Source organism: Oncorhynchus kisutch, linkage group LG13 (assembly GCF_002021735.2).
Source record: "Oncorhynchus kisutch isolate 150728-3 linkage group LG13, Okis_V2, whole genome shotgun sequence".
In the NCBI taxonomy this organism is placed as follows: Eukaryota; Metazoa; Chordata; class Actinopteri; order Salmoniformes; family Salmonidae; genus Oncorhynchus; species Oncorhynchus kisutch.
The window spans coordinates 39,182,022-39,254,110 of NC_034186.2; the positions used below are offsets into that span (position 1 = coordinate 39,182,022).

Genomic DNA, 72,089 nt, shown 5'->3' on the forward strand with positions numbered 1-72,089 from the left:
CTGATAGCCAGGGGCACGCTCCAACACTCAGATATCATTTACAAATGAAACGTGTGTTTAGTGAGGCCACCAGATCAGAGGCAATAGGGATGTTGTCTTGATAAATGTGCAAATGGTTCATTGTCCTGTCCTGCTATGCATTCTAAATGTAACGAGTACTTTTGGTTGTCAGGGAAAATGCATGGAGTAAAAAGTACATTATTTTCATTAGCAATGTAGTGAAGTAAAAGTAGTTGAAAATATAAATAGTAAAGTACAGATACCCCAAAAAACTACTTAATTAATCATTTTAAAGTACTTTTACTTAAGTTCTTTACACCACTGTCTATGACAGACAGCACATCTCAGTGTCATAGGCCTACCATAGAACAATAGGCTATAGCCTATGTGTAAACGTCGATACATCTTGACAAAATACACCATGAGTGGTCTAATGACATTTTCTGGACCTTGTACTGTAGAGAATAAAGCAAAAACTGTTCCTAATGGTTGTATAATCAGGGCTTTATTTCTGCATGAAACACAAAAGGACTTTTGAGGGGTTATTCATATTAGCCTACATCACTGCAGTTTACAGCAAAAACAATAATTGTGTACTAACAATAATACATTTCTCATTGCACTGTGTTGTATCCTAAGACAGAGAATAATTGTATTTTCCAAAAACATAGGCCTATATCTTCAATTTGATCATCTGCTACCTAGGCTGAAGGAGTGTTGCAGCTTACAACCATGCATGTTGAATTATTCCAATAGCCTATTACATTTACGAATGTAGTCTTTAGCCAAAATAAACAACGACCATAGCTGTCACTGGAAAAAAACCATGGCGCCCGAAACGTCATGATTGTGGGTTCGATTCCTGGGTGGGGGGAAATCAAGTGGATTTGGGCCATTGCTGGGATGATTCTGGCCCTAAAATGGCAGCTTTGGCTCAGTTCAGGCTGCCAGATGTGTCCCGAATGACTCAGGCCTAGTCTGTACCGACATTCATTTCGGGCTCGGGCAGGATCCGGCTGCCAGACCTGGGCCAGCAGTTTTAGATCTGGCATGCCGGAATCAGGCCAGATGTGAGCCAGACGTTTTGTGCTACCTGGGAAGCCACAGTGGCAGAATATATTAAACAACACCTTTGTTTAATCACAAAACCAGAGTGGTGAAATCCACAAAGCAAATATTGCATGTAACAGTAATTTCTACTGATTTAAAACCAGTTACCACAAGTCAGCATAAAAACAACAGGAGCACTGCCTCTGCTATTCTAGTACCATTTCAACTTAAACATTTAAACATCATCAAATGAACAAGGCTTTAAACATGCTTAGTTTAATACACTGAAAACGAACTTAAAATATACCCAAAACAATTTTGTTCAATCAATGTTGCTAAATGTCATGTGGTTGTCCATGGTACAGATTTCAGTCTGTGTGTGTGTGTGTGGGTGGGCGTGATTAAGCAAAACATTTTTTTTTGGACTCACCATACTTGTAGACTAGTTGAATGCCAATGCAAACCTCCTTTCTTGCTAGATAGTTAATGGGATCCTGCTAGGCTACATATAGTTAGATCAGAATCGCCATCACAATCATTGGCCTGTACAGAGAATTAAGTCAAAACAACAAGTCCAAATCCCCATCTCCATCCATGGCTTAGGAATGGGATGATTTAGCAAGCTAGTTACTGCAGGACATCAACACAAGCAGACCAGAAACCGACACTGAAGTTTTGTCCAAATGCTTGCTGGTATCATTCAATCAAATGCTACGGGGGCAACATGTTATACTTTTTAGGTCCAGATAGCAACAGATAAATGGGCTACACATACTGAGACAGAGGGGCGCGGTTTCCCTCGCTCCGATGATGTCTCCAGTGAGATTCAGACACTCAAATTATGAAAACACAGAGACAAAATATAATTGTATTAATATTTTGGTATTGGTCAAATATTTGGGGGAGCCTGGCTTCCCTTGGCATCCATGAGCACGCCACTGTGTAGAATAATCAAAATAATCACTTACAGAATAATCAAAGCAGTCATTTTATTCACCATTGATACACAAAATCTTGCACGAAATAAGCAGAGGTCAAAAGGTATTTAGGTGCTAGCACACATGACCGCCCTCCTGTAACGTCTTACCAGTCGGTGCTACGCGAAAAGCTAGCTATTCGCTGGTGCAAGTGTGGACACTTCAGGCTGAGGAGTAAGTTACACTTCATCTGACTACTAAAATATACCAAAAATTATTTAGTCCAATCAACTTAAGCTAAATAAGATGTCAGTCCATGGTACTGAGTTCTGTGTGTATGTGTAAGTAGAAAAACATGTTGACTCACCCTACTTGTAGGGAAATGCAAATGCCATCCTACTCTTTTATGTTGCCTAAACGGTCTATGTCATACAGTACACACTTTTATAGTTTTTGTTGTCCTAGGCTGCCTGGCTAAAATGCTTGCTCGCTAGACTAACTTCCTTTCGTGGGCAATGATGTGCCAGACCAGTTAATTAAACTATCTACATGTTGATCTTCCATCCTCTCAGGCCAGGGGCACAATGTATGAATTTATGGTTGGATCAGAATTCTCCCTTATAATAATTGGCCAGCACAGAGAATTAAGTAAAACCAAAAGTCCAAATCCCTGTCTCTATCCATGAAAAGGGATGATTTTAGATAGCTAGACACTGGAGGACAACGACACAACAATTCAAGTTTGTTTCTGTCAATGACGTTTGGCTTCTGATGTGATTGGTGTCAAGCCAAATCCTAACTTTTCAAACGCTTTGTATACTGCCAACAATGTTATACACTTTTTGAACAGACATAGATGGGCTACACATACTGAGACAGAAGGGAGAGACAAAAGAGAAATCCTTTTGTATCTTCACAGAGTATTACAGATGCTATCTGCAAGGTGTGAATCAAAACTCATACCCTCACATAATTCTAAAATAACATGTCTGTATGCGTAATCTTTTTCAAAGAAGCCTAGACATGGTAACATTTGAGATAAGAAATCGAAAGGCAAAAGTTGAGATGGATTCAAAATTCAGGTCTTTCTATTTGCCTTAGTTTACAGTACAAAGTCCAAGTTCTCGAGGTGATGGGTTATTCCCTTTCAGCAGAAGGATGACATGCAAGCTGAGAGTATTGACTCAGTCAAGTTACAGCTGCGCTATAGTGTCTGGTTACAGCTGCGCTATAGTGTCTAGGACCCTGGGCAGCTGATCGCTGCCCAGGGTCCTACAGCTTCTTCCCTATGTGTAACCTGTTAAAGCGCCACGTGCTCCTTCCTCAGGACCTTCCAGTATTCACAGCTATCTGGCTCCAGCTCGTGGATATTCTTAAGGGGACCCAGCTGTAACTGAAAGAGCCTGGGAGGCAGAAGCTTGGTGTCACTTAAATAGTTTATAAAGCTTTTGTGTTTATTCATTAATAAAAACACACAACGCTACATGTTTATAACAAAAGCTGATATTCATGGACATGAAGTAGAGCATTAACAGGAAGTAGAGCATTAACAGGAAGTAGAGCATTAAACAGGATATATTTATATTTTTCAAGTGAAAGCTATATCTCAAAATATCCCACAAAAACATAACTGATCTCCAGCTCTCTTTGTCAAGGTAGTACCACATTTGAGCACTTACCACTGGGTATTCCTTGTGTGGTTTAAGTGCAGGGTTGTCTCCTTGCTTAAAAATGTTGACTCCGACAGCATGAGAGGTGAGCTTCACAGGGTCCTTACACAACTCCGGCCCCTTCAGCACACCTTTTACAATGCCCTTGCCTTTCCCTTTGGCAGCTGGCAGAGAGAAAACAAGTTGGGATAAAAACCTGTTATGACTCATTCTACACTTCAGCATTGCTATCACTGGTCATACTATAAAACATGGAAACAATGAGTTCGAGAACATGAACAAGACTGGACTCATGATTTGTGCTCTTCTGCATTTTTGCCCAGTGTTTACGTTAAATACATCTAATTGATCCCATATCTATAGATATAACGTCTTAAATATCAGGTAAATTAATGAATGCAATAGATTTAACATTGGCTAAAGATCCAACTGATCCACGGAAGATACCATTTCCATCGCTATTTACACAGCCGTAACACATCTGGACAAGTGAAACACCTACAGTATGTGAACTGCATTCAATGCTGTTCATTGAATATAGTTCAGCATTCAACACTGTTGTTCTCTCCAAGCTCCAACACCACCCTCTCCAACTGGATCACGGACACCCTGACAGGCAGACCAAAGGCTGTGAGGATTGACAACAACACCTCCTCCACACTGACTCTTAACACAGGGGCCCCCCAGGGGTGTCCTCTTTCCTCTGCTGTAGTCCCTGTTCACCCATGACTGTGTGGCTTTGCACGACACCAACTCCATCATCAAGTTTTCTGACGACACCACGGATGTAGCCCTGATTACCAACAACAATAAGTCAGCCTATAGGGAGGAGGTAAGTGAACTGGCATTGTGGTGTCATGACAAACACCTCTTCCTCAATGTGAGCAAAACAAAAGAGTGATTGTTGATTTCAGAAAGCAGAGGAGGGAACATGCACCGATCCACATCAACGGGACTACAGTAGAGACACAAGTTTTAAGATCCTCTGCGTCCACATCACTGAGGACTTGACATGGACCAACACCACCACCACTCTTGTCAAGAGGGCGCAACAGCATCTCTACTTCCTAATACGTCTGAAGAAATTTGGCATTCCGCCCCGGGTCCTCTCCAAATACTACCGCTGCACAATCGAGAGTGTTCTGGCCGGTTGCATCACGGTCTGTTACGGGAATAGCTCCGTCCACGATTGCAAGGCCCTCCAGTGGGTGGTGAAGACGGCCAAGTAGATCACTGGGACCGTGCTCCCACCAATCCAGGATATCTACTTGAAACGGTGCCTGAGAAAGCACGCAGCATCATCAGGACCCCACACACCCCAGCCATGAGCTGTTATCTCCCTTACCGTCATGCAGACGGTATCGGAGAATGACGTCTGACAACAACAGGCTCTATCTTCTATCTACAAGCCATCAGACTGCTGAACACTTGAACTGGACTTGACCACCTGCTCTGATTCTCCAGATCTTAGCACACATGCACGCACACACACACACACACACACACACACACACACACACACACACATCACACCTGCTGCTACCAGACTCTTATTATACTGCTCAATTTATACACTTGCCTCCATCTCCCCTTCCCCAATACATGTGTAAATATTGGACTATAAATTGTGCCTTCCTGTATTATAAAATATATTATTCTATTCTACTGTCATTTACTTTGCATTCCATTTTCATATATTTTATTTGTTTATTTTTGTTGCATTGTCAAGGAGAAACCTTCAACTAAGCATTTCGTTGGACGATGTATATCATGCGTATCCTGTACATACGACTAATACAACTTGAAACTTGATATTGTCCTGAATGCTACGTGGCAAGGCAACATTCAGATGTAATCTAAAGGTGCAGTGCCTTGAGATATACTTCATCATTTACAGAGATAATATGGACAGGCAAAGGCATACAGAGGATACAGGCAATTATTCAGTGGGTGTGGGTGAAAGAGCTATTTTGATTGCACATGAAGTCACACAGGAAGTTATGATAGGAACTGTGCATCACTGTGGGCATCCTGACCATAAAGCGGCACATAGACTTCTACTAGCAAGTAGATAGCTACCTCACACTAGAGGTCTTCAGATCCACAGATCCACCTGTACCTGAATACCCGAGACCCGGTCAGGGACCCGAGTGGGTCCGGAACCAGAATTCTAAATAATGTCAGGGGTCTGGGTTGGATCTGATATGATTGTCATGGGCCTCAGGTATGTTTAATTTTGTCCAGAAGGGTCCGCACAGATCCGAACGCAACTATTGAGGTAGAGGGAGAGAGAAATTTGATCATTTATGGTGCTTCTCTTGCTTTTCACAAGTGAAGGGTGTAGCTTGTGGTTGGCCAATCATAATTCATCAAAGCAGCAACAGGCATCCAGTCAGAGCCTCACCCCGTGTGTGGCACAAGTTAGGAAATATCTAATAAATGGAAGATGGAATTAAAATGTAAAGTTACAGGAGAAGGATAGGCTGCCTGCTGAAGGGGCACCACTCTCCCTCCTCTCACGCTTTATTAGCTCTGGTTAAAAATGTATTTTCTGCTGCTTCCCTCACTCAGATCAGACGGCTCTGATTCCAACCAGGTCTATACGGAACGTGTCTAGTTGTCCTCTGGTTTATTTGCAATGGGTCTCTATATTAAAATATTATATTTATGCATACTGGGTCCGGGTGGGAAAGCCCAACTTTTTTGGCCCGTGAAAACCTCTACTTCACACTTTAAAGGGCTTGCAATTGCATCACAAATCACCTAGAAACCGCACCAGGCACCATGTTGGAAGACCAGTCTGGTGGAAGTCCTCCAAATCGTCCACATGGCTAGGTAGCTAACAGCCATGGAAAAGGGTGAAAGGTTTAGCTAGAAGTTCCAGCTGTCAGAGAATGGAGAGTAGGCTACTCTGGATAAGGGCAGGTACCTTTGTTGGAGGACATTAGTAAAAGCGAGAAAAACTGAGGACAGAGAGATATAGCAACATAATATTCAGGGCTGTCTAATTTCAGTATAATGCAGCCTGTTTCTTTGTGATGTTTTCTGTCCTCGGATACTGAGAGCTGTGAAACCCTGTCTGCAGATTTAAAGGTCCCAGTGAATGTCCCAAGAGAATAAGGGTACATCCTTGGATACCATGGATTACAGTGCATTCGGAAAGTATTCAGACTTCTTGACTTTTTCCACACTACAGCCTTTAAAAAAAATGTATTACAATTGTTTCCCCCCCCCACCATCGACCTACACACAATACCCCATAAAGACTAAGCAAAAACAGTTTTTTAGAAAATGTTAGCAAATGTATTACAAATAAAACTGAAATATCACATTTACATAAGTATTCAGACCCTTTACTCAGTACTTTGTTGAACACCTTTGGCAGCGATTACAGTCTCAAGTCTTCTTGGGTATGAGCACACCTGTATTTGGGGAGTTTCTTCCATTCTTCTCTGCAGATCCTCTCAAGCTCGGTCATCTTTCCCTCAATCCTGACTAGTCTCCCAGTCCCTGACACTGAAAAACATCCACACAGCATGATGCTGCCACCACCATGCTTCACAGCAGGGATGGTGCCAGTTTTCCTCCAGACGTGTCGCTTGGCATTCAGGCAAAAGAGTTTCCTTACCAAGGCCCTTCTCCCCCGGTAGCTCAGTTTGGCCTTCTATCTGTACCTTTCCAAATCATGCCCAATCAATTGCATTTAGCACATGTGGACACCAATCAAGTTGTAGAAACATCTCAAGGATGATCAATGGAAACAGGATGCATCTGAGCTCAATTTGGAGTCTCATAGCAAAGGGTCTGAATATTTATGTAAATGAAATGTCATATATACATACATACATATATATATATACATATACACACACAGTGGGGCAAAAAAGCATTTAGTCAGCCACCAATTGTGCAAGTTCTCCCACTTAAAAAGATGAGAGGCCTGTAATTTTCATCATAGGTACACTTCAACAGACAAAATGAGAAGAAAAAAATCCAGAAAATCACATTGTAGGATTTTTTATGAATTTATTTGCAAATTATGGTGGAAAATAAGTATTTGGTCAATAACAAAAGTTAATACTTTTTAATACTCAATACTTTGTTATATACCCTTTGTTGGCAATGACAGAGGTCAAACGTTTTCTGCAAGTCTTCATAAGGTTTTCACACACTGTTGATGGTATTTTGGCCCATTCCTCCATGCAGATCTCCTCTAGAGCAGTGATGTTTTGGGGCTGTTGCTGGGCACCACGGACATTCAACTCCCTTCAAAGATTTTCTATGGGGTTGAGATCTGGAGACTGGCTAGGCCACTCCAGGACCTTGAAATGCTTCTTACGAAGCCATAAAAAAAGCCAGACTATGGTTTGCAACTGCACATGCGGACAAAGATCGTACTTTTTGGAGAAATGTCGCCTGGTCTGATGAAACAAAAATAGAACTGTTTGGCCATAGTGACCATCGTTATGTTTGGAGGAAAAAGGGGGAGGCTTGCAAGCCGGAGAACACCATCCCAACCGTGAAGCACGGGGGTGGCAGCATCATGTTGTGGGGGTGCTTTGCTGCAGGAGGGACTGGTGCACTTCACAAAATAGATGGCATCATGAGGTGGGAAAATTATGTGGATATATTGAAGCAACATCTCAAGACATCAGTTAAAGCTTGGTCGCAAAAAGTTCTTCCAAATGGACAATGACCCAAAGCATACTTCCAAAGTTGTGGCAAAATGGCTTAAGGACAACAAAGTCAAGGTATTGGAGTGGCCATCACAAAGCCCTGACCTCAATCCTATAGACAATTTGTGGGCAGAACTAAAAAGGCGCGTGCGAGCAAGGAGGACTACAAATCTGACTCAGTTACACCAGCTCTGTCAGGAGGATTGGGTCAAAATTCACCCAACTTGTGGGAAGCTTGTGGAAGGCTACCCGAAACATTTCACCCAAGTTAAACCATTTAAAGGCAATGCTACCAAATACTAATTGAGTGTATGTGAACTTCTGACCCATTGGGAATGTGATGAAAGAAATAAAAGCTGAAATAGATCATTCTCTCTATTATCCTGACATTTCACATTCTTACAATAAAGAGGTGATCCTAACTGACCTAAAACAGGGAATTTTTACACAGGATTAAATGTAAGGAATTGTGAAAAACTTAGTTCAAATGTATTTGGCTAAGGTGTATGTAAACTTCCGACTTCAACTGTAAATTCATTAAGTCCTAATCTATGGATTTCACACGACTGGGAATACATATATACGTATGTTGGTCACAGATACCTTAAAAAAGCAGAGGTGTGTATCAGAAAATCAGTATCTGGAGTGACCGCCACAATGTGACATCTCCTTTGCATAGAGTTGATCAGGCTGTTGATTGTGGCCTGTGGAATGTTGTCCCACTCCTATTGAATAGCTGTGCGAAGTTGGTGGATATTTGCGGGAACTGGAACACGCCGTCGTACACGCCAATCCAGAGCATCCCAAAAATGCTCAATGGGTGATCTCTAGTGAGTATGCATGCCATGGAAGAACTGGGAAGTTTTCAGCTTCCAGGAATTGTATACACGCCGTTGCCATTCAATTGGAATGATGGCGCCGACAGAGATGGTCGCCTCGCTTAGAAAACTCTGCGGTCCTTTAAAAACTATGCAGTTATTTGTTTTTTTTATGTACTATTTCTTACATTGTTAGCCCAGAAAATCTCAAGTGTTATTACATACAGCCTGGAATAACTATTGGATATAGAAGCTATGTAAACTTACAATCATTAAGACCAGGAATAAGTCTTTCCCAAAGCGGATCCTTTGTTCGGACCTCCAACCTGGACACGCAATCTTATCCCAGAGGCCGACCCAAAACAAAGCGGTCGCCGCAGCAGAGGCAGACGGAGCGGCCTACTGGTCAGACTCAGAAGGCGAGCACACCATCCACCTCTTCCTAGCATATTAATCGCCAATGTCCAATCTCTAGATAACAAGGTGAACGAAATTAGGGTAAGAGTTGCCTTCCAGAGAGACAGAGATTGTAACATTCTCTGTTTCACGGAAACATGGCTCACTCGGGATACGTTGTCAGAGTCGGTACAGCCAACCGGTTTCTTCACGCATCACGCCGACAGACACAAACATCTCTTTGGTAAGAAGAAGGGCAGGGGTGTATGCCTTATGATTAACGACTCATGGTGTCATCACAACAACATACAGGAAGTTATTTTGTTCACCTGACCTAGAATTCCTTACAATCAAATGCAGACTGCATTATCTTCCAAGAGAATTCTCTTAGATTATAGTCACAGCCATGTATAACCCCCCCCCAAGCAGATTTTAACAACGCTAACCTAAGATCATTACTCCCTAAATTCTTTCAGCACATTGAATGCACAACACGAGCTGGCATAATTCTGGATCATTGCTACTCCAACTTCCGTGATGCATGCAAAGCCCCACACCCTGCCTTCGGCAACGCTGACCATGAATCCATTTTGTTGCACCCAGCCTATAGACAGAAACTAAAACAGGAAACGCCCATGCTCAGGTCAATACAACGCTGGTCTGACCAATCGGATTCCACGCTTCGATAACGCGGACTGGGATATGTTCTGGATAGCCTCAGACAACAACATTTGATGTAAACGCTGACTCGGTGAGCGAGTATATTAGCAAGTTCATCGGAGATGTCATACCCACTGTGACTATTAAAACCTTCCCTAACCAGAAACTGAAAGCGCGAACCACCACTTTTAATCATGGCAAGGCAACCGGAAACATGACCGAATACAAACAATGCAGCTATTCCCTTCGCAAGGCAATCAAACAAGCGTCAGTATAGAGACAAAGTAGAGTCGCAATTCAATGGCTCAAACACAAGACGTATGTGGCATGGTCTACAGTCAATCACGGATTACAAAAAGAAAACCAGCCCTGTCGCGGACATCGACGTCGTGCTCCCAGACAAATTAAACAACTTCTTTGCTCGCTTTGAGGACAATACAGTGCCACTGACATGGCCCAAAGCCTGTGGGCTCTCCTTCTCCATGGCCAACGTGAGCAAAACATTTAAACGTGTTAACCCTCGCAAGGCTGCCGGCCCGGATGGCATCCCTAGCCGCGTACCCTGGGTCTCGACCCCGTCCTGTGCAACTGGGTCCTGGACTTTGACGGGCCGCCCCCAGGTGGTGAAGGTAGGAAACAACATCTCCACCCCGCTGATCCTCAAAACTGGGGCCCCACAACATTCTCAGCTCTCTCCTGTACTCCCTGTTCACCCATGACTGCATGACCATGCACGCTTCCAACTCAATCATCAAGTTGGCAGACACTACAGTGGTAGGCCTGATTACCAACAATGACGAGACGGCCTACAGGGACTATTCACTGCCCTCTGAGTTTGATGTCAGGAAAATAACGTCTCGCTCAACGTCAACAAAACATCCACATCGACAGGACAGTAGTGGAGAAGGTGGAAAGTTAAGTTCCTCGGCGTACACATCACGGACAAACTGAAATGGTCCACCCACACAGACAGCGTGGTGAAGAAGGCGAAACAGCGCCTCTTCAACCTCAGGAGACTGAAGAAATTTGGCTTGTCATCTAAAACACTAAAACTTTTACAGATGCACAATCGAGAGCATCCTGTCTGGCTGTATCACCGCCTGGAACGGCAATTGTACCGCCCTCAACCGCAAGGCTCTCCAGAGGGTAGTGCGGTCTGCACAACGCATCACTGGGGGCAAACTACCTGCCCTCCAGGACACCCACAGCACCCGATGTCACAGGAAAGCCAAAAAGATCATCAAGGACAACAACCACCCGAGCCACTGCCTGTTCACCCCGCTATCATCCAGAAGGTGAGGTCAGTACAGGTGCATCAAAGCTGGGACCGAGAGACAGAAGCTGTTTTTCAATCTCAAGGTCATCAGACTGTTAAACAGCCATCACTAACATAGAGAGGCTGCTGCCAACATACAGACTCAAATCTCTGACCACTTAAATAAATGGACTTAATAAAAAGGTATCACTAGTCACTTTAAATAAACGCCACTTTAATAGTGTTTACATATCCTACATTACTCATCTCATATGTATATACTGTATTCTATACCATCTATTGCATCTTGCCTATGCCACATGCCATTGCTCATCCATATATTTGTATGTACATTTCCTATTCATCCCTTTACATTGTGTGTATAAGGCAGTTGTTGTGAATCTGTTAGATTATTTGTTAGATATTAGTGCAGTCGGAACTAGAAGCACAAGCATTTCGCTACACTCGCATTAACATCTGCTAACCATGTGTATGTGACCAATAAAATGTTATTTGATTTTTTGCCATCTGCCTGGTACAGTTGAAACTGCGATTCATCCATGAAGAGCACACTCCAGCGTGCCAGTGGCCATCGAAGGTGAGCATTTGCCCACTTAAGTCACTTACTACGTCAAACTGCAGTCAGGTCAAGACCCTGGTGAGGACGACAAGCACGCAGATGAGCTTCCCTGAGATGGTTTCGGACAAGTTATGCAGAAATTCTTCGGTGGTGAAAACCCACAGTTTCATCAGCTGTTCCGGTGGCTCGTCTCAGACCTGGCCACATGTGAAGAAACCGAATGTGGAGGTCCTGGGCTGGCATGGTAACACATGGTCTGCGGTTGTGAGGCCGTTTGGAACGTACTGCCAAATTGTCTAAAACGACGTTGGAGGCGGCTTATGGTAGAGTAATTAACATTAATTTATCTGGCTACAGCTCTGGTGGACATTCCTGCAGTCATGCCAATTGCACACTGCCACAAAACTTGAGATATCTGTGGCATTATGTTGTCTGGCAAAACTGCACATTATAGAGTGGCCTTTTATTGTCCCCAGCATAAGGTGCCCTTGTGTAATGATCATGCTGTTTAATCAGCTTCTTGATATGCCACACCTGTCAGGTGGATGGACTATCTGGGCAAAGGAGAAATGGTCACTGACAGGGATGTAAACAAATTTCTGCACAACATTTGAGAGAAATAAGCTTTTTGTGTGCATGGAACATTTCTGGGATCATTTCAGCTCATGAAACCAACAATACATTTATATTTTTGTTCACTGTAGTTTTAGGCAGTATTATCATACAGTTTGGGGTAGCCACTCAGCTATTGTCGTTAGAATAAATGCGGTGGTCTTCCAACATGGTCACTAGGAGGCGTCATATGTCAACTGCTAGAATGTAGGCTTACCCTGGTGTGACGTTTTGATAACCATGTAACTCTCTCTTGGACAAGGTGACTTTTATCAATATACTCAGCTCTATTTACTCTCAGATTCAAAAATGCTAATTAGTATCAAAGTAGACATCATGCAAGACTACAAATCCCTGCAAGCTCCTGCACATCATCACTAGCTGACACCTTTGCTAACAGGCATTATGTCAATTTAAAACTTGCACAAGACAGTTTAAAGAATTGTACATTTCAAGAAATTTAGCAAATTTCTTCATGACTAAATTTAGATAGTTAATCCAGAGATTCCCACCTTTGCCTCGATTTGGCAGTCTCATCCAGATCATCATGACATTTGAAGTTCTTTATGATAGCCATATTACCAGCTAATTATCATTTCATGTTGAGGGGGTAAATACAGGCAAATATATTGATTGATAAGTCATCTTGTCCTAGAGAGATTTACATGGTTAGCAAAACCTCATGCCAGGATAAGCCTACATGAAACACAGCCCTTATTTGAAGTGTTTCTAATATCCTTATGGGGAAAATGAATGGTGGAAAAATGATTGGAACCATTTTCTTGTTTGACTGTTAGGTTTTATTGGTATTATGACTCATTCTGTGGTACTCTATTGCAGGGTTTCCCTAAGTTGGTACAGAAACATGCTGAAAAGCTTCTGTGTTGTTCAATGTATATGTAACCAGGTCAAAAATCTGGCTATTTATCACAGGAAATGTGGGGACCCAGTGTCCAAGTAGGCTTTGACAACATGTAAACTATGTTTCGTCTCCAAGGTTTGTTTAAAAAAAGAACTACATTTGCACAATGAGCACTTGCTGTCTCAAATACGTTGTTACACTTGTTGTAGCACAAGCACACTTGTTGTTACACTAGCTAGCACATTTTTTCCATTTAGCATTGCCATGAAATCAGTGAAAACAAGACATGGTATTATCGAATACATTTTCCAAGAAACCCCCACTTCTCCTTACATGGTTCCTTTCGAAACGCCCAGTCCTTTCGACACCCCCACTTTTCATGAGAGATGACATATCAGTAGATGGGAGCATAGAGACCCTGGGAGATGACGTTGCAGCTGGACCCTTTTGAACTATCTGGCCATCCAGAATCACAACAACACACAGGCTTCTGCCCCATTGAAGCGTGCACATCGTTTTCGTACAACAACACACAGGCTTCTGCCCCATTGAAGCGTGCACATCGTTTTCGTGACGTTGTCAGCTAAACCATCTATGTTAACTACTCATACTGTAATCATATAAATAACTTTTGCTCACCGTGCCTGCTATTTATCTGTAACTGTGTATTGTTCATTACTCAGTTATATTTTCTAATGGAGCTAACGTTAGCTAGATGAAATTATACATTTTGTAGAAGCAATTTAACGTTACTTACCAACTTTCTTTGCGTATCCACATGTCGGAATTTTATACAACAGGTTACTCATACAAAACCACACGGGTGTATTGGTCACAAGGCATTTCATTGTCATTGTAGAGCAGAATAAACCGTACCCTGCCATCCTTTCGTGAAGCGTTGAGGATTGGCTAACACAACAGGCCACTGCGCATGTGTTTGACGTTCACAATCGCCACCTGCTGGAATGAACGCACAGTACTCTGCCAAAGGTGGCAACAGAGTACCATTCATGAAACTCATCTGCGTAACAGCGAGAGAGGAAGAACGAAATCTACATCAACAACAAATATGTCGGACCAATACGCAACCGTCCAGAAAGGTTCCCTGAAACTGAAAGGAATAGGCGTTGTTTCCGCCGGTAAAAAGTATGTATTTCATGTTATTATTACTTATAAGTCAATGTGTTCTTAAAATTGTCCACGCCGTACTATGTTTAAAATGGAGTAAAGGAGCAAAGTAGCTAGCTCTCTGTCCCTATAAACCAGCTAATACAGCTTGAATAATGAGCCAGATATTTCACCAGATTTAAAAATGTGAAGCATCCGGTTGGCGGTTCCACTCACTGCCAAATATGGTGATGAGAGGAAGCTCAGTGGCCGGAAGTAGGAGTGAGATTAATTTCGTCCGACATTACTGTACATTTTCTCATCGATGAAACATCTCCATGCAGTTTTCTGTTTCCAAAACTAGAATATTTCACAGAGTGGACTGCGTTTTGTAGACTTTACAATTTGCAAAAGTTTATTTAAATTTTTTTGCCAGCTAAGCTAACCATCTTGCTAACTTTTGGTCCTGGTCAGTTCCTGGATGGGAGACCAGATGTGGCTGGAAGTGATGTTGGAGGGCCAGTAGGAGGCACTCTTTCCTCTGGTCTAAAAAAATATCCCAATGCCCCAGGGCAGTGATTGGGGACACTGCCCTGTGAAGTGTCCCGTCTTTCGGATGGGACGTTAAACGGGTGTCCTGACTCTCTGAGATCATTAAAGATCCCATGGCACTTATCGTAAGAGTAGGGGTGTTAACCCCGGTGTCCTGGCTAAATTCCCAATCTGGTCCTCAAACCATCACGGTCACCTAATAATCCCCTGTTTGCAATTGGCTCATTCATCCCACTCCTCTCCCCTGTAACTATTCCCCAGGTCGTTGCTGCAAATGAGAATGTGTTCTCAGTCAACTTACCTGGTAAAATAACGGATACATTTTATTTATTTTTAAACTATCAAACATGGTAACAACAGCTAAATCATATTTTGTTCACTGTAAATAGTTACATAGTGTTAGCCTTCTCAAATGTATGTAGCTTTTAAGTGCACCGGCCATCAGTCCATCAGCACCGTTCTTTACCCTACCTGCCTCAAGCTCACTCCTGGCCCCTTACACTGAGTCTGAATTTGTCCGGCTAGGTGACCTAAACTGGGACATAATTAAACCACCTGACCAAGTCCTAAAGCAATGAGCTCCCTAAATCTTTGCCAGATTATTACCAATCCCACAAGGTATGACTCCAAACAAAAAAAAAAGGCTAATGTCCTTGATGTTATCCTCACAAATTATCCTGATAGGTATCTGTCTGGTGTTTTCTGTAATGACCTTAGTGATTACTATTTTACAGCCTGTGTTCGTAATGCCTGCTCAGTGAAACGGCCTGTCCTGATTTGTCATGGGTCAGATGGTTTAGACCCTTTCTTTAAGGTTGCTGCCCCTATCATCGCCAAGCCTCTTTCCAACCTTTTTTTAATCTGTCTCTCCTTTCTGGGGAGGTTCCCATTGCTTGGAAGGCAGCCATGGTTTGTCCTTTAAGTAAAGGGGGAGATCAAGCTGATCCTAACTGTTATAGGCCTGTTTCTATTTTGCCGTGTTTATCAAAAGTGTTGGAAGAACTTGTCAATAATCAACTGACTGGCTTTCTTGATGTCTAGTATTCTCTCTGGTATGCAATCTGGTTTCCACTCAGGTTATGTATGTGTCACTGCAACCTTAAAGGTTCTAAATTATGTCACCATTGCCCTTGATTTTAAGCAATGTTGTGCTGCTTTTTTTATTGACTTGGCCAAAGCTTTTGATACGGCAGACCATTCCATTCTTGTGGGCCGGCTAAAGAGTATTGGTGTCTCTGAGGGGTCTTTGGGCTGGTTTGCTAACTACCTCTCTCAAAGAGTGCAGTGTTTTTCCAAGTCAAATGTGCTGTCTCAGCCACTGCCTGTCACCAAGGGAGTACCCCAAGGCTCAATCCTAGGCCCCACGCTCTTCTCAATTTACATCAACATCATAGCTCTGGCAGTAGGAAGCTCTCTCGACCATTTATATGCAGATGATAGTCTAATACTCAGCTGGCCCCTCCCTGGATTTTGTGTTAAATGTTCTACAACAAAGCTTTCTTAGTGTCCAACAAGCTTTCTCTACCCTTAACCTTGTTCTGAACACCTCTAATACAAAGGTCATGTGGTTTGGTAAAAATAATGCCCCTCCCCTCACAGGTGTGATTACTACCTCTGAGGGTTTAGAGCTTGAGGTAGTCACCTCATACAAGTACTTGGGAGTATGGCTTGATGGTACACTGTCCTTCTCCCAACACATACAGTGGGGGGGGGGGGGGGGGGGAGTATTTAGTCAGACACCAATTGTGCAAGTTCTCCCACTTAAAAAGATGAGAGGCCTGTAATTTTCATCATAGGTACACTTCAACTATGACAGACAAAATGAGAAAAAAAATCCAGAAAATCATATTGTAGGATTTTTAATGAATTTATTTGCAAATTATGGTGGAAAATAAGTATTTGGTCAGTAACAAAAGTTTATATACCCTTTGTTGGCAATGACAGAGGTCAAACGTTTTCTGTAAGTCTTCACAAGGTTTTTACACACTATTGCTGGTATTTTGGCCCATTCCTCCATGCAGATCTCCTCTAGAGCAGTGATGTTTTGGGGCTGTTGCTGGGCAACACAGACTTTCAACTCCCTCCAAAGATTTTCTATGGGGTTGAGATCTGGAGACTGGCTAGACCACTCCAGGACCTTGAAATGCTTCTTACGAAGCCACTCCTTCATTGCCCGGGCGGTGTGTTTGGGATCATTGTCATGCTGAAAGACCCAGCCACGTTTCATCTTCAATGTCCTTACTGATGGAAGGAGGTTTTCACTCAAAATCTCACGATACATGGCCCCATTCATTCTTTCCTTTACACGGATCAGTCGTCCTGGTCCCTTTGCAGAAAAACAGCCCCAAAGCATGATGTTTCCACCCCCATGCTTCACAGTAGGTATGGTGTTCTTTGGATTCAACTCATCATTCTTTGTCCTCCAAACACGACGAGTTGAGTTTTTACCCAAAAGTTATATTTTCGTTTCATCTGACCATATGACATTCTCCCAATCTTCTTCTGGATCATCCAAATGCTCTCTAGCAAACTTCAGACGGGCCTGGACATGTACTGGCTTAAGCAGGGGGACACGTCTGGCACTGCAGGATTTGAGTCCCTGGCGGCGTAGTGTGTTACTGATGGTAGGCTTTGTTACTTTGGTCCCAGCACTCTGCAGGTCATTCACTAGGTCCCCCCGTGTGGTTCTGGGATTTTTGCTCACCGTTCTTGTGATAATTTTGACCCCACGGGGTGAGATCTTGTGTGGAGCCCCAGATCGAGGGAGATTATCAGTGGTCTTGTATGTCTTCCATTTCCTAATAATTGCTCCCACAGTTGATTTCTTCAAACCAAGCTGCTTACCTATTGCAGATTCAGTCTTCCCAGCCTGGTGCAGGTCTACAATTTTGTTTCTGGTGTCCTTTGACAGCTCTTTGGTCTTGGCCATAGTAGAGTTTGGAGTGTGACTGTTTGAGGTTGTGGACAGGTGTCTTTTATACTGATAACAAGTTAAAACAGGTGCCATTAATACAGGTAACGAGTGGAGGACAGAGGAGCCCCTTAAAGAAGAAGTTACAGGTCTGTGAGAGACAGAAATCTTGCTTGTTTGTAGGTGACCAAATACTTATTTTCCACCATAATTTGCAAATAAATTCATTAAAAATCCTACAATGTGATTTTCTGGATTTTTTTTCTTCTCATTTTGTCTGTCATAGTTGAAGTGTACCTATGATGAAAATTACAGGCCTCTCTCATCTTTTTAAGTAGGAGAACTTGCACAATTGGTGGCTGACTAAATACTTTTTTTGCCCCACTGTATCAAAGCTGCAGGCTAAAATTAGATCTAGACTTGGTTTCCTCTATCGTAATCACTCCTCTTTCACCCCAGCTAGATGCTAGATGCTTTCGAGCGGCTAGATGTTCTTAACCTTTCGGCCATCAGATTTGCCACCAATGCTCCTTATAGGACACATCACTGGACTCTATGCTCCTCTGGTTGATGCTTATTTATAAAACCCTCTTAGGCCTACTCCCTCCTATCTGCGATATCTACTGCAGCCCTCATCCGACATACAACGCCCGTTCTGCCAGTCACATTCTGTTAAATGTCCCCAAAGCACAGACATCCCTGGGTCGCTCCTCTTTTCAGTTTGCTGCAGCTAGCGACTGGAATGAGCTACAACAAACACTCAAACTGGACAGTTTTATCTCAATCTCTTCATTCAAAGACTCTCTATCGTGGACACTCTTACTGACAGTTGTGGCTGCTTTGCTTGATGTATTGTGGTCTCTACCTTCTTGCCCTTTGTGCTGTTGTCTGTACCCAATAATGTTTGTACAATGTTGTGTTGCTACCATGCTGTGTTGTTATGTGTTGCTGCCTTGCTATGTTGTTGTTTTAGGTCTCTCTTTTATGTAGTGTTGTGTTTTCTCTCTTGTCGTGATGTGTTTTGTCCTATATTTATATAGTTTTAATCCCAACCCCAGTCCCCGCAGGAGGCCTTTTGGTAGGCCGTCATTGTAAATAAGATTTTTTTTCTCAACTGACTTGCCTAGTTAAATTAAAGAAATAAAAGTAAACAAACATATAAGCCTAATCTAGTATTTCCCTCAAAGCTCTAGCTGGTGTAGGCTAGCTATGTAGCAGGCTAGCAAACTCCTCACTAACAACCCTTCATCTGTTGGCATTATTTTACTCTTTTAGAAAAAAGAAGAACAAGGAGAAGAAGCATCGTTTGGAGCAGAAAATTAATACAAATAAAAATGAAGAGGAGGAAACCAAGAGTGGTTACATTGACAAAAGAACACCAGCTCAAAGGGCTTTTGTCAAGATGCAAGAGAAGAGGGTAATAATCATTGTCCTAAATGTATTGTCCTATTGATGTTCTAGCACTGAAATAGAGACAATGTTAGTCATGGGATAAAAGTACCTACTTCCTGTTTCAAATACCAATATTCACACCCAATTTTTTTAATGTTTCTTTCAGCAAATGGAGAGAATTTTGAACAAAGCAGAAAAAACTCACAAGCGGAGAGTTGAGGTAAGACCATATTATTTGAAAACATCTCCATGAATTTACTGTAATTCAGAAAATACACTTGGAGATTTGAGTTCTACAAACCCCTGGAATTTACAATAAACAAAGGTATTTTTGTTGTATTGCAGGATTTCAACCATCACCTGGACACCCTGACAGAACATTACGATATTCCTAAAGTCAGCTGGACCAAATGAAGAGGAATCCTGGACCATTTTCATTTTAGAATATGCTTTAGAAAAACATTTTTTTTGCCCATTCTGTGTCATTTGTTGTACATTAGTCATTTTATAATGTGGTAATTGGTGTGACTATATTTTGGTTCCATACATAGAATTATACTAGATTAGACATGCTGTGATGTGTATTTAATTAAACTGAGTTACTTTTCCTTGTCTGGAATTTCACTAATTTATTCACCTTACATTTTTTACATTGGTATTGGTTGTGTGTAGTTCATTGCTGTCAAGATTGAAACGGGAAACGACAGGTGGCATTTTCCAGGTCCAATTGCAGAGCCTTCTATTGTAAAGTAGAGGGCTGAGCTGTGGTCTCTTATAACACCACATGCGTACAGTGTAGTCACTCAATATATTAATTACAATTAGCATAACTTGTAATCTAAAAAAATATGTAGCAAATTATGTATGAAGGCAATATTTGTGTTGGGAATAGACAGACAGCTTCCCGGAAGTGGAGTAATATAATTGTAAATATTAGCAAAGGTTTTATATTATATTGACAAGATAGTCGAGTAATCGCTCCAACAATGGAAATACATGTCTTCAAAGGTTGAAGGCAGGCGGGAGGAGGCGAAAAGGTTGGACCATTCTAGCTAATAAGGTCAGACACGCATGCCAACAACAGGCAGAACTCTGATATAAAGTCGTTTTGTTGTTGTCGAAATACCACGTGCGTTAGTTTATTCGTAACAATCGATCTCGAAACGTATATTTGATCAAATAAGCCTCACGTAGCAAATTCGCAATTATATTATTTTGATGACCAAATTCGACACTCATATTCAAAAGTTCCTCACTTTCGCGGTCTTGTTTTCGTGGACAAAATTTGGGCGGAGTAAACCCTCTCGCTTCGCTTCTTCCTCTCTGATGTTAGCCGGTAACACCTAGCACTCCTAGGTGGATGCTACCATACCGCCGCATGTTTTAGATATTCTAAATATTTTTCACCGGTACCAACTCGTAAGTTAGGACTAGCAAAATGTCAGCAAGTGCGGTGTATGTGTTAGATCTTAAAGGCAAGGTAAGAGGAAAGTGATGAGCTCAGCTAGCTAAAGAGCTAACGTTAGCTAGCTTAATCTAACATGGTTCACATTAAAATGTTTACTAATGCATCACATAATTTGATGGCCAAGTTACAATATGTAGCTAGCTACTTTACATTCTAAGACAAATATACAATAGTGAATTTGAGATGGCTAGCTTTTGATGTTGATACGGGACATTAATAATGTGCATTGTAGCTAGTTACTTAGCTAGCATCTACCCCACCCAGCTAGACTGGTATTAGGATCAGATTGGGTTCAATTAATCACGTAATGTATTGTGGCCAAATTCTGCATGATTATGATAATGGTTGTGGTGGCCTTATGAACAGTATCACAAGCCTGACCATCCATGGACGTCATCATGATCACCAACATTTGCCCCCATCCTAAGGCCTGTTTGATAATGAGAACACCCTTTATGTGAAGCCTCAAATGCAAAGTCCCATTAGACCCATGTAGATGTTTGTGTTCCATATCAAAGACACTTGATGATATGAAAACAGGATGCCAGTTCAGGATGTCATCAGGAGGCACATACCATGTAGGATGGAGAGACAGCTAGAGAAGTAAGTTCCTGTTGATTTTGTTTCACCGCTCCAGGTTCTGGTTTGTCGTAACTACAGAGGAGATGTGGACATGTCAGAGATTGAGCACTTTATGCCCATCCTCATGGACAGAGAGGAGGAGGGCAATTTATCCCCTATCCTGGCCCACGGAGGGGTCCGCTTCATGTGGATCAAACACAACAATCTGTACCGTATCCTTACTGCCACTTACTCAACCTCTCACACGGGATTAGAATGACTACTGCCTCATAACACCTTTTCTTTTCCAATATATGGTTCCCAATAGAAATGGGAAATTATTCCATATTTTGCTCTGGGTAAAAGGGAGAGTGATGGTTTGTTTGACTGCTCAGGTCAAAGTACTACTTCTCTTGCTGAGAGTTCAATGGTTCACTTCTTGCAAATTCCACTTGTAGTTGTTCTCAAACTGGCCACCTTTTTTAAGGTAGATACAAGTCGACTTATGTTGAAAGCCCCACATCAACTTTTCACCTTAACAAATGTTCCATCAGTTGTAGCAACGTCTAAGAAAAATGCCTGTGTCTCCTTGGTCTTCTCTTTCCTCTACAAAATTATCCAGGTGAGTTACAATTAGACTTTCTATAATGGTGTGTGGTGTGCAGTAGTCTTATTTTCCAATAACCCATAAGTATTACTGGTGGTTAACTGATAAAAAATAAAAATAAATGTATCTAGACTCAGCCTATTGTCTCTGCAGGTTTTCTCTGAGTATTTTAAAGAGTTGGAAGAGGAGAGTATCAGAGATAACTTTGTCATCATCTATGAGTTGATGGATGAGCTGATGGACTTTGGCTATCCTCAGACTACTGACAGCAAGATCCTTCAAGAGTGAGTATCCTCCCTAGCCCTTATTCTGTCTACAAAACTCTCTCTGCACAAACCTATGTTTAGCTTCCATTAAACAGTTTAAAATTCCTCCAAGTTAAACATGATTTAATAACGTAGTAGTGACCTACAATACTGTGTACAACTTATCTTCCATTTCACCTAAACACCCAGTATGGCTGCAGACAGACAGTTCCTGTCATTGTTGTCCTGTCCTCTCACCAGGTCTGTCTCTGTTTGTTTGTAGGTACATCACCCAAGAGGGGCACAAGCTGGACACAGGGGGCCCACGCCCTCCTGCCACCGTCACCAACGCTGTGTCCTGGAGGTCAGAGGGCATCAAGTACAGGAAGAATGAAGTTTTCCTGGATGTCATCGAGTCTGTTAATCTTCTGGTGCGGCGCCTTGTCACGTCGTGTTCTAAGTCTAACACTCGCCTTCCTCTAATACATTCTTGGCTTGCAATGTTTATTATTTCTCTATGACAAAATTATTCCGTGTTTTATTGAAGTACTATCAACCATTTTGAACGTAGACTCATTTCTGAAATTGTTGTAAACGGTTTGACACTTTTCCCCCTTTCTCTCCTCTGTGCAGGTCAGTGCGAACGGTAACGTGCTGCGCAGTGAGATCGTGGGCTCCATCAAGATGCGTGTGTTCTTGTCAGGGATGCCTGAGCTGCGTCTGGGCCTCAATGATAAAGTTCTGTTTGAGAACACTGGCCGTGAGTTCCTCTGCACTGTGTCACTGGATTGGTTACAGTTCAGTTAAAATACAAATGCATGTCAGATTTCCAAGCTGTTTCTGTCTGTATTCTCATCCCAAATTTTAGACACTAACGCGTGACTTAACCTTTTGCTTAGAATTTCCCATCGGCATCATTGTATGATTTGCAAGGAAGTTGGAGTTGTGTGCTGTGCTGTGCTGTGCGCACATATTTCGAGTTAGGATTCAGCTCTTACCTCTAATCTATTTAAATTCTTAACAGAGCTTGTATTTTTTTGCAGAAAACTGTACTTGTACCAGGTACAATCCTCTCATGCCCTGACTCTCTCTGTCGCTGTGCTCACCACAGGAGGGAAGAGTAAATCAGTGGAGCTGGAGGACACGAAGTTCCACCAGTGTGTGCGTCTGTCTCGCTTTGAGAATGACCGTACCATCTCCTTCATTCCCCCCGATGGAGAATTTGAGCTCATGTCCTACCGCCTCAACACACACGTGGGTACTGTATGAGAGAGAGAGAGGCCAGTTTCATTAGATGGGCTTGTCATAATGGGTCTTGTTTTTACAAAGATATGAAGTCTTCGACAAAGAAAAGAAACATTATTCATGAAGCTTCTCCATCGAAAGGGCTTCTTAGTCCAAGACTAGGTTTAATCTCTGTCCAGGGAACCGCCCCCTTTATGGGATCGGCATCCAATTAGAAGTGTACAAGTTAAAGCTGGAATCGGTACTTGGTGAAACTGCCACGTCCGTTTTGCAATATTAAAGCAATTAAGAAGTTACTTCAAACAACTAACACTGTTTTTTCCCCCCTCGGGAATTGCACATCATTGCACGAGCAATAGAATAGCAGAGTATTTATTGCAATTTTTTTACTCTCCGTTTCATCAACTAAACAAAACCGATAACAAATGCGCTGGGGCAGACAGTGACCCTCTTCCACCTTATGCAGATTTCAGCTTTAAGGAATTGCTATTTTATTTATGCATATGAGGTAATGGCATGCCATTTTGCGTATGCAAGAAAGATGTGTCAATGCAGAAATGACCCTTTGTTGTATTGATGAGTTGTTGTTTTTTAAGCCTATGAAATGTGTTGTCCCCAGGTGAAGCCCCTGATCTGGATAGAGTCGGTGATAGAGAAACACTCCCACAGCAGGATCGAGTACATGATCAAGGTAAACACCAGCCCTGCGACGTTACCCAGCAGCTAACAGTATGCTCTAGTATCAAATCAATAGTTGACCACAAAGCTATCAGAAATGCCATGTATTAGCCTCTCTTTTTGTGTCTAAGGCCAAGAGTCAGTTCAAGAGGCGCTCCACTGCCAACAACGTGGAGATCCACATTCCAGTTCCCACAGACGCAGACTCGCCCAAGTTCAAGACCACGGTGGGCAGTGTCAAGTGGATCCCAGAGAACAGTGAGGTTGTCTGGTCCATCAAGTCATTCCCGGTGAGCACAACAACACACTGGACTGCATGCTAGCGTAGACCATAGTTCTCAAAGTGCGGCTCTTTTGAGTGTCTGAACATCATCATAACCACAAAGACCTCATATGTCACTTAAATGACCTGGATATATTTATGTAAAACAAAGTCCACATTATCCTAACTCTTGCTCTGTTTTGTCTTGTCCCAGGGGGGTAAAGAGTATCTGATGAGAGCCCACTTCGGTCTGCCAAGTGTGGAAGCAGAGGACAAGGAGGGGAAGCCCCCCATCAGTGTGAAGTTTGAGATCCCCTACTTCACTACCTCTGGCATCCAGGTGAGCATCCTCACTGCAGTACCTCTTCTATCCTCCAGGGGTCTCTTGTTGCTGTGACTGGGAATCATTCTAACACAGGATGGCGCTGTTGTAACACAGATGAGGTCTGGCTGCTCCTGCTGAGAACCTGAGGTGTGCTTGGTTTGCTGCTTCAAAGACTGGTGTCGTGGGTGCATGGTTCTGTTGTAGGTAGAACTGCTGTTGTTTTTAATACAGACCGTACAACAGACTGTCAGTCAACACAGGGACAACAACATCACTGTAGCGTTGGTCTGGCGAGTCTCTCTGTAACATATCTACACTACAGAGTTAAGGTGTCGTTGACAAGCTACACTCAGAAGGATGTACACACAATCAAATAGTTCTGCACAGGTACTGTATAGCCAGCATCAGGAAACTGCCAAAAAATAAACTGCTCCACACACTTTGTATTTAATTTAACCCGGCAAGTCAGTAAGGAACACATTCTTATTTACAAAGAGGGCTAACCCGGACGACGCTGGGCCAATTGTGCGCCGCCCTATGCGACTCCCGATCACGGCCGGTTGTGATACAGCCCGGGATCGGACCAGGGTCTGTAGTGACGCCTCTAGCACTGAGATGCAGTGCCTTAGACCGCTGCACCAAAAACTCACTGCTTTTAAGACCAACTTTGTTTTGCTCTGTTTTATTGAAATGTTTCTACCCATAATACTCAGACTGAATACTCAATAGGTAGTAGATAGGCTGGTTAAGATGAGAACAATTAGGGGCAGAATACTAGTGTTCAGGTCCTTATTTAAGTCGGGCAGTGTTCTGGATCAGTGTCAAGCTCTCCCTCTCAGCCCTCTGCTTCCAGATCTGACACCAGGGAAATGACATCAGAGCCCAGAGAATCAAAGTAAAGCCTTTTCGTTGGCTCAGTGCGGGGTTTGCTCGCCTCGGGTCTTTGTTTCCTGGTGAAAAACGAGCATGGCCAACTTATTATGGAGACGCACACCCTCACATCAGCACTAAAACAAACCGTTTGCGTCTCCATACAGGAATACCAAAGCTATGAATTCAACACATTACACCATTGTAGGGATTAACATGGGTAAACGGGATCCTGGGACTGTCCCGGGAACACTTCACATTACCCCCCCAAAAAATAAAATGACAAGACCCGGGAAATAACATTTTTCCTTAAAGTGGCATTGATGCAATTCCACAAAATACATGACATGTATAGCAGCAGATTAGCAAAAAATAAAATAGCACATTATCCAAGCTTGTTGTTGCATGGAAGCCTTGAGTCTGGGATATTTACTTCACACAAAGTCACCATAAATTCAAAGCACACGCATAATTGACACTGCCGGACTGCACACGCTACCCGAATGCAGTTAGTAAACCCTACAGGAAACCCCTACAGTACAGCCTAGGAAAAAATGTGTGCCTCTTTTGAGCTTTCGTTGTGACTTCCGACAGTCACACATTTGATAGGCCCCTATGCACAATTACACTACATCTGTCAGTCTTTTAAAAATTCAGAGGCCCGAGGGGAAATCTTCTCCTGTTATAGAGCCTAGGCTTTTCTTCAATTGCACTGAAACCCCAAATCCTTACTCCTGTCTCGCGTGAAAAACCCCAACTTTATTCTGTGGTTGCATTATCGAAGCACGGGCTTTTGCCTATGCATGTCAAAATACATCTAGAACATTCCCCCGCTTTTCTCCGACTTTCTGCCCATCTGAGAGCTTCGGTAGAGAACGTGTGATCAACAAACGGTGTGAGAGTTTATATGGATGTTGTTATTATTTATTTTTTAAGAGTTTGTCCCTGTTAAGGTATCTTTTTTAAAACATTTCCTCTCCATCTCCCCGTTATTCATGAGCTGATCTGCTATCTGTATAATCATGAACTCCCATTTTGCCAAATGTAGGAGAGAGTCTGTCTTTCGGTGGATGTTATCTAGCAAGCTTAGCAACTTTGTTCATTTGACTTTTGATTGTATGATTCGACAACTCGATGCTCTCGGTGCGTCCTGAGTGCAGTCTTTGTTGAGATGACCCACTGCTGAAATGCACTGAATTTGAGGAACATGATAATGGCCTGTTTTGCAATTCACAGCAATGTCATTGGTGATCAAAGATAGTTACTCAATCATTACTAAATATCAGTTTCATTTGCTCTGAAATCTTTACATAGTGGCGCTGACAAGCTGTCGCAACGTCCCTCTTATTTGGGGAGAACCCTGGCATTTTCACCATATCTTGGTTTGAAATGCTTTAAATGGGCACTTTGTGGACTCCAGCAAGAATAGCTACTCCTTCTGCAAAACGAGTATTTCCCAGGATTCTCGGGATGAATATGAATGATCTTCTGGAAAATACCATTGTGCTGCAGCGCTGTGTTTTTGTGCTGTACCCGCAGAAAATGTTCAGCATTAGTAACAATCTAGCTTAGACTTTCAAGTTTGCCTAGGGACATCTCTAACCTGCCACGCATTTGGCTAAACACAAATGAAGGAACTCTGGGGGTGCAGGGAACTGGTTATTAAAGTTGAGTTAAGAGTCAGTAAAGCAGGAGAAACTCAAGCCTGTTATCTACACCTCCTTTGTGTCGTATTGTAAATGTGCCATGCTAGCTCACAGCGGTGACATCAGGTCACATTGCTGGAAAGCTGCATTGGTGTCTGGTGGTTACCTTCCATAACAGGTTTATGTGTGCGTTGGGCTGGTTTCCTTTCTTTTTGTACGAGCGTATGACATGTGTTCACAAGGCCTCTTGTCTTGCCAGTAGAGCCACAGGATATGTTACCTGGTCTCTATCTCAATTTACCCTCTATGCAAATTCCCTATCAAACTGTTTTAATAAATTAGACAATCTGCCCGATTTATATTTCTTTACCCAAATGTTAGAGCCAAACATGCTCTGCTAAATTAGAGCTTTTCTCTGTTTTTGGTGTTCCTCCCATATCAATATTCTGCAGTGGCGTCCCACACAGAATTGAAAGGCAGAGGATTAGATTACACTTTGCTTGAAATTCTCTGGAAATGAGGACGTTTTGGCAATAATGGAAAATGAGGGATTTCGTAATCCAATGGCGCGACTGAGAGACATTGTGACTTCCTGTTGTAGTGTTCTACCAGAGAATGTTCTCCGAAAGGTTTCATCATCACTACAAGATGCACTCGTAACAGCCACACTTATTTAACCCTAGTGGGGGCACCTTGAGGAAAGTGTTGCTTGTAAACCGAAGCCCCTCAAAATAACTCACTCAACCAGAGATCAATGGAGCCTTCATCAGAGATGCTACTTTTAGCTACTAGAAGCTACTATTTAGGGGTTTTGATGGGGAGCTATTTTGTGGCCCTGGTTGACCCCAAGGTCGCTACGCTGGTGTTCCAGGGCCTCTTGAACTGTGCAGAGCCCCTGTGGCCACTCCAACGGAGCCCACCACACGCCACCGAGGATCTCTGCTAGCATTGAGGGAACATTAATGCAGCCTGGGCTTATTACAGGGAGTACGCCACTTACTGCTCTGTGTGTGTTTGTGTGTGTGTGTGTGTCTGTGGGTGCGTGCCTCTGCATATGCCTGGCTGCATGTGTGACCATGTGTTTGCGCACACACGCTCACCACGCTACCCGGTCTCTCGCACACGACACACAGCACCGGGGGGGGGGGGGGGACCACATCATCAACTCCTTGATTAGACAGCGTGGTATATCAAAGTGGTGTTTTACCCCACCGCCAACCAGCCAGGCCTACAGGCAGATGTGCATTAAGCCCCCCAGCCATATCCCATCTGAGGTAGAAAAGGGAAGTTTACCACCAGAGCGGTTTGGGCTGCTCCAGAGGCATAGTCTGCTTGGTTTCTTTATAGCCTGCTGATGGTAGGGGGGGAAGCCACATCAGGGCTCATCTGTCCCCCTCCAGGGGATAATTACAGCCAGGTTCCCCCTCCCCTCAGACACAGTGGCGTGGCCCGCCATCCCCTCAGAGGGATGTACTCCATATAGGCCTAGTCAACCACCAGAACAGAACGCTTGGCCAACTGCAAAATACTGATGTACTACATTATTTACAGTAAATATATCATAGTCTGTATCATGTACTGAATTATTTTTTTTAAAACTGGTACTGTGTATGAAGATAACTGTATTTGGCACAGGCATCATCACAGAAGTTCCGGTGTGGTATCAATTTCACATGTGATTTGATGGATGTGCCTCTGCTGTAATGTTTGTAAGCACAGGATCATTTGATCTTCATTTCATGTAAACAAAGTGTTCTTCCTGTTATAAACAGAAATTATCAGACGTCTATCAGTAGTTAGTAGAACTGTCCCGTGGGCCTAGTTATTTCAAAAGAGAACTTCACAAACAAGTTGTTTGTTGGACCATGGTTGACGGATTCATGGCCTAGTTCCGCTTGAACGTTCATTGAAGCTCTGACCTCATGCTGATCAAATCAAATGGCTGTTGAAAAGGTAAATTGTCTACCAGACTGCCTGGAGAAACCGCTTGTTCTACACAACTACTGTCTGGTATTCACATTCTCTAACGTCTCAGAGAAATCCTCAACACTGAGGACACATTCATCCCCAAGATAAATCTGCTCTATTTCAAGAGAGTGTCCTTAAAATATGGCATTCTTAGCTTGGTCCGGCTGTGCCCCAAAGTTTGGAACGAATTTGTGCGAATGTTTGTGCCTGCTTTGGCCTTACAGTTAGTTTAGAACAACAAACATCTAAATTTGTAAGGCACCAGACTACTTGGACACAGAGCAGTAGGCTACACCTCGATTTAGCTGCGTTCATTACAGCATCACGTCGGCCAACCTTGTTACGGTCTGTGACTAACTGGTAGTGTAGGAATAAGAAGCTACCAATTTCACCACCGGCAGTGTAGAGTTGTAGACAGGTCAACTAATGTTGGAGACTTCGGGACGAGAAAAATCATCTGTCCTTGTTTCACCCCGTGGCTACTATTCCTGCATCTCTTTTGATCAAGGCTATTTCTCACTATGACTTGGTCTTGTTGGCAAAACCATAGAAACTATGAAATATTGAATTGGCTCAGTTAGCATATCACTTTTAGGCAAGGATAGGAGACTTAGGAGGTTCAGCATGATTCTGGCTGATAAAAGTATGGATGTATAAATGTAGGCCAGATGTAATGGATGTGTTGGACAAAAACATAATTTATCATCTTTAGTGATTATATATGAGAAGATCGCATAGTTGAGGGTTGCTAGGGAATGTCAACATAACCACCAGGCCGTTCTGATGGTCCTTGTTGGCTTGCATTGACCTGCTAGCACCCCTGTTCTGCCGATGACAGCCACTAGACTTAACTAGTGTTAGCCTTGACCTGCCAGCACTGAGATTCTCCTGTTCTCACAATGTCTAGACTGCAGACACACACACACAGCTCTGAGACCGTTCAGACAGTCCTCCTCCTATATGCATATAGACATATTCATTCTGCATTGTGTATTGGCCGTGTAGGATCCGCCTCGAACACCCTTTTTAGATTTTAAATCACACTTGAAAAAGGCGTCGTGCGCCTAAATGGGAGGCGATTTGTACAGCGCACAGTCCAAATACAGCGCTAGTCTGATATGGATCAGGTCAGCAGACCGATTTTACCTCTGTGGAGTAAATGATGTTGTTTGTATCGAACTCGGTTGCCTTTGCACCAGCATGCGGGATTGTAGCCTTTTTTGTTGTTGTTGTCGAGGAACACAACAATCCTCTCTGTGAAGCTGTTTGCTTCCTGTTATGAGAAGAACCACCTTGTGTGTCCTGGTACCGGCAGTGTTCACACCTTTTCTGAGAGGAAGATGAAGGATCGGTTTTGGGTGGCCCGACTTGCACGCCTGTTGCATCTTCATCAGGACCCCCAGACAGACGGCCCACACCCAGAGGTGTTTGTTGAGGAGCCTGTTAGGGCCGGTGTCCTGTTTGTAGCATGGGTTTCTTCATTACGGCCCAGTTATGATTCATGGTACCCTTGTTGTAAAGTGTTTCACTCCCTAAAGCAAAAACTATCACCTTTCCCATATGGTGTTGATAAAAAGCTCAGTATTTATGTGAAGAGAGCTGGGCTGCGGTGCGGTGTGCTGCGGCCATTTACACATTGTCAAGTCTGTCTGTCAGTGTAATTCTCTGGGCGGTTATTGCAAGTGTTTTATCCTGGAGATGATTTAAGGCTTAATCCCCCACTCTCTTGTTCTGTTAGGATCTCTGAATGCCTCAAGGTTCTCCTCGTTTCAACGAAAGCCCAGCCATGAAACAATAGTGAACTGTTTTACGATGGGGTAATATGCAGCTCAATCCACTGATAAGCTCACCACAGAGATAAGCATGTTAATTTATGCTGTTTGTTTTATAGGCCTCAGTGTAAATAATGAGATTTTAATGACAATAGTAGTTAACTCCCTGTCATGCGTTCTGCTTACTATCAAAGTTTTCTCATGTGACATGGCTCAATTTGGTAAACTCAGTTATGTAATATTATGCAATATGTGTGCCCTTGGTGGGTCTTGTTCAATAGGTTGTAGTTTCACAAGAAGGGCAAGTGAAGAATTTATGACATTTCACATAGGATTGGGAAGTGCCAGTTCCCTAATTTTGTATTAATATCTAAAAGTTTCTTAACCACCAGCTCGTTTCTCTCTTGAATGTGCGAGAAGTTCCCATCATCTACAGACATTGGCTTTGTTTGCTGGGCATGTATGACCTTATGGGTGGAAATTGGCATTGTTAAAGTTAGTATTTTAAGTGAATATAAAAATAATCTTCCTTGTAAAAACAACACAGTGTCATGTATAGTTAACCCTATTTTGTTATATTCAATGTACTTTACTTGACCGGTTTTCCAAACAGGCTCAGAATGACATGAAATGCATGTCAAAACATTAGGGACATCTTCCTAATATTGAGTTGCACCCCCTTTTACCTTCAGTTTGTCAGGGCATGGACTCTCCAAGGTGTTGAAAGCGTTCCACAGGCATGCTGGCCCATGTTGACTCCAATGCTTCCCACAGTTGTGTCAAGTTGGCTGGATGTCCTTTGGGTGGTGGACCATTCTTGATACACACGGGAAACTGTTGAGCGTGAAAAACCCAGCAGCGTTGCAGTTCTTGACACAAGCCGGTGCGACTGGCACCTACTACCATACTCTGTTCAAAGACACTTAGATATTTTGTTTTGCCCATTCACCCTCTGAATGGCACACACACACACACACACACACACACACACACAATCCATGTCTCAAGGCGTAAGCATCCTTCTTTAACCCGTCTCCTTACCTTCAATCACACCGATTTGAAGTGGATTTAACAAGTGACATCAATAAGGGATTATAACTTTCACCTGGTCAGTCTGTCATGGAATGTTCATAATGTTTTGTCCACTCAGTGTATGTATTCTATAGAATTTGACTGCTTCCTCCCTTTAGTCACTGTTTGTGCTAGGTGTGACGGTGGGCAGGTTTTGTGATGTTTGCTCACTCTTGTTTTCAGGTGCGCTACCTGAAGATCATTGAAAAGAGTGGCTACCAGGCTCTGCCATGGGTTCGATACATCACACAGAACGGAGGTAAGGCTAAAACTAGACATTCACACCCTTCAAAACCAAACCTCCCAATGAAGACTGATCCTCAACCCACCACACTGTAATAATGATCTCTCGTTGTCCCAGCCACCAAACATCTGCATATGAAACGCACTGTCATCTGCCATCAATCTGATGTGTTGAACTATGCATGTCTGAACTGCCACGTGTCTCTGCTCGTCTGCTTCTGGGTGGGCCCCCCACGTTGCTCTGTTGCCCCTCACATAAATGTTTGGGCTTTTACTGGTTTCAATAGTTTTAGTAATTGCAGCACTGAATGTTGCTTCAGGGGCAGTTTTGCCCTGCCTAGGAATAAGTCTAGGGGACACTGCTACCAAGTGGTCTGTAACTTCCTTCACTGGATTTTCCCCTGCTTCATGCAGTGCTGTGTGGTTCTATGATCTCCCCTCTGCTGTGTGCCATGTTGTAAGGCTCTACAGTACAGTCTGCACTCCGTCTCTCTCCAGGCCTCTCTCCCTGATCAGGTTATCTGTGCAGGTGGTCTGAGACGGGGCCCCTCCCCTCCCGACTCTAATTGGCAGGAAGGGAGCATCTAGGAAATAGCGTTGTTCTTGGCGGCCGCTGGCCAGCTGTCGTACTGTACTACACCCCAACTAATGGCTGTCTTACTTATACACCGGCCCCCGCAGAGCCAACCAACATATTCATTACCTCCGATATCAACCAGAGGAAGGCATTCGTCTCCGCCGACAGTTTGTTTTGATACTTTGTCAATTGGGGGGGTTGAATCTTTTGTTCCGAGCAGTCTTTGGTGTCTGCGCCGTGCAAGGCCAGACTCCAGGTCCTGGTTTTGTTGTTGTCTGCCTGTGTGGCTTCGGAATCGGAATCGCTGATCCGGATGGAATTCATGTCAATATTTTCACTACAATAAAAGTAGATTCAACGGACAAGAAACAATATCTCCAGTGATCCAGTCTCACCCGAAGGTATCATGATTATTTGACAATACGAGTCCCGGGAATTCTACGGCTCCATTTTGTCTCAATCCCCTCTGACATAGATGAGTTCCACCTCCATTGTCTGCGAGGAGAGCGAAAGCCAACACATGCTGAAGCGGTTATGAATGATGCTGCAACGCTGACATTGATACTATCTTTTGAAAAAGAGTGAAAAAAAGTAAGAAAACCAGGAGGGAGGGGGGGGGGGGGGCGCTGAGGTCCCAGAGTACTGAGAGAACCTGCTAGTGTAGCTAGAGGGGAGGGCGGGCCGGGGAGAGGCTTTTGCCAAACGATGGTGACCTATCCCGTTTGGGGTTAGCGGATGACGAATGTAGGCAGCCCACAGGGACTCCATGAGCACGCCCTTGCTCTTAAATGTTTATCTTACCTTTTGTCTCGGGGTTATTGCCAGTGTATTTAGCCAAGGAATGATTTAGGAATGCACATGTGAGTAGGGGAATTCAGGGCTGCTGAAACTGAAAGCATACTTTTTCCATCGCCCCTCTCACAATGTTTCTGATAGTATCTAATTAAACAGGGACCTGTGGGTCTGTTGAATTACTTGTCTTGAGTATGGGTGATAGATATCATACTGGGGAGGTTAGACCTTAACGTGGGTGGATCGCTGAACACTTACAGTAGATGTACTGTATATAGGCTGAGTTCATTAGTTGACACAGATCTAAAAAAAATTGTAAGAACGCTGCCATCATACAGCACTGTTGTATCTCGCCAAAAGGGAAGGTGTAGATCCTAATTTCCATACATCTGTATTTGTTATGTTCATGTGGGTGGTGTGTTCCGCTTAGGGTTAAACAAATACTACACCTTTTTGTTTATTTGAGTTAATGCCCCATAACTTTATATATTTTTTTAAATCCAACTTTATTATCACTCATCAACCCTGTAATTAAACAGATTTAAGTTGACATGTTATGGAAGCTGTCAGGGCAATTAAACAACACGGATCACAACGGTGCAATTACACAAACTAGGTGTGAAGACAAGATATCTCATGTACGCTACCTCATGTGCTCAGGCCACTGCCAAGTTTGACTTCTACGTTCACCCCCAACGCCCCAACTGAATAGCCCACGCCACCTGAATTGACTGCTTGCATCATCCTGATGAGCTCTGGGTTCTGGTGGCCAAACTGGTCACCAGTTTCCAGACGGATTCCTTGCCAGGGCCCACCGCAGACTTCCACCGCACCACCATTTTGTGTCTTTTTTTCCCCTCCTATGTAATTTTGTTGATCAAAAGAGCTGCAACGTTAGCAGAAAGATGTCCCGAGCCGTAACTGACGATTCAATCTTCATGAGATTACATTTCAGCTCTTTTGATGAAATCAATTGGCCATCCTTAATATTAAGCGTGGTAGCCCTGTGTGGTTTTATTAACTTCATTTATTAACGTTTACACCTTCAAAGGGGAAGGTCAATAATAATAATTCTATGTCTAGGTGACATCTCACTGTTATCAAACAATGAAAGACAAATTACTTCAAATTCCACGTTTCATATCACTTTTGAAGAGGACCAGTGTTCTTTTATGGGGAAGCGATACACGACACCGTACAGCTCTAGAAATAAAGCACTGGCCCTAACCCAACTAGAGGCCTTGATGCCTTTGGCAGCCTGACAGTTTCTTCAGGCAGAATGAAAAGCCTTGTCCTATTTGCAGAGCGCCCTTGGGGCCTTGATGTGGCTATAGGTCCTGATTGGCATATTGGTGGCGGTGAGGTCACGGACTGGGCTGTCGTTGAAGACTGGTGGAAAGTGTAGGAGCGGTGTGACAGGGTAATGCCACCCCCAAGGACCTGTGGCTTTACCCCTGCACCGACAAGCACTTTGTTGTGGACCACGGAGAGCCAATGGCACCTCATCTGCGTGTCCCTGTGTGTGACTGTGCCACGGCCAGGAGCCTGAGTCAGCAAAGCCACGCGTTGGCTCCGTCTCCGCAAGAAGAGCTGTGTGTGCGCGCGTGCATTTCTGGGGAGAGGGGCGCATGGGACCAAATTAGAGACCTCCCATGAGCGTGTAGTAAAGGTCTGTAAACACAGCCTATCAATTACCACAGCCAAAGTAGTCCTGAAGACTTAAGCTTCCTTATTCTACCCCTTTAATGTTCTCCTCACTCAAAAGCCATATAGGAAACCAGCATGTGTTTGATGGTTAAGAGGACAGTCATTTTCAAGGAGGCTTGGGGGGGGGGGGGGGAATAAGCCACCAGACCCATTGTCTAGCCCATGGCATGTGCACGCTACAATTAGAAATAGGTCTCCAGGCAAGTCGGGGTAATTTAGACTGATGTGTAGACTGGATTCAAGAGTTCAAGTCTCATATTTTGTAAGAAATGTCATATTGCAGAGAAGTGGTATTTAGAAGTTTTATTAGGTCTGTTAAAGTTGTTTTGAAGGGGTCAAAAGTCTTTTAGTTTTATTCACATGAAAACATTCTGTCAAACTAACAATATGAAGAGCCACATTTAGAAAGCGAACCGTTGCGTTTTACTAGAAGTAAACATGTTATGATATTTAAAGCGTGTGTGTGTGTGTGTGTGGCATGCACATGTGGGTGTCTGTGTTAGACACTTCATAACTACCAAATGTGGCACGTCATTTCTCGAACCACCGTCACGTTAAAGGATTTAACCGTCACGTTAAAGGATTTACAAATGTCAGTAGTGCGTTTCAAACCCTCGTCATGTAACAATACTATTGGGCTCAGTTCACCATTGTTCCAAGTGCCTCTGGTTCCCCATAGCAACCACAAAAACATTGCTCCACCGTAGGCTTTGCACTTAATTGCTCTTAAAGCAGATATGATTTAAGGCAAATGAAAACCAGATACGCTGGGCTTGTGGGGCAAGCAGTTTCATCACTCCATGTCTAACGTTCCACACACCACACTGTTTCCATAACAAACTGTGTTTTTTTTATTTTTTATTATTGTTATCATTACAGAAATTGAGGCTGTGTTCTTTAGGCTAGAGTGTGATTTTGGAGAGGTTTCCACGAACAGACGGTACTGATCTTGTTAAATCCGGCCCATGCTGCGTGCATGCCCTCGTTGCAAAAGTGAAGTCCGCACAGTCCACACACACACACACACACACACACACACACACACACACACACACAACAGATTGTGTACTTGTTTATGTGTGTGAGGGAGTGCGGATGTCATGCTCACCTCTACTCAAAACTCAAGATTCCTGAACAGATAAGCAGTCAGAACTTGGCTTGAGCGAAGAAACCAAACTCCACACAGCTGTGTGCTTCCCATTGTAAATGCATGTGCATTTAAGATGTTTATTTACGAGTCATGCTGCCAAGCATAGCACCAGAGGAACTTAACATCTCCTTACAAACACACAGTCTTTGGTCTGAGGGAACTAAAATAAGGAAACTTATCCTCGATCTGGTTCTGCTGGTTTTAACAAGAGTTTTCTCTACTTATTGTCTTTCTTCTGTTAGTTTTATAATGGGTGGAGACAACTCCCACAAGACGAATCACAGTTTATTTAGATTGGCTCTTGGAGTAATATTAAAACGTTAATGAATTATGTGTTTTGAGGTCAAGATGGAAGGGTAGGGAAAGGACTTCTCTGTAAGCATTCGCTTAGCTTTTATGGCCAAACCGATGTTTCTAGATCAGTCAATATTCATGTATGACTGTCAGCGAAATGGAGTTTGCGAATTGTTTAATAATTGTACTTTTTTTCCTCCAGATTACCAGCTCCGAACCCAATAGAAGCAGAGGAAGGACAGACCCATATATTTCCAGGATGTATAATTACCTATAGTCCTATGTCATGGACCGTTGTTGTCAACTGTCTTGTTATTTTTGTTTTCATTTCCATCTTAAAGTTTGGTTCGAATTTAAGTGCCATAACACAAAAATGATACTCCTCTGAAAATTCTGAATCTAGGCTTTTATTTGGTTACAGTTGTATTCCAAAAGCAGTGAAATGTATAATATTTCTAGAGTTACTCAAAGGTAGGTCAGTTGCAAATAATAAATACAGTTATTGATACTATACTTCCCTGTGGTCTAGCGTTCTAAGCTGCTGTCTCCAGATCACATATACCCCTGCAGCATGGGGTTTGAATCTGTACCACTGCTATTTTCTCTCTCTTCTGTCCTTCCCCTCTATTCTGTCCTTCTATCTATCCTGCCCACTAAAAACTGAAATAAGTGAGCGGGACTGACACTCCTTTAAAGAAAAAAGGTACTTCCCCCTTTTCCATCTAAATTACATGCTTGAGATTTTGTTTCATAGGTCAATTTCAGGTGTTAAGTTGTGTGACCAACAAAACAGTACAGTGTTATAAGAGGTTCATGTGAATTGACAAACAGCTTTCTTAATTTCTCTGTTCCATTTACTTGGTGATAGCCTGACTCAAGGCTGAAAAAGCTCTTCAATATATATTGTCTGTGTGGCTGTTATGAGATGGGGTACATTCATGCAGGTCAAAGTGAGCACTTAAAATAGACAAATTGTAATAATATATGTGCCACATTAGTTTTTATGTTTGTGTCAGCACTCCAAAGTTACAGTACCTTTATGCCACCATTAACCCTCTTAAGAATAAAACCCTGAATGCTTATTAAGGATGTATTATTTTCTAATTATCTGTTTATTCATTTTAAAACATTTAGTTTTTTCATTTGACATTTTGATCTTTAATTTGTTTTTGGGCTTCTTATCCTCACATTGGTCAGTGGAATTAACTTGACTGTTGTGACTAAAAAAAAGTTGAACAAAGTTCTCATTTACAACCTGGCCAAGATAAAAGCAAAGCAGTTCGACATATAAACAACAACACAGAGTTACACATACACGTACAGGCAATAACACAATAGAAAAATCCATATACAGTGTGTGCAAATGTAGAAGAGTAGGGAGGTAAGGCGATAAATAGGTGTTGGAGGCCAAATAATTACAATTTAACATTAACACTGGAGTGATAGATGATGATGTAAGGATTGTGCCTTTTAAACAGCTTGGAAAATTCCAGAAAATTATGTCATGGCTTTAGAAGCTTCTGATAGGCTAATTGACATAATTTGAGTCAATTGGAGGTGTACCTGTGGATGTATTTCAAGGCCTACCTTCAAACTCAGTGCCTCTGCTTGACATCATGGGAAAATCTAAAGAAATAATCGAAGACCTCAGAAAAACAATTGTAGACCTCCACAAGTCTGGTTCATACTTGGGATAAATTTCCAAACACCTGAAGGTACAAACAATAGTACGCTGTACAAACAATGTACAAACAATAGTACGCAAGTATAAACACCATGGGACCGCGCAGATGTCATATCGCTCAGGAAGGAGAAGCATTCTGTCTCTTAGAGAGTAATGTATTTTGGTGCAAAAAGTGCAAATCAATCCCAGAACAACAGCAAAAGGACCTTGTGAAGATGCTGGAGGAAACAGGTACAGAAGTATCTATATCCACAGTAAAACGAGTCCTATATCGATGTAACCTGAAAGGCCGCTCAGCAAGGAAGAAGCCACTGCTCCAAAACCGCCATAAAAAGCCAAACTACGGTTTGCAACTGCACATGGGGACAAAGATCGTACTTTTTGGAGAAATGTCCTCTGGTCTGATGAATCAAAAATAGAACCTTTTGGCCATAATGACCATTGTTATGTTTGGAGGAAAAAAGGGGAGGCTTGCAAGCCGAAGAACACCATCCCAACCGTGAAGCACGGGGGTGGCAGCATCATGTTGTGGGGGTGCTTTGCTGCAGGAGGGACTGGTGCACTTCACAAAATAGATGGCACCATGAGGTAGGAAAATGATGTGGATATATTGAAGCAACATCTCAAGGCGTCAGTCAGGAAGTTTGGTCACAAATGGGTCTTCCAAATGGACAATGACCCCAACCATACTTCCAAAGTTGTGGCAAAATGGCTTAAGGACAACAAAGTCAAGGTATTGAAGTGGCCATCACAAAGCCCTGACCTCAATCTTATAGAACATTTGTGGACAGAATTGAAAAAGTGTGTGCGAGCAAGGAGGCCTACAAACCTGACTCCGTTACACCAGCTCTGTCAGGAGGAATGGGCCAAAATTCACCCAATTTATTGTGGGAAGCTTGTGGAAGGCTTCCCAAAAAGTTTGACCCAAGTTAAACAATTTAAAGGCAATGATACCAAATACTAATAGAGTGTAAGTAAACCACTGACCCACTGGGAATGTGATGAAAGAAATACAATCTGAAATAAATAATTCTCTCTACTACTATTCTGACATTTCACATTCTTAAAATAAAGTGGTGATCCTAACTGACCTAAGACAGGGGCATTTTTTTATAGGATTAAATGTCAGGAGTTGTGAAAAACTGAGTTTAAATGTAGTTGGCTATGGTGTATGTAAACTTCTGACTACAACTGTAGATGATCTGGAGCCAGTGTGTTTGGCGAACTTAAGCTAGCTATTAAATGGTTATACATGTACACTCACCCTATTTCTGAAATGTTATCGCTCAGTCATGTGGCTGGTTTATTATAAAGCAGGCAGAGAAGCGTTCAGTAACTGTTCGATTGAAAAATGACTGATGTAAGTGACTTTGAAAGTGGTAATGTTAGGACTGTGGCGGTCCCAGAATTTCATCGGTCGGTGATTGTCAAACAAATAACTGCCAGTCTCGCTGTAATTGACCGTTAATTAACATAACCACATTTAGCATCTCCTGGCTTCTACACATAGCCTACAAGCCACTGATGCAGACATTTTGAAACATCTACATTAAAATAAAAATAAATGCCTATTAAATCCATGTAATATGGCCTACTCTTTCACAATAAATCCATGATTTCTTTTCGACAGGTCTTAAGACACATGATATGAAGAAAATGTAGTCTTACTTCAGAAGAACAGAATAGCATACTCTGAGTTGTCCTTATGTTAGGTCCTCATCTGGCTATGCCATATGGCTGTGGGCTACACTAGTTCATTTAGCAGACAAGATTTGCCTAGAATTCCTTGTCATTATTTTATAGTATGAAGAATGCAATTGTACAATGCTGAATAAAATAGGATATTTTCTCCAAATGATTTGAGTCCGTGCGCCAACGCGGCTATTTCAGGTTGAGCGGTTAACAAAGAAATAGGTACACCTATGTGCTACATTTAGAGATATTAGTGTGACTTTAGTTGTTCTACAAACATTGGGCTAACTTCCCGATGGAATCCCCTTTGTGTGGACGTAATGGCACATAAAGAAGTCCATGGCGTCTGCGGCCCTTGGGCTAAATATAGTAATGGTAATTCCTTTCTGCGTGCTCCGAAGCACCTCTCACAGAACAGCGCAAACTGGCTCTAACCAGAATAGAAAAAGGAGTGGGAGGCCCCCAGTGCACAACTGAGCAAGAGGACAAGTACATTAGCGTGTCTAGTTTGAGAAACAGACGCCTCACAAGTCCTCAACTGACAGGTTCATTTAAATAGTACCCGCAAAACACCAGATCACCATCACTGGACAATTGAGGAGTGGAAAAACTTTTCCTGGAACATGACAATGAGTTCAGTTTACGTGATTGGCCTGTGCAGTCCCCAGATCTCAACCCAATAGAGCATCTCAAGGATGGAATGGGCTGTTCACTGCATGCATGTACCACCGTCCAATCTGCAACAACAGTGTGATGCCATCGTATCAGCATGGACCAACATCCCTATGGTAGGTTTCCGACGCCTTGTAGAATGCCCCAATGAATTCAGGCTGTTCTGGAGGCAAAGGGGGGTCCAACCCGGTACTAGATGGGTGTACCTAATAAACATAAACTGGCCAGTGAGTGTATAGTGCTAGCAGATCTTTTAGATGACTCGTACGAGTTAATATCAGTGGTAAGAGTTGACTGCATGGATGTTTCAATAAGTTCTCAGAAGCTGTAAACCTAGGATTTTGCCCCAAATATCCCACTCGGATACACTTTCCCCCTCACAGTTTTGTCATCTTGGTCTTGTTTGCTGTAAACTGTTTACGTTCAAGTCAAAGGACAACAGTCCTAGTGGGTGTGTGTTTGGATTTGAGGTTTGTCTGTGTTTCTTGTCCGTTCCTTTTTGATCACAACAAAGTTGGCATGTGGCCAGATCATTTGGATACAGATATATGCTGAAAATGTATCTAAAAGTTTTATGTTTTTTCAGTTCACAGCCAAATGATCTTTCAAAATGAAATGAAATCAAATAGTTTTGTTGGACATATGAACGTCAGAGCTTCATCATCCAACCAAGCCATAGCTTACTTTTGAATTCTATGACACAAGGGACCCTTCAAAAAGTTATAATTAGGAAGAGCTTTCAAGTGATACTGCTTTTAGCAGAGGTATTGACTTGCCTGTATTGTTATCCGTATCTTTAAAATCAAGCATAAAGCATAAGTAGTTTATCAAAAAGAGCTTGATTATTTCCTCTGTATTAATAAACTACTGCATTATGTTTAGGCCACACAACTACTGCAGCATGTTTAGGCCACATTTGAATACTTTGAAAATGCATCAATTCCACCACCCTTTGTTGAAGTAATCACTTGACATGACCGTCTGTGAGAGCTACTCTATGTTCTATGTAGTGGCACCCCTGCTTACACCTATCCAAGGAATGATGCATTTTCAAAAAGCATAAAACTATTTGAACAGGTCTTAGATATCTTCCACCGCTGACAATTTGTGTTACTCAACTTTCTTTCCCTCAGAGGTGTGATGTAAAGTCAGTCCAGATGCTGTGTTGCGTGCATGCCTCACATGCTCTCGTCCAGAACAGAATGGAATATCTCCCTGCAGACCACCGGTTGAGAATAGCATGCATGCAGACCTGTGAGGCTCTCTACTGTCTAAAACAAATCTATCTGCTATTTACACAACATACGTCTGTGTGTCTTCTACCCCTTTACACTCTTACGATGTAACAACAAAACACAGCAACATGGCCTATAAACCAAACGCTGCCAGTCGATGTATTGCTGTGTATCGAGGATGAAACTAAGAGTAGCCTGCAAACAAGGGGTCTGACTGTGTACACACACACACACACACACACACACACACACAGTGTGTCTGAAGCTGTCCATATGTGTTGAGAGCTGAATAGGAGGAAGATGACCGCCGGGTGGCTTCCCTGGACAGGGCCAGCCAGTCTGTGCCCTTGATGCTTATTTTAGACCTGTTGAGGGGAGGTCTGTGACTGTGTGAATGCTGCAGCTCCGGCCTGGGCCTGTGTGAGGTCACGTCCTGAGTCACAGAGTGCAGCGTTTGGGAAAGAAGCCCTGGAATGTGGAGGAGGAAGTGATTCAAAGAGGGGAACAAGGGATCACACTGGGCAGCGTGGGGCTGCCTGACTCAGATAGATGAATTCCTCCAACACACAATTTTTTTTTGCTCTCACACACATGTGGATGGGGACAATGGGACAGTCGCCTTTAGAGCTTGCATTCCCAGACCCTAGACCTGCATTCAGCTGTGTCTGCATTAGACATACAGTACCAGTCAAAAGTTTGGACCCACCTACTCATTCCAGGGTTTTTCTTTATTTTTAGTATTTTCTACATTGTAGAATAAGAGTGAAGACATCAACACTATGAAATAACACATATGGAATCATGTAGTAACCAAAAAAGTGTCAAACAAATCAAAAGTAACCACCTTGATGACAGCTTTGCACACTATTGGCATTTTCTCAACTCGCTTCACCTAGAATGCTTTTCCAACAGTCTTGAAGGAGTTCCCACATATGCTGAGCACTTGTTGGCTGCTTTTCCTTCACTCTGTGGTCCAACTCATTCCAAACCATCTCAATTGGGTCATCTGATGCAGCACTCCATCACTCTCCTTCTTGGTCAAATAGCCCTTACACAGCTTGGAGGTGTGTTGGGTCATTGTCCTGTTGAAAAACAAATGATAGTCCCACTAAGCACAAACCAGATGGGATGGTTTATCGCTGCAGAATGCTGTGGTAGCCATGCTGGTTAAGTCTTCCTTGAATTTTAAATAAATCACAGACAGTGTTTCTTGGCCCAAGCAAGTCTCTTTTTATTGGTGTCCTTTAGTAGTGGTTTCTTTGCAGCAATTAGACAACATATGCTTGATTCACGCAGTCTCCTCTGAACAGTTAATGTTGAGATGTGCCTGTTACTTGAACTTGTACTGTGAAGCATTTATTTGGGCTGCAATTTCTAAGGCTGGTAACTCTGGTTCTTCCTTACCTGTGGCGGTCCTCATGAGAGCCAGTTTCATTATAGCGCTAGATGGTTTTTGCAACTGCACTTGAATAACTTTTCTAAGTTATTGAAATTTTCCACAATGACTGACCTTCATGTCTTAAATTAATGATGGACTGTCGTTTCTCTTTGCGTATTTGAGCTGTTCTTGCCATAATAAGGACTTGGTATTTTACCAAATAGGGCTATCTTCTGTATACCACCCCTACCTTGTAACAACACAACTGATGGGCTCAAACGCATTAAGAAGGAAAGAAATTCCACAAATGAACTTTTAACAAGGTACACCTGTTAATTGAAATGCATTCCAGGTGACTACCTCATGAAGCTGGTTGAGATAATGCCAAGAGTGTGCAAAGCTGTCATCAAGGCAAAGTGTGGCTACTTTTAAGAATCTCAAATATGAAATATGAACCTTTTATGAACCTTTTGAGGATCTGAGGACTCATGCCAAATCTTTTCAGTCTCTTGAGGGGGAATAGGCATTGTCGTTCCCTCTTCACAACTATCTTAGTGTGTTTGGACCATGATAGTTTGTTGGTGATGTGGACACGAAGGAACTTGAAGCTCTCAACCGTCAATGAGAGTTGGGGCGTGTTCAGTCCTCCTTTTCCTGTAGTCCACAATCATCTCCTTTGTCTTGATCACGTTGAGGGAAAGGTTGTTGTCCTGTCACCACACAGCCAGGTCTCTGACCTCCTCCCTATAGGCTGTCTCATCGTTGTTGGTGATCAGGCCTACCACTGTTGTGTCATCAGCAAACTTGATGATGGTGTTGGAGTTGTGCCTGGCGATGCAGTCATGAATGAATAAGGAGTACAGGAGGGAACTGAGCACGCATCCCTGAGGTGATGAGGATCAGCGTGGCGGATGTGTTGTTATCTACCCTTACCACCTGGGGGCGGCCCGTCAGGAAGTCCAGGATCCAGTTGCAGAGGGAGGTGTTTAGTCCCAGGGTCCTTAGCTTAGTCATGAGCTTTGAGGGCACAATGGTGTTGAACGCTGAGCTGTAGTCAATTAATACTAATCTCACATAGGTGCTCCTTTTGTCCAGGTGTGAAAGAGCAGTGTGGAGTGCAATAGAGATTGCATCATCTGTGGATCTGTTGGGGCGGTATGCAAATTGGAGTGGGTCTATGGTTTCTGGGATAATGGTGTTGATGTGAGCCATGACCAACCTTTCAAAGCACTTCATGGCTACAGATGTGAGTGCTATGGGTCGGTAGTCATTTAGGCAGGTTACCTCAGTGTTCTTGGGCACAGGGACTATGGTGGTCTGCTTGAAACATGTTGGTATTACAGACTCAGTCAGGGACAGGTTGAAAATGTCAGTGAAGACACTTGCCAGTTGATCAGCACATGCTCGGAATACACATCCTGGTAATCCGTCAGGCCCTGCGGCCTTGTGAATGTTGATCCGTTTAAAGGTCTTACATCGGCTACGGAGAGCGTGATCACACAGTCGTCCGGAACAGCTGATGCTCTCATGCATGATTCAGTGTTACTTGCCTCAAAGTGAGCAAATAAGTAATTTAGCTCGTCTGGTAGGCTCGTGTCACTGGGCAGCTCGTTGCTGAGCTTCCCTTTATTCTACAATGTAGAAAATAGTACAAATATAGAAAAACCTTGGAATGAGTAGGTGTGTTCAAACTTTTGTCTGGTACTGTAGGTTAGTGCTCAATGTCAGCATAATTTCAAACAATAGGTTCCTGTTATGGGTTTATGACTATTTCGAATAAAGAAATACAACCCATTGAGTATGGTTGCATTGTACAATATGTTTGACATACACTTAAATTGTAAAACATGTTTTTATTAGCTGAAATTGCTACTCCCTTTTACATGCTACTCGTTAACACACATTTAAGTATCAGAACAAAGTTACTTGGACTTTTATCAAAGTATCAGGCTGGGTTTCAGGCTAGATAATGCTCAACCCTTCAATATGTTTAGACTGTTTTCCATCCATATTGCGGAAGTATCGCGGAAGATCAGCGTTAAAACATAAAGGTCATTTCCGATTGAGCCAACATATGCAGCGTTTCCCATGAATGCAGTCTCTATGAACACGGGAACTTTGCCTTTAAATTTCAATCAAACTATATGTGGGATTTCCACATCACACAATCATTTGGATAGCCATGCTAGCTTTGCCCTCATGTGAGTGCTAGCAAGCAGAATAGTCAGTGCTAGGTATCAACAATCCAGTTGTCACGATCGTCGTCAGGGTGGAAATGACCGGACCAAGGTACAGCGTCGTAAGCGTACATCTTTCTCTATTATAAATGTCGTCAACAGAAACGACCGTGAAGCTTACTAGGGCTTTACATGCCACTAACAAAGACAACTACCCACAACTAAGGTGGCAAAACAGGCTGCCTAAGTATGATTCCCAATCAGAGACAACGATAGACAGCTGCCACTGATTGGGAACCACACTCGGCCAAACACACAGAAATACAAAACATAGAATGCCCACCCCGCATCACACCCTGACCCAACCAAATAGAGAAATAAAACGTCTCTATAAGGTCAGGGCGTGACACCAGTAGGGTCTGGAAGCTATGGTGAGCTTCGATCGTTCAATAGCGTTGCGATAAGCGGGGAGTATTTGCATAAAGTTCAGCTTTCCCCACCTTTAGTCTGCTCCCTTGCCATACGCTCATCGCCCAACGGTCCCTCCGCCCATTTCGTTCAAATTGAAAGGGGCTCCGTTGTTTCATCGCCCCCCATCATTGTATGTGGAAATGCACTGTAACACAGATCTTCCGCTATACTTCAGCGATACGGATTGAATCCAGCCTTTAACCTGTCAGTCAGACAGAGCGAAAGGAAGACGGATCACCTGTGTAGCTCAGACGGACACATCGCCAGGCAGCTGTGCTATCATCTCATCTCAGCAGCTCTCCAACACCCTCCTGTATACCAGGTACCTGTGGTATGTAGACTAACTGGATCTGCAAAGGAAACTTGAAAACGGAGGTTCAATAGACAACGTTTCTTTATTGTTGAACAGTAAGGCACATAGCGCTGCGTTAAAGCCTTCACCAGGGTGCTCAGTACAGTTGGCTCCTCATGAGACTTAGTTGAATGATGTGATAGTAAGTAAACTGCTTGGAACCCAAGTAGATCCAAATACATTACGCTGCAACAGAACAGAAAGAGAGCGAGAAAGGGGGAGATATACTGTACACACGGAAATAATGACAGAGAGAGAAAGAGAGAGAGAGAGAGAGAGAAAGACATTCATCCAATTTAAGTGTCTTTCAGATGGAGTGATGGAAGAGTGTGTTTATGCTCAGATCAACAGGCAAGGCAAATGCTCCATTTACTAGGAATGAAAGACTAGGTCTTGATACGTTAGGGGAGAGAGCTTTACAGAAACTGTAATATAAGGAGAAAAGGAGGGACACAAAGGTCAATAAAAGACATTCAGACATCCATCCGGTTTCCATTCCACTGTGTGTGGCATGTAAATGTGGAATTATATACGAGCAAGGAGGTGAATGCACAGGCACAAGTTCTCCCTTGCTGGGCTCTTTTTTTTTTAAACACTCAAGCGTAAATGAGTCGCACCATGTTGCATTATACCTCTTTGCGGCCATTTTGGGATGTGTGCCTTGGTCTTCCTGGCCATTTTTCCTGCCAATTTTTTTCTTCTTCAATATGCCAGCCATCCCCTTTGACTCATATAATGATTTATTAAAATGCCCTTCAATGTATTTATGGATTTGACCTTTTATCATTATGTCTCCAAATAGCTCAAGGTGGTTATCGGGTTTAGAAACAAATGTCGCAGATTGTTTTGGGTCCCATTCAAAATACATCACAGTTTTGAACAGTCTTATCTGAAGGTAAAACCCCCCGGGGAGTAAGTGTCTTTGTATTCTTAGCCTGTGGCCCTAACCTTGGTGTTGAGCCTCTGCTCTGTGTGGGTGGCTTTGACTTGGGTCACAATTAGCAGAGTGCAGCAGCTGAACTAGGATCAGCCATAGTGCATTTAAAAAGCTTAATAGTTGAACCTTTACTATGGTTCTGTTTACATTCTAGCTGCTCTTGTGCAACTGCCAGGGATCCTTATAGTAGCTGGGATCTGGCTTAATGTACCAGATCAGACTGTGAAAGCCAGACAGGTCCATTGAGAAGGAGAGATTTTACCAATTTACCAAATACAGCCAGTCACTGTGACTCACTCACTGGACCTCTGGCTACAATCACCACTGGCTTCAATCATGCCTTTATGTCCTTATCTATGCAGAATAACTTCCTGGCACGCAACCACTGACATAACTTCTGAACTACTCATGTCGCAGCAATGGTTCAAACAGACAACCAGTGCAGCCTGAACACTAATCTGAGAATGACGAGGTGACGTTGATGGCTATGAGATATGTAAGGAGCAGGGGACTGAAACGGCACCGTTAGTATCATTTTGAGTGATATTCGGGCGTTTCTAATCTATACACACAAGGGAAACTATAGAATACATCACATGTGTGGAATCAGGATGTGGGTACCCATGCTAGAGATGAGAGGGAAGGGTACTAACGGCGATGACTGACACCACTCCTCTGGATCTAGGAACTTAACTTAACTTAACATTGTTACTACGCTTGGTAAGAGACAGCAGATTGAGATCTATCCAGACAGTGATACGATTGTATGATTTTCGTCTTTCAATTGAACTTTATTGTTAGCCATATAAAGGAAAAACGTCCCTCTATAAACGTAAACATGTTTACGGGAAATTTGAAATAGCTGTTCCTGAGCCTAAAAAAAAACATTTTCAGATGCTTTTGTAGAATTCGTTGTATTCAGAATAATGAAATCGTCGGAGATCAAATCTGTCGGAGAGAGATTTGTGGCCAGTTTAGACAGATAGATGAAGGTGCTGAAGTCTGACTGGACACTGTTCATGTGTCTGGCTTTTCTGGTCACACTAGGAGAGAATCTTTAGTTTAGTACGACTGCAGTACTGCTGAAGGAGAGATTGGCGGCGCTGTCATCCACTCACTCCATCACACCTCTCTCTGCCTTTCTCGGATCTCCTGTAACAAAGCAACGAAACAACAAAACATTCACATAAATGTTGAGTCATTTACAATTCTTAATGGATTGATATGAATGAGTCCTGAACTGTATAAGGCTCTTTGTTGGAATACACAAAATGCACTCAATTACAAACTGAATGTTTGAGGTTTTGCGGTAAAATTGAGGACAACCACTTGAAACAGGGAGCATTCCTAAAATGAGCTCTACAGTTTCAGTGAGAGGTCGATCGCAGGTTGTGACCTCATCCTGTCCTGATTTTTGCACTGAACAACACTTTATAGATGCTGCATAAACTACACATGACTTGTTGCGTCAGCTGGTTACAATGTGTGATGTGGATCAAAACAGCACAATCCACCTGGCCCTCTGAAGACGTATGTTAATCCTAGAGCTGGGACGATAGTCATCGACACCGACCATACCGATCACTCATCACAGGCATTTTGCTAACATCATTCATTACGATAAGTAGCCTATACTAGAGAAATGTGAAATGAAAATAGATGTTTGAAATGAAATAAGTTTGCCAATATGGGTGATTGTTAATGGGACATTTGATGTCTACAAACATCAAGCTAGTAGTAGTAGTTTAAAGGATAATACTCGTACAAATTGTGCGTATCAACGGATCGTTAAATTATTATTATTATTTATTGTCACACACACCGGATTTATCGTTATCGCATCAATTCAGGCAATTGATCGCGATATGGATTTTTTGTCCATATCACCCCTTTCTAGTTAATACCCTATGAAAACAATTCAGTTTTTTTCCCACTTCCACAGAAAGTGTATTATGACAGATAGAGAGACTTTTAAGCAAGAGCTCTTGATTGCAACACAGCATTAATGCCCACACACAGGCTAACCAGACGCCCACTAGGCCTTGGCTAATGGTATGTTTACCTGTGTTCTCATGCGATTCCATCATACTTCTTCTGTCAATGGCCTGTGAAACCTGACAATGGTCCTTTCTGCTTGTTGAGCCATTAACAATCAATCCCTCCTCAGCTGTCCAATAGACTCAGGAGGGAATTTCATTTAGGACCAAATCAATCACTGCAGAGCAAACTGGCACTAAGCCCTGCTACCCAGCTCAGGTGCTAATGAGGAAATTAATGCAGCTTTAGTCCAATCAATGCAAACGCCTGTTGGATAATGGGGTTTATGCCCTACCGCCTGTTGTTAGTGTAATGAAAAATATGACTGTTTCTGAAAAGACACATCTACTTAGTGGACAGGCTCAGGAGATAAAGCAATGGTTAGATGATGGTTGTATTGGTTTTCTGACACCGAAATACACACGCACACGCTATCAGCCCCTGAGAGTACAACAGAGAGACATAAAACAGACAGAGGCCACAAGCACAACACACGCACACTCACACACACACACACACACACACACACACACACACACACACACACACACTCACACACACAGGCTGAATCCCTCCTACACACTTCCAACCATTTCCAAGAACAGGTGGCTTATATCAGTGACATTTCTCTGAATTGTGTCCAGTTGAGAGAAAATCAAGTTTGTATAAAGTCTCAAATTGAATACATTTGTTTAACTTTCACTACGATTTCTCAACGCTTTTGATTACAGTATGATTGTAATCTTTTTTTAAAATCCCTTCACAATTGTGCACACAGGATTCAAAGAAGCACGCTACTATTATGGAACTTGCTAAATTGTTCTGTTCTAACACTTCTTTACCTTCTTCAAGGAATACAGCGATATTTACCTTGCTGTTTAAACTCACTTCAACCTAACAACCACACGTATCATAAAAGAGATGACATTATAATGGGTCTAAGATGAGTGAACTTGAGTCATATAAAAGTCTGTTGGCATTCCAAAGTGCATGGCTTTGATATGAGCCAATTAGGAGCAGCTAGGTAAACCGCTATCGGATTACGTGGGATTCGACCTGCGCCCCCACAGTGACAGGTACGCTGCACCCCACCGAAGCTCTGTGTTTGTTACGGTCTGGCGCCTCGTCGCCTAGCAACCCTCATTCTTGCAGGGAAGCCCTTGCGTGTGAATGACTGAGCTCAGTGCGTGACGTCAGCAGACAGTATTTCCCCACATGGAGGGGGTAGTAGGCCAAGGGTAAACGGAAGGGGGAGGAGGGAAGTTAAAGGCACCAATGTCTATGGTATCGCCGCCACTCTGGCTGTATCTGACTGATTGACAGAGAATCACAGGTTGTGATCAGACTCCCACACACACAGGCATGCTACCTGACAGACTGGGGAGGGTGGGAGGACATTGAGATGAAACACAGACTAGAGACGGGGCTGTACTGAGAAAGGAGGGGGAGAGCTCAAATGTACCTGAGTGAAATAGCTTCACTCTTATTGTTTCTTTGATTACCGTCTAGTGTAGATATGCATCTGGAGTATAAAAAATCTTCCTACTAATTTATGAGTCTTTTTAGGCCCCCTGGTTTATGATTTCATCATATTTGTGCATGAGAGAGCAAAAATGTACAATGATACATACTACAAATCTCTCCATCAGGAGAGATTTGTAGTATTCTCCAAGCATTCCATTGGACTCAACGGAGTACAGTCAACTCAGGTATTTCTCTGAACTTTATCTAATGTAAAGCAGATACAAAGTCGGCGTGGATCCTTTGAAATGGATACATTGTATAGTTCCGGATTTCCCTAGTGCTGTGTCTGTAATGTGATGGCCCCAGGCAGACAGACAATGCTTTGGCATGTCGGGCGGTTTGTGTTTTGTGCTGCGGTCGCACTATTTTGGAAAATCTGGCGCTTGAGTAATATGTATCTCGGAGGTACACTGACGCTCAGGTGATTGCCCAATGCAAAAGGTACACACACCGGTTTGCACGCTGCCATGGTAACGGGGAATAATAAAGAATGAGTCATCCGCACAGAGTTCTAGAAGTTCTCACTTGGGCCTGATCAAGGGTGTGCTGCATACACATACACGCACACGAACGCCCACACACACACACACACACACACACACACAGTAGGTTTGGCTGAGATCCACAATGAGCGGCGTCCAAGTTCTAGTGGTGCTATTGCTTCTGATGGCACGACTTCCTGCTTGAGGTTGACATGCAAGCTATGTGCCTCTCCATATACTGTAGGCGTCATTATGTCAAACATTCTCACCGTTTCACACAGTCTAAAAGTGAGTAAAAGTTCTGTATGTACAGTATTTGACAAAGAGCACTGAAGCATTTAACAACTCAAAGTTGTACTTTAGAATAAAGAATGACAGTAAAGGGACATACTGTACTATCTTTGTCATTGTTTGTTAGTGGCACTCATAAGGAATTCGTATAAAAAGCAGGCACATGATGATCATACATTTCTACTGGGAGACAAATCAATACCACAATGTGACAGTTGCCCATGACAACGAATCATTTATTGTTAAATAAGCATCACGCTTATGTGACTAATTCAGCTATGAAATGGAAATTCAATACAAACATAAACAGTTGCTGCATTTGCAATTACATGTCAACATCTACTGATTGTGTCTGAAGATAGAGTGCATTTGTCGTGACTCAAGTATTTACCTTTGACCCCAGCAAACAGACCAGAGTTGAACTTTGACAGAACACGCACACATTGTTTTATAGTTGTATTTTTTAAACGTTATTTTGTAATTGTATTGTTTGTATATCATTGTATTTTACCCTTCTGTGACTGTCCTTGTCTATCAGTGGATCAGCATTTTGTTACTTGTCATGTTTTGTGTTTCTTGTTGATCCCAGGAAGCTCATGGGGATCCAAATAAACAAAATAACATCAGTGCTTGGAAGGATCATGCGTGCCAGCAGCAGTCCCCTAAAAAAGCATTTTTGATTTTTGTTAGGCTTAAGTGTTTTGGAGAGGCAAGACATGTGTTTGAGATCAGAGTCCCCCTTTGACAGGGGGCTTTGCCCTCTCATTGTCTCTCCCCAGACACACTCAAGTCTAGAGTTGTCCTGACAGCGTTCAAAGGGGGCTTCAGTCAATAGTTACCTTGAATTTCCTGTTTAATTAACCCTTCCAGAGAGAAGTCTAATGCAGTTTGACCTGGTATCGCTAATGTCAGCTATGGCTCTGAGGGGAATTTTATCTAGACTTGAGGTAAAACGTTGAGACACGGCAACTAAGTGTCACGCCCTGACCATAGTTTGCTTTGTATGTTTCTATGTTTTGTTTGGTCAGGGTGTGATCTGAGTGGGCATTCTATGTTGGATGTTAGTTTGTCTGTTTCTGTGTTTGGCCTGATATGGTTCTCAATCAGAGGCAGGTGTTAGTCGTTGTCTCTGATTGGGAACCATATTTAGGTAGCCTGGGTTTCACTGTTGGTTTGTGGGTGTTTGTTTCCTGTGTCAGTGTTTGTGCCACACGGGACTGTTTCGGTTTGGTTTATTTTACATTATTGTTTTGTATTTCATAGTGTTCAGGCTTTTCTTATTAAAATTGTCATGGACACTTACCACGCTGCGTTTTGGTCCGATCCCTGCTACTACACCTCCTCTTCAGACGAAGAGGAGGAAATCTGCCGTCACACTTAAGCATAAGTGTCAACCTTAAAACACAGCCATTTTCTTAAACACCTATGATCAGGGATTTTGTGCTGATACACACTCAAATACAGTATATGCAAAACGAAGACCAAAAGTGCCTTTGGCTACTCACAATGCTGTTAAGTATTTATTGTTTTCCCCCCTATCACTCAATTCAGGTGCTCACGCTACATGTACACTACGCTACATGTACACTACACTACCCATCAACATCTGTGTGTCCTTCCTAATCAGTCCTCCCTTCTCTCCATCTGCTTCTCTAGAGTTCCCTCTGAGGCTGCAGGCTAACCACCAGTGTGACATGTGCACTGCCTGCCTCCATAATTTGGTCCCCTCTCCACCAAAGACTACTTTCCATAACAGCCATGAAGTGGTTTAGTGCCGTAACTGCTTTAAGGGAAGTAAAAATAAACCCATAGACACGTGTCACGGGGGGGGGGGGGGGGTAGAAGATGGGCACTCACTCATTGTGACCTATTTACTTTGAGTTGTTATGATTAGGCACAAACCAGCAGGCAATTTACAGATTATTCCCTTCAAATAAGAGGGTAGGCTTGTGCAAGAGATGAAAGTTCATAAGCACCAAGAGGAGGAAAAATCAGTTTTTCTGGTCAAATAGGGGGAGTAAAAATAGACGACACATCCCACATAATGACATGTACAAATAGCACACACAAAAAGATTGTTCTTCATGAAGAAAACCAAGAAGAAGATAAGGGGGGCTCCAGATGTTGAATATCGTGACATCTCCACGCTGCTTTTCTGCTTGTGTCTCTAAACTGACAGATGTTGAATATCGTGACATCTCCACGCTGCTCTTCTGCTTGTGTCTCTAAACTGACAGATGTTGAATATCGTGACATCTCCACGCTGCTCTTCTGCTTGTGTCTCTAAACTGACAAAAAGCACAAAGTCGTATTTTGATATTTAGCCAGAAGAAAATGTGCAAAGTAATCTATTCATGCTTTATTCATTACAGAACAGTTCTATACAATGAATGGTAAAATACACTGAACTAAAATATAAAATGCAACATGCAACAATTTCAAATATTTTACAGAGTTACAGTTTATATAAGTAAATCAGTTAATTGAAATAAATAAATTAGGCTCTAATCTATGGATTTCACCTAACTGCGAATACAGATATGTATCTGTTGGTCATAAAAAACATATGGGTGTCGATCAGAACACCAGTCAATATCTGGTGTGACCACCATTTGACTCATGCAGTGCGACACATCTCCTTCACATAGAGTTGATCAGGATGTTGATTGTGGCCTGTGGAAGGTTGTACCCACTCCTCTTCAATGGCTGTACGAAGTTGCTGGATATTGGTGGGAACTGGAACACGCTGAAGTACACGTTGATCCAGAGCATCCCAAGCATGCTCAATGGGTGACATGTCTGGTGAGTAAGCAGGCCATGGAACAACTGGGACATTTTCAGCATCCAGGAATTGTGTACAGATCCTTGTGTTATGGGGCCGTGCATTATCATGCTGAAACATGAGCTGATGGCGGCGGATGAATGGCACGACAATGGGCCTCAGTATCTTGTCACAGTATCTCTGTGCATTCAAACTGCCATCAATAAAATGCAAATGTGTTCGTTGTCCGTAGTTTATGCCTTTCCATACAGTAACCCCACCACCACCATGGGGCACTCTGTTCACAACATTGACATCAGAAAAACCGCTCGACCACACAACGCTATACACTCTGTCTGCCATCTGCCCGGTACAGTTGAAACCGGGTGTCGACACAGGATTAATCCGGGAAGAGCACACTTCTCTAGCATGCCAGTGGCCATTGAATGTGAGCATTCAGGTCAAGACCCTGGTGAGGACAACGAGCACACAGATGCGCATCCCTAAGACAGTTTTGGTTGTACAAACCCACAGTTTCATCAGCTGTCCAGGTGGCTGGTCTCAGACGATCCTGCAGGTGAAGAATCCGGATGTGGAGGTCCTTGGCTGGCGTGGTTACACGTGGTCTGCTGTTGTGAGGCTGGTTGGACGCACTGCCAAATTCTCTAAAACGACTTTGGAGGCAGCTTATGGTAGAGAAATTAACATTACATTCTCTGGCAACAGCTCTGGAGAACATTCCTGCAGTCAGCATGCTCATTGCACTCTCCCTCAAAACTTGTGACAAAACTGCACATTTTAGAGTGGCCTTTTATTGTCCCCAGCACAAGGTGCACCTGTGTGATGATCATGCTGTTGGATGGATTATCTTGGCAAAGGAGAAATACTCACTAACAAGGATGTGAACAGAGTTATGCACAACATTTGAGCGAAATAAGCTTTTTGTGCGTATGGAACATTTCAAACTTTTATTTCAGCTCATGAAACACTGGACCAACACTTTACATGTTGCATTTTTATTTTTGCTCAGTGCATGTTCATGGCAATTGCATCTCATCATTTTTTTTGTCTTAGTCATACTAATGTGCAATGTAATCTATGTGTCTATACAATGAAAGGTGGAACAGTTCAGAATAATTACAAGTCATAAAAACAGAGTTGTCGTTCAATTTCACAACATGAACACTCCTCCTCCTACGTGAGCTTTTGTCACACATTGCGACAGAGGAAAACATGACGGACCACAGGCCACGTACCCATGAAGGCTTGGCCCTCCCACTCTCATACACTACCTCTGTGTATAGGTGTGTCAGTGATGCTACACAGATCCCACACACACCTATTACAGTTCATTATAAAGATCTTCATGTTTTTTTTTATGTTGACCCACCTTTTGTTGGACGCCATACATTCTTATTTCATTGCTGATGTAAAATAACGATCCATATGGGTGTGCTTCATGCCATGTGCTCTGTGGACTGCTCTACGTAATGAGTAATACAAGTGGGCTGTTCACATATATGGAAGGAAGTTAGCATTAATGAACGATGATGCAAAACATCATCATAATTTTTTTTTTTATCCCTCTTACGTGATCATTGAACTGCAGGTCACCTCCTTTCCCTTTGGCTGAGCTTGACCATGACACACAGTCAGGCTAAAAAGTCAGTGGTCAGGCCTTCTGACTAAAAGTGATTCTCGGCAGTCACTCTCTCACACTTACTTCCTGGTGGGGTCATCCTGGTGGGGTCATGGCCTTGTGACCCCAGTGTAGTCAGAGGTAGAGGACGCCCCATCACTATAACATCACTTAAAAGTACACGGAGAGCTAACATTAATGACATGCATGTCAATCTCTCATGGCTCAAAGTGGAAGAGAGATTGACTTCCTCATTTCTTGTTTTTGTAAGAGGTGTTGACAAGCTGAATGTACTGAGCTGTCTGTTTAAAATACTAACACAGCTCAGGGCACCCATGCATACCCCACAAGACATGCCACCAGAGGTCTCTTCACAGTCCCGAACAGTACAGTACAGACTATGGGAGGCGCACAGTACTAAATAGAGCCATGACTACATGGAACTCTATTCCACATCAGGCAACTGATGAAGAAGTCGAATCAGATTTAAAAAACAGGTAAAAATACAGCTTATGGAACAACAGGGACTGTGAAGAGACACACACAAAGGTACAGATACATACATACGCACACATTGTGATATTTTTATATGGTGGGTTTGAACATTTTGTGTTGTGGATATGTGGTGGTGTAGAGATGTAATATGATGTACTGTTTTATCTTTATCTCACTCAGTACAAACATAGTTCACTGTTTTATTTGTTGTTTTTATGTAATGTGGGTGCTTTGGTGTGTTTGGACCCCAGGAAGAGTAGCTGCTGCCTTGGCAGGAACTAACGGAGATCCCTAATAAATACAAATACAAATAACACTGTTGTAAGTTTGGACGAGTTCTATGTGCAAAACAGTGCAGCTTCCAGCAACTGGGCTATCTGACAGATGGGAGATGGAATGATATAGACTGACTAAAGGCACTCCAATTTGCTCTATAAGTGCTTCTATATAGAGAATTATTATTAACGGATATGAATAAGTTCCATGACTTTCACTGAACTGCCAGTGCTCTTAATGGGAAATGACCATGACGAAAGACCAAGAACGTTCACTGTAAGGACACAGACAGTGGGAGGCTGTTTCAGTAGCCATGTACTCAGATTTCTCCTATGACACATCTTTTGATACTGCAGAAGTATCTCTCTCTCTCTCTCACTCGCTGTCTCTCTCTCTGACACACACACGCACAGGCAGTGACACATACACACGCGCACAAATGAACACAATTGGGGCATCAGTGTGATACCACGTAGACTGCCATACTCCTCTTGGTCGATCTCACTATCACAAACACATTATACACAGGGTGAACAGGGGGCCAGTGGTGTAAAGTACCACTTAAGTAGATTTTTGGGGTATCTGTACTTTACTTTACTATTCATATTTTTGGCAACTTTTACTCCACTACATTCCTAAAGAAACAAATGTACTTTTGACTCCATACATTTTCTCTGACACCCAAAAGTACATGTTACATTTTGAAAGCTTAGCAGGACAGTGAAATGGTCAAATTCACACACTTATCCCTGGTCATCCCTACTGCCCTGATCTGGTTTGTAAACATGTTGGAGTGTGCCCCTGACTATCTGTAAATAAAAAAAACAAGAAATCATGCCATCTGGTTTGCTTATAATAAGGAATTTGAAATTATTAATACTTTTACTTTTGATTCTTAAGTATGTTTGAGTACTTTTTCCACCACTGCAGGGGGCCCCTGTATCCTTGACAACCCCTTTAGCGCTAGATGAGAATTTAACAGATAATCAAACAATAGATAACATCCAGGATTAGGGATGGATTTGGTTTAAATGGCCTCGGGACATTTGATCTCCTATTTGAGTTGAATGCTGAGCTGCGAAGTGACACGGTCTTGGTTTGTAACCCTTGTTTAATTAATCACTGACTTAACGTGAGTCACTATGCAAAGAGAGGCGGTAAACGCTAAATCAATAACTGGTAGTAAGGTCCCTTGCAGGAGGTGTGTTCATGCTTGTGTGAGGGGAGACAAACAAACATCTTACAACTAGCCTACTTCACTGAGGAAGCAAGGGGACAAAGAATATAAGGGTAGAAATACTTGTTCTTAGCGTTGATTGTAGAATGCTCAATTCAGTTCCTGTTCTGACTGTAAACACTTGATCCCACAGTCAAGTTTTGCTTTGACAACCAGTCAGTAATACATCATCCAGAAGTGCGGTGTTTCCTTGGGTCAACATTACAACGTGGCTCACAAAAGGTGGATTGGTTAATCTATGACTTCCACCTGCAGGGGAATGAAGGAGCACTATTGTTTAGACCAGGTGGCTGAAAATGCTCCTGACAGCATTTACTTTTTAATGGCCAAGTAGCCTCCATTTATCAATTATTGTTTGTGAAACTTTGTTTTACGAAACAAAAGCGTCGCTTCACATCCCTCTTTGACACTGTCCAAAGAACTGACAAAACATGGCGTGAGACTATCTACAGACATTTCATTGTTGCTTAACAACATTCCAAAATCAGAGTACTTAAAGTACAGATCTAACAGAGTGAGCGAGTGAGAGAGAGAGAGAGACATGATTTTGGACCGCAGATGTATTTTTAGATAATAAGTACAGTAGGTACTGTAGGGTTTATAATGTACCCTTGGCAGCAGGTCGACCTGCATTCTGAGACATTCTGTTCTCAATAGGTTTGAATGGCTTGACAGTCATTTTCGTGTTCCTGCCAACAAGCTGAGGGCACCTCTGGGCTGTGAGACAGAAATCCTTCCTTGCTTAACCAGCTTTCACTTGCACCGCAGAGCACTAGCTCCCAGGTCGTTATTCAGCTCTGTGCTGGGACTTGTGCCAGGTGAAGTGTTTGGCATGAACACAGAGTTTATGCTCTGATCTGGGTTCAGTCCGGAGAGACAACTGGACGCAGGGCAGGAGTGACACAGAGGAGGCGGACAATTGAGTTGAATGTGGGAACAGCAATACTAGTTCCATATACACTGAGTATACAAAACATTGAGAACAGATATGCAGACTAAAGAAAAGCCTGTAGCGCTCTTAACATAGCGTTGTCAGTGTGTAGAACACCACTGTCACTCTGGGCTAGTGTGTCCTGATCAATAAAAGATAAACATTTGCACCTTGTGGGAATACACTGGGTGTACAAAACATTAGGAACACCTGCTCTTTCCATGACAGACTGGCCAAGTGAATCCAGGTGAAATTGATGATTGCTTATTGATGTCACTTGTTAAATCCACTTCAATCATTGTAGATGAAAGAGGACACAGGTTAAAGAAGGATTTTTAAGCCTGGAGACAAGAGGAGAGGGAAGGCCCCAATGCTTCTTTAAGTTAACCCTATCCCACTGTTATAATTTCTAAGTCCTCTACACCTAAGGACAAAACCCAGTCTCATGAGATCTGTTACATTTCAATGTTTTTGCAAAAAAATGGTATGCCCCAACTCAATGCCCGCAAAATCTAATTGACTGAGTGAGTATGAATGCAATGGTTTCCCTAAGCGCCGGTGTTGGCTAAAAAGCCGGTAAGAGACTATTTTTCAGCCAGCTACTTTTTCCACTTAAAAAATGAACTGCTACTTTTTATTTAAACGTTTAAATCCGCTAGTCAGAAGAGTCAGTCGAGCCCTCTCCCGCTAGAATGAACAATATACGGCCTCCCGGGTGGCGCAGGGGTTAAGGGCGCTGTACTGCTGCGCCAGCTGTGCCACCAGAGACTCTGGGTTCGTGCACAGGCTCTGTCGTAACCGGCCGCGACCGGGAGGTCCGTGGGGCAACGCACAATTGGCCTAGCATACCGTCCGGGTTAGGGAGGTGTTTGGCCGGTAGGGATATCCTTGTCTCATTGTGCACCAGCGACTCCTGTGGCGGGCCGGGTGCAATGCGCGCTAACCAAGGTTGCCAGGTGCACGGTGTTTCCTCCGACACATTGGTGCGGCTGGCTTCCGGGTTGGATGCGCGCTGTGTTAAGAAGCAGTGCGGCTTGGTTGGGTTGATTGGGTTGTGTATCGGAGGACGCATGACTTTCAACCTTCGTCTCTCCCGAGCCCGTACGGGAGTTGTAGCGATGAGACAAGATAGTAGCTACTAAAAAAATTGGATATAATGAAAAAGAGGTCAAATTTGTAATTTTTAAAACATTTTTTAAAAGAATGAACAATATACAGTGGATCGAGAGTTTCAAGTTCCTTGTTGTCCACTTCACCAACAAACTATCATGGTCTAAACACACCAAGAAAGTTGTGAAGCACGGAAACACTTTTTTCCACTCAGGAGACTTAAAAGACTATTTGAGGATCCCCAGATCAAGAGCATCCTGACCGGTTGCATCACCACCAGGTATGGCAACTGCTCGGCATTTGACCGTCCGACACTGCTGCTACTTGCTGTTTATTATCTATGCATAGTCACTGTATATAGCCTCTTTATTCTTATATTATTTGATTGTGTTATTTAATTTTTTTTTTACTTCAGTTTATTTAGTAAATATTTTCTGAACTCTATTTTCTTACAACTGCATTGTTGGTTAAGGGCTTGTAAGTAAGCATTTCACACTACACCTATTCCCACTGATTAGTACATGCATAAGTGTGCCCTTTGTTCACCATGGTCCGTTGGTGTGTGTGAGTACCTGTGCTGTGTGTTTTGGCTTTCGCGCCCTTATGGATTGCTCAGATGATTACGGGTCTCGTCCCGTGTGTTAATCATCGTGCGCTTGTGTTATTTATTCGAGGTACTCCTCGCTCTTTTATTTGGATTTCAACCCTGTGTTTTGTTACGTGTTTGTTTGGTCTTCGTCCCCGTGCCATTACACGGCACGAAGTAATTTGGGCTTAATTTCTTTTAAACTATTACGCATTCCTGCGCCTGTCTCCTGAATCTCTTCATACCAACGTGACAGAATAATGGATCATTAAAGGAGTCAGAGGGAATGGCCCATCCGACAATGCTGCAACTGGGTCATCCGAAGTCACCACCACTGGCCCGTCTGACGTCACCACAACCGCTCTGTCCGACGCCACTGCTACTGGCCCGTCCGACGTCACCACAACCGCTCCATCCGACGCCACTGCTACTGGTTCGTACGACGTCACCACAACCGGTCTGTCCGACGCCACTGCTACTGGTCCATACGATGTCACCACAACCGGTCTGTCCGACGCCACTGCTACTGGTTCGTCCGACGTCACCACAACCGGTCTGTCCGACGCCACTGCTACTGGTCCGTACGACGTCACCACAACCGCTCTGTCCGACGCCACTGCTACTGGTTCGTCCGACGTCACCACAACCGGTCTGTCCGATGCCACTGCTACTGGTTCGTCCGACGTCACCACAACCGCTCCATCCGACGCCACTGCTACTGGTTCGTACGACGTCACCACAACCGCTCTGTCCGACGCCACTGCTACTGGTCCGTACGACGCCTCCGCAACTTCGGCAGCTGCATCAGGTCCTGATCAACCCCCAATGCGTTCCTGTGATCGTCCTCAAGGCCAGTGTTGTTGCACTGCTAGTGCAGCACGTCGGGTGGGGGTACTGTCACGGATCCCTCCGGAACTTTCATTACGCACACCTGTCCCCTATTCCCACTGATTAGTACTTGTATAAGTGTGCCCTTTGGATTCCATTGGGCTGTCCATTATTGGTACAATGTCTGTTGGTGTGTGTGAGTATCTGTGCTGTGTGCTTTGGCTTTCGTGCCATTGTGGATTGCGTAGACGATTACGGGTCTCGTCCCATTAATCATTGTGAGCGTTTGTTATTTATTCGAGGTACTCCTCGCTCTTTTGTTTTAGGTTTCTACCCTGTGTTTTGTTACGTGTTTGTTTGGGCTTTGTTCCCGTGCCTTTACACGGAACGCCGTAATTTGGGCTTAATTTAAAAAAATATTATGCATTCCTGCGCCTGTCTCCCGATCCTTCATACCAGCGTGACATATTCGGCTCATGTGACAAATAAAATGTATTTGATGTACATGTAAGTGGTAACGATGAGTCTAATTATTGTTTTCGGGCACATTCATTATTTTCTTTCGTATGTTTCCTATTGCCAGCCAAGGAGTCGTGACGCATAGACTATTTACTGTGATTTGATTGACGACTGAACAGCAAGTATTGACTAGTTTATAAAAGGTGTCGAACTGACTGAGAAGTAGATCTTCTATATACACCTTTGCCATTCAAAAATCATTCAATGTAGTTATATGTCCATGCTATAACACTGTACAAGTAAAGATCTCGTTTGTGAATGTCAATTAAGATAATTGAAATGACAGGGCTTGGCATGTTTTTTTTATTATTATTTTCTCCCCATATTCATAGTATCCAATTATTAGTAGTTACTATCTTGTCTCATCGCTACAACTCCCGTACGGGCTAGCTTGAAACGGCAGATTATTTATGGAATATCTACATAGGCGTACAAAGACCCATTATCAGCAACCATCACTCCTGTGTTCCTATGGTACGTTGTGTTAGCTAATCCAAGTTTATAATTTTAAAAGGATAATTGATCATTAGAAAACCCTTTTGCAATTACGTTAGCACAGCTGAAAACTGTTGTTCTGATTAAAGAAGCAATAAAACTGGCCTTTTTTAGACTAGTTGAGTATCTGGTGCATCAGCATTTGTGGGTTCGATTACAGGCTCAAAATGGCGAGAACCTCGTTAGTCTATTCTTGTTCTGAGAAATTAAGGCTATTCCATGCGAGAAATTGCCAAGAAACTGAAGATCTCGTACAATGCTGTGTACTACTCCCTTCACAGAACAGCGCAAAGAGTGTCAAGTTTGAGAAACAGGTGCCTCACAAGTCCTCAACTGGCAGGCTCATTAAATAGTACCTGCAAAACACCAGTCTCAACGTCAACAGTGAAGAGGCAACTCCGGGATGCTGGCCTTCTAGGCAGAGTTGCAAAGAAAAGTCATATCTCAGACTGGCCAATAAAAATAAAAGATTAAGATGGGCAAAAGAACACAGACACTGGACAGAGGAAGATTGGAAAAAAGTGTTATGGACAGACAAAGTTTGAGATGTTTGGATCACAAAGAAGAACATTTGTGAGACGTAGAATAAATGAAAAGCTGCTGGAGGAGTGCTTGACGCCATCTGTCAAACATGGTGGAGGCAATGTGATGGTCTGGGGGTGCTTTGGTGGTGGTAAAGTGGGAGATTTGTACAGGGTAAAAGAGATCTTGAAGAAGCAAGGCTATCACTCCATTTTGCAACGCCATGCCATACCCTGTGGACGGCGCTTAATTGGAGCCAATTTCCACCTACAACAGGACAATGATCCAAAGCACAGCTCCAAACTATACATTAACTATTTAGGGAAGAAGCAGTCAGCTGGTATTCTGTCTATAATGGAGTGTCCAACACAGTCACCGGATCTCAACCCTATTGAGCTGTTGTGGGAGCAGCTTGACCGTATGGTACGTAAGAAGTGCCCATCAAGCCAATCCAACTTGTGGGAGGTGCTTCAGGAAGCATGGGGTGAAATCTCTTCAGATTACCTCAACAAATTGACAACTAGAATGCCAAAGGTCTGCAAGGCTGTAATTGCTGCAAATGGTGGATTCTTTGACGAAAACAAAGTTTGAAGGATACAATTATTATTTCAATTCAAAATCATTATTCATTAAATCATTAAAAATCATTCAGGGACTTTTTTCTTTTTTTATGGACCTTTTTACTATATCTTTACTATATTTCCTATTCATTTTGCAACTCATTTCATTGATGTATTCATGGAATACAAGGACATTTCTAAGTGACCCCAAACTTTTGAACAGTAGTGTATGTGGAAGTGTCACCTGTGCTAGTAATCCTCAGCGCGTGCCAGTCAGTGCAGTAATGGGTACAGAGAGTTTTAGCCTCGTCGCTAATGTAACCTCTCAGCTATTCACCAGATGCTATGCTAACAGCAGCCAAACCAAACTCCCTTTCAACTTGGCTCTTGCGGTTAGCATGTTTTGCTTGCGCAGCCTCTACTAAACCTTCCTCTGTAAAACAAGCCAAAACACTATGTGGCGCGATACATAAATATCTATATAAAGCTGTCTCTTTCATAAGGGAAGCTAATATTATTATCTGTAAAAAGCACCAACGCTCATATTGGTTGATCTTTCTCAATAAAAAATGCACAGCTGCATTCTCAGCAACATGTTGTCTAAGGTTTGTTTTACTCTGTCTATTTCTGCATGAGTTCCATGTACTGTAGTTAGTTCTATGTAAATCTACCACATGTTTACCATCGTAGCAGGGCAGTTGGTGGACTGGGCAGATGGAAAACACACATGCAATGCTGCGGGACCTCAGGACTTGATGTGAATGCATAAATAAAGTCAATGAGGTCATATCCCCCCCGGCGCAATCCTTGGGAATAGACGTCATTGAGGGACTTTTTTCTTCCTCCATAATTCCAGGTTACCGCCACATGGCTAGCTAGCTATTGGCTAATCATTGCAAACACATTTGGACATTTGTTCCAGGTGGGAAAAACCAAACAGATTTCCTCACAGGAGAGGAGAGGCAGGTGGAGAGGCTGTGGCCAGCAAGGCAGGGGCAGTAACAGGAGCAGTGACTGGTTATTTGATCCCAGCAGTCCTCCTCTCCATGCCTCACCAGCAGACAAAGCAGCGGTGAGGAGAGATGCTGACCTGTCTTCAGCACTCTTTGAAGAGAACCAAGGAAAGGCTTACTAGAAATGTCTTTGACAGTTAAACATTTTCTCATACAACAGTGTCGCTCCTCTGATGGCTATCATCGCTATGACCATCAGCCAACGTCAACCCTTCCTATACACATAAATACATTTGACTACAAAGATAATCCCTGAGGTAATATTTGTGAATGCATACAGTAGTTGGATCCTAGGATAGCTGCTAACATGTTTGATGATCATGTTTAATGTATGTGTTTTATGACTCACGGCCCAGCCCAGAAAGATGGAGAATGGGCTGGCCCTAATGCTCTGTGCAGACAGACAGACAGACAGACAGACAGACAGACAGACAGACAGACAGACAGACAGACAGACAGACAGACAGACAGACAGACAGACAGACAGACAGACAGACAGACAGACAGACAGACAGACAGACAGACAGACAGACAGACAGACAGACAGACAGACAGACAGACAGACAGACAGACAGAAGGACAGACAGACAGACAGACAGAAGGACAGACAGACAGAAGGACAGACAGACAGACAGACAGAAGGACAGACAGACAGACAGACAGAAGGACAGACAGACAGACAGACAGACAGACAGACAGACAGACAGACAGACAGACAGACAGACAGACAGACAGACAGACAGACAGACAGACAGACAGACAGACAGACAGACAGACAGACAGACAGACAGACAGACAGACAGACAGACAGAACATAGTACATAAAGGAAACTCCAGTCCCATAATAAACACCAACCATAAGCCCGTCCACACCACACAGACAGAGTGGGCAGTGTTTATGCCACATGCCACCCTCGCACATTCCTACAAACTGACGCTCACCTCAGACCTGATCTGTGCACTTGGGTGAGGAGGTAGATTATGTCTGGATGCCTGTGTGCCACTCAAGTACTACAGTATGTGACAGGCATGCCCTTGTAACCATTAGACTTCCTAGAAGGCAATGAAGTGGTGTGCTTCTGAAAACCCACTAAGCAACTTTAGGACTTCACAACAAACCCTCAGACTTATTGTCAAAACACCAGAATATTCTTAGTTGTTGTGAGCGCCTAAAGATTTTTTATGGGTTTTCTAGAAGCACACCTCTGGACCGCCTATCGTTGGTGTTATTATGGGACAGGAGTTTCCATTTTGTACTATGTCTGTCTGTCTGTCTGTCTGCACAGAGCATTAGGGCCAGCCCACTCTCCATCTTTCTGGGCTGAGACGTGACTCATAAAACACACACATCAAACATGATCATCAAACATGTTAGCAGCTATCCTAGGATCCAACTACTGTATGCATTCACAAATATTACCTCAAGGATTATCATTATATTAAAATGTTTGTTCGGAATTATGAGTAAAGGAGGAGTTCATTTTAGGAACGGAAATGTTTAACTGTCAAAGGCATTTCTTGTTAAACTTTTCTGGGTTCTCTTGAATGAGTGCTGAATACTATTTTAGCCACTGGTCTGTATTTTCCCATCAGTCCAGGTCCCAATGCCCACTTCTCCATCCTCACTACCCCAGATTACCGCCCCCCCCCCCCCTTCCATCATCTCCCCATGGAAACTAACACACCCTTCTTCCCCAACATCCTCCTAATTATGGTTTTAGTAAGACCTATTTTTTTCCCAATGTTGCATAAATCTCTTTTGGTGCTCCTTTATTTTCTCTGCTGAGAGAGGGGAGAAGTAGAGAGAGAGAGAAGTAAAGAGAGAGAGAGAGAGAGAGAGAGAGAGAGAGAGAGAGAGAGAGAGAGAGAGAGAGAGAGAGATACATGGGTACAGAGATGGGGAGAGATGGAGGAGAGAGGGAAATATCACAACAACAACATTCCTAAGAGCTATAATTTTCTTCCGGTGGGAAAAAGAGTTGTCCATTATGGTCAGGGTCAGAGAAGAGATGTTACCCAGTCATCTGATGCTCAGGGTCAGCCACATCAAAGCTCCCTGCGGGGCCCCACTCTGGGGACCTCCTCAGTCTGGCACAGACACACCAATCACCACAGAGAAACCTCTGGGCCCAAAAACCAGAACCTCTGCTCTTGCCCACAATTACTGATATAATCCCAGCAGATCCGTGATATACCCTTAGATATACCCTTAGATATGCAGTTAATATAACATGTTACTTTTAGAAAGTCATGGAGGTTAACAAAATACTCAAAACCACCTTAGATTAGGTAGAACTAACGCATTGACTGATGATGACAAGAAGGATATGATCAGCATTTACAGTGGAAGTCGGAAGTTTACATACACCTTAGCCAACTACATTGAGTTCCCTGTCTTATGTCAGTTAGGATCACCACTTAATTTTAAGAATATGAAATGTCAGAATAATAGTAGAGAGAATGATTTATTTCATATTTTATTTCTTTCATCACATTCCCAGTGGGTCAGAGGTTTACATACACTCAATTAGTATTTGGTAGCATTACCTTTAAATTGTTTAACTTGGGTCAAACGTTTCGGGTAACCTTCCACAAGCTTCCCACAGTAAGTTGGGTGAATTTTGGCCCATTCCTCCTGACAGAGCTGGTGTAACTGAGTCATTTAGGTCAACATTGGATCATTCAGAGATCCTCACTGAACTTCTGGAGAGAGTTTGCTGCACTGAAAGTAAAGGGGCTGAATCATTTTGCACGCCCAATTTTTAAGTTTTTTGATTTGTTAAAAAAGTTTGAAATATCCAATAAATGTCGTTCCACTTCATGATTGTGTCCCACTTGTTGTTGATTCTTCACAAAAAAATACAGTTTTATATCTTTATGTTTGAAGCCTGAAATGTGGCAAAAGGTCGCAAAGTTCAAGGGGGCCGAATACTTTTGCAAGGCACTGTATATGATATGGAGGGTTGACTTGGAAAGACTCTAGATATGTTGCATCGGTTTTAAATAAGGACCGTAACCTACTGCATTCCCTAAAACTGCATCCAAACAGGACCATTTCTGTTATTGGTCACCACATCTTCTAATAAGAGAAACTCTATTACTGCAGTGCTTTTAGTGTGTGGGCTGTGTTGGTGATGGTATTGACTTTTGCAGACACTCAAGAATGCCTTCCTTTCTCTTCTGTCGATCAATGTCAGATAAGCATGCACACTGCTTCTTATATCACTGACAGACACATGCAGACACCACGGTGTAATCAGCAACAGGACACACACACACACACACAGTCCAATAGTGCTTTGTTTGTCTTGTTTACTTGCACATGGTGACTCACCTGGGAAGTGTGGAAACCTTGAATGGAATCCTATTTTGATGCATCCCTATCAATCTCAGACATCACACAGATTAGATCTCATTATTTTAGGCTGTCCTAAGCTCTTGTTCTACTGGTATGATCTCAGTCAGCAGATAATGTTCTGAGAACCATATGTTTCTTAGAGTGTGGGTGAGAGTGCGGTTGTTTTGCATAGAACCATCAAACAACTTCTGCGGTAATTTCAGTGCAAACAGACATTGTGCAGGGGTATTATTTTGGGATGGTAAATCAGAATTTCCCAATTGATCGCTGATATTTCTGCCCTGCGAGAATACGACCAACGGAGGGTCCAAAAACACATTACTGATACCATCATCGGATCTTAGAATGTGCCAATGTTTGTGAATGATTCTCTTAACTTTGAATAGCAGGTAGTAAGTACGCAAGAATGCTTCTTTTTGTGAGACTATCCTTTGACTCAGTTGTCAATTGCATAAAACACTTTTTTCAAAACACTACACACAATTCTCTACCTAAAACACAACAATCTAACAGGAAGTGACTTGCTTTCCTTTTCCAAACACAACCAATCAAAATGCTACACTTATTCACCAGGTCTCACACACACACTCCTCACATGTGCAAACACTAATAGCTTAACTGATCACTAACCAATCACTGCTTTACTGTAGTATAGGCCTATAAATAGGTCAAAGGTCAGATTACCTGTTTTGAACAATGGATGCCAACAATGGACAGAGAGCAAGAGGAGTAGGAGGGAGAGGAAGATGAAGAAGAGGACGAGGGCAAAGAAGAGAAGGAAGGAGAGCCATCTCTGATGAGATTAGGGCAACACTTGTTGATCATGTGATCAACCACGGTTTGACCATGAGAGAGGCTGGACTAAGAGTCCAGCCCAACTTGAGTCAATTTACAGTGGCGTCCATAATTCGAACCTTCAGAAATGAGAACAGGTATGCAACTATATAATGACTATTTTAGCATTACAGTAATGTACTGTAAAACACGTATGACTGCATGGTATTGCATAAACATTTGTAACCATCCATTTACTGCACTGCATTGAATAAATGAGGTTGGTTATCATGCTGTACTACCTTTTGTTGTACATTGTTTACAGTTCCTATGCTGAACACATACTGTGTTTGAATTCTGTACAGAGTGGAAAGGCAAAGACATCATGGACAAGAGACTGCAATTATAAATATGGTCTATGTGGGGACATAGAGGTTGCCTCTGTCCAAGGTTGGATACGCCATGCTACGAGATACTTCCCTCGATGTTTGGCAAGAGAAAATGTATCCTGTGATGTGGACGAAGTATTGTGGCCAGACTCAGGCCGGAGAAGAGATGAAGCGTAGCTTAGCACTGGTGATCCCCCCCCCCCCCCACCAATTCCTGGACTGACCCCCCAGGGACCCCACACACACAATTGTGTTCTTTACTGTATTCTAAAGAATATACTTTTGGTTTACATATGTTTATGGTTTTGTTGTATGCTACTGTATACAACGGTAATGTTTGGCCTAATAAATATTTTCTGTTTCTACATTGCATTGGTGTTTACAGTGTACTTGTTACCCCTCTCAGCAGATTACTTTCACTGTAGAACATTGTATTGAAATGTAGATATAAGCCTATGAAAGACCCAAAGAGCTTTAGATTTAGAACAACAGTGTTTATATGGTATATCCAAAAATGTACTATTATGAAAGCAGTGTTTGCCATTTGATGCAAATGCTTCATTCTGACATGTGTTTATGGCATTTTGAATGCAGTGTTACATTTTGAAGGAGATGTGAGGCATTTTACATTTTGTGTGTGCAGTTTTGGGAATTTTGTGTAGAGTTTTGAAAAAAAGGAGACAGTTTTGAAAACTTGTGTAAGCAGTTGGAAAAAACTGTAATTACTATTTTAGCATTACAGTAATGTACTGTAAAATATGTATGACTGCATAGTATTGCATAAACATTTGTAACTCTAAGCCATCCATTTACTGCACTGCATTGAATGAGTGAGGTTGGTTATCATGCTGTACTAAACATTTTTTTACATTGTTTACAGTTCCTATGCTGAACACATATTGTGTTTGAATTCTGTACAGAGTGGAAAGGCAAAGACATCATGGAGGACGAGGACGCTTGTTTACAGATGTACAAGAGACTGCAATTATAAATATGGTTTCGGCCAACAATGCAATTAGGATTCGAGAGATAAGAGAGCATATCTTGAATAATGACACCATATTTAACAACATCAATGCTGTAAGCCTGTCGACCATACAATGCAGCCTCCAACAGCACCGAGTGACGATGAAACATCTTTACAAGGTGCCATTTGAGAGAAACTCTGACAGAGTCAAGAATATGCGACATGACTTTGTAGAGGTATGTATGCAACACTACTTCCAGTACTTCAGACATACCATATTTACTCATCTGTATATCATTTTGTCTGTTACAGAGAGTATTGGAGCTGGATGCCCATGTAATTTGCCATAAATGTATTTATGTGGATGAGGTTGGCTTCAACCTCATCAAAACCAGGCGCCGGGGAAGAAATGTAATAGGACAGAGGGCAATTACCAATGTCCCTGGACAGTGTGGGGGTAATATAACTATGTGTGCTGCCATCACTCAAAACGGGGTCCTCCATCACAATGTCACAATCCATACAACACCGACCATATGCTCACTTTACGGGATGCAATTTACACAATGCTTGTCCCTGATCTAGATCAGGAGCCTGCTAGATTTGTGGTTTTATGGGACGATGTTAGTTTTCACCGGGCTGTTCTGGTCCAAAACTGGTTTGCCACCCATCCACAATTTGTAGTTTTGTACCTACCCCCATATTCACCTTTTCTAAATCCCATAGAGGACTTCTTCTCAGCCTGACGCTGGAAAGTGTATGATCGTCAACCCTATGCCCGCATGCCGCTTCTCCAGGCAATGGAGGACGAATGTGGGTACATAGAGGTTGCCTCTGTCCAAGGTTGGATACGCCATGCTAGGAGATACTTCCCTCGATGTTTGGCAAGAGAAAACATATCTTGTGATGTGGACGAAGTATTGTGGCCAGACCCAGGCCGGAGAAGAGATGAAGCGTAGCTTAGCACTGGTGACTGCCCCCCCACCAATTTCTGGACTGCCCACCCGGGACCCCACACACACAATTGTGTTCTTTACTGTATTCTAAAGAATATACTTTTGGTTTACATATGTTTATGGTTTTGTTGTATGCTACTGTATACAACGGTAATGTTTGGCCTAATAAATATTTTCTGTTTCTACATTGCATTGGTGTTTACAGTGTACTTGTTACCCCTCTCAGCAGATTACTTTCACTGTAGAACATTGTATTGAAATGTAGATATAAGCCTATGAAAGACCAAAGAGCTTTAGATTTAGAACAACAGTGTTTATATGGTATATCCAAAAATGTACTATTATGAAAGCAGTGTTTGCCATTTGATGCAAATGCTTCATTCTGACATGCAGTGTTACATTTTGAAGGAGATGTGAGGCCTTTTGCATTTTGTGTGTGCAGTTTTGGGAATTTTGTGTAGAGAGACCATTTTTGTTCCCCCTCTCCTTGAATTTTCTTTGCATCTCAGCCGTATTTCTGTCAATCTGATTGTTTCTTGAAAATTATTTTGATTCGACAGAATAGTACTTCAGCATAACTTTTCCTACAGGTATCATCATGATTCTATTTAAAGTCATGTTCTCAATTTGTTCTGAAAACAGAAACATTTATCTGTGGGAATTTCAGTACAGCATAACGTTTCCTATATCGCACAGGACAAAAACTGGTTGAATTAATGTTGTTTCCACATCATTTTAACCCAAATAATCTATACAATGATGTTGAATCAACATAGAAACAAATTGTATTTGCAAAAAGTCA

General features: G+C 42.8%; 2 protein-coding genes and 1 pseudogene across 2 annotated transcripts; 2 read left to right on the forward strand and 1 right to left on the reverse strand.

The window, feature by feature from the left end:
* Window positions 1–486: 486 nt before the first annotated feature.
* LOC116353073 (39S ribosomal protein L54, mitochondrial-like) lies at window positions 487–14,401 on the reverse strand (annotated as a pseudogene).
* A 62-nt stretch (window positions 14,402–14,463) lies between these two features.
* Window positions 14,464–20,066, forward strand: fam32a (family with sequence similarity 32 member A). The gene is made up of 4 exons (XM_020498776.2): window positions 14,464–14,642; window positions 19,342–19,483; window positions 19,625–19,678; window positions 19,804–20,066. Exons 1-4 carry the CDS (start codon window positions 14,566–14,568, stop codon window positions 19,870–19,872), a joined length of 342 nt encoding a protein of 113 aa, XP_020354365.1. The 5' UTR covers window positions 14,464–14,565; the 3' UTR covers window positions 19,873–20,066.
* A 479-nt stretch (window positions 20,067–20,545) lies between these two features.
* On the forward strand, window positions 20,546–38,021 carry LOC109902429 (AP-1 complex subunit mu-1). Its single transcript, XM_020498768.2, has 12 exons — window positions 20,546–20,938; window positions 21,564–21,720; window positions 22,042–22,109; window positions 22,248–22,378; window positions 22,623–22,770; window positions 22,973–23,099; window positions 23,451–23,593; window positions 24,204–24,275; window positions 24,394–24,552; window positions 24,739–24,864; window positions 32,360–32,435; window positions 37,142–38,021. Exons 1-12 carry the CDS (start codon window positions 20,897–20,899, stop codon window positions 37,162–37,164), a joined length of 1,272 nt encoding a protein of 423 aa, XP_020354357.1. The 5' UTR covers window positions 20,546–20,896; the 3' UTR covers window positions 37,165–38,021.
* Window positions 38,022–72,089: the final 34,068 nt, after the last annotated feature.

What these genes read in the sequence shown, in the direction of transcription:
- fam32a (XM_020498776.2), top strand. Translation starts at nt 14,566, where the DNA reads ATGTCGGACCAATACGCAACCGTCCAGAAAGGTTCCCTGAAACTGAAA. An exon ending in GTTGTTTCCGCCGGTAAAAA is followed by an intron (nt 14,643 to 19,341) that starts GTATGTATTTCA and finishes TTACTCTTTTAG; the next exon opens with AAAAAAGAAGAACAAGGAGA. An exon ending in TCAAGATGCAAGAGAAGAGG is followed by an intron (nt 19,484 to 19,624) that starts GTAATAATCATT and finishes TGTTTCTTTCAG; the next exon opens with CAAATGGAGAGAATTTTGAA.
- LOC109902429 (XM_020498768.2), top strand. Translation starts at nt 20,897, where the DNA reads ATGTCAGCAAGTGCGGTGTATGTGTTAGATCTTAAAGGCAAG. An exon ending in TCACTACCTCTGGCATCCAG is followed by an intron (nt 24,865 to 32,359) that starts GTGAGCATCCTC and finishes TCTTGTTTTCAG; the next exon opens with GTGCGCTACCTGAAGATCAT. An exon ending in ATACATCACACAGAACGGAG is followed by an intron (nt 32,436 to 37,141) that starts GTAAGGCTAAAA and finishes TTTTTCCTCCAG; the next exon opens with ATTACCAGCTCCGAACCCAA.